General features: G+C 36.9%; 2 protein-coding genes across 2 annotated transcripts; both read left to right on the forward strand.

Moving 5' to 3' along the window:
* Positions 1 to 6,927: 6,927 nt before the first annotated feature.
* EPYC (epiphycan) lies at positions 6,928 to 42,250 on the forward strand. Its single transcript, XM_065887801.1, has 6 exons — positions 6,928 to 7,092; positions 28,663 to 28,834; positions 34,090 to 34,248; positions 35,100 to 35,302; positions 36,607 to 36,702; positions 42,080 to 42,250. The coding sequence occupies exons 1-6, from the start codon at positions 6,928 to 6,930 to the stop codon at positions 42,248 to 42,250; spliced, it is 966 nt and encodes a 321-aa protein (XP_065743873.1).
* Positions 42,251 to 48,953: 6,703 nt separating this feature from the next.
* Positions 48,954 to 50,117, forward strand: CCER1 (coiled-coil glutamate rich protein 1). Its single transcript, XM_065888335.1, has one exon. It carries the CDS (start codon positions 48,954 to 48,956, stop codon positions 50,115 to 50,117), a length of 1,164 nt encoding a protein of 387 aa, XP_065744407.1.
* Positions 50,118 to 72,089: the final 21,972 nt, after the last annotated feature.

Here is a 72,089-nt window from a genome sequence, read left to right on the forward strand (position 1 = left end):
CTGACCTAGTAGGGAGGGGAGATACTGAGGGGGAGGAGATAATTAAAGAAGTGTAGACCTTGAGAAGAAGAAAGGGAATTAGATCCTGGGCATCATTTGGGGAATTTACTTTTAAATTTTTGCACTGTCACAGAAGGGAAAACAAAGACGACACATACAAGTGCAGGTGGATTCTACAGTGGAAAGTTAATTGAACACTTCTCTGATGACTTCTATCATTACTCTGTTGATGTTCCGTGAGGAGAAAAGGAATATAAGACTTTAAGGACAAAGAAAACGTTATAATGTAGTCATCTTAGAGTGTTGGAAAGGGAATCAACATCAGAAACACAGCAGATCTGCTGGCTAGGGTTGATGCTTATCTTTGAGAATTTAAAGTAACACCAATTGTTGTACATGATTTTTACTGGGAATATACAGCTGCTCAGATGCAGGAGAGAAGAGAGTTGGGTGTTGTGTTCAACCGAAATTTAAGTCTTCATAAATGAGTATGATAAAAGGAAAAAAAGAAGGAAAGCAGAAAGTGCTTGAAAGGGAGTTATGATAATGGTCCATCAAAACTAAAGTTAAGGAAGGATTTGAAGATAGGAGATTTAATAAATAGTGAAAAAGAGATGGAGTCTGTGGAATGAAGTTCTCACGAGGTGAAAGGAAAAATGATTAACAATACCCCAGTAGTAGGGTTATATAATGCCCGGTGATAATAAGCTGGAGGGTATGACAATAACAGTGGGTAACTTTACTACACATGAGGAGATAAGGCAACTCCTAGGCCACCACGGTACGTGGATTATGCACATGGAAGCACGTCACCAGACATGATGACCAGGCATCGGTAGAGAGTATGAGTGAGGCAGGAGCAAAAGTCATTGACAAGGAGAGGCTCGACTAGGAGGTCCAGCAGCTGGGGACGGGGAAGAGGTTGTGGATAATTAAACCAGATGTCATGAGTTTCAGAATGGATGGAGTTTTTTGAAAGAGTAAAAAGAAGAAATTGTTTGGAAGAGAAAATGTAGAGCAAGGAACAGTAGTGTGTTCTTTGAGTTATGTGAGTGAAGAAGAAAACACAGCCACTACTTTAAAGGACTGCAGTGCAAAACCTGTGTCAGGAGATAGCCAGATACTTTTAAGATTAAGAAAAGCAAAGGGAGGGCTTCCCTGGTGGTGCAGTGGTTGAGAGTCCACCTGCCGACGCAGGGGACACGGGTTCGTGCCCCGGTCCGGGAAGATCCCACATGCCACGGAGCAGCTGGGCCCGTGAGCCATGGCCGCTGAGCCTGCGCGTCCAGAGTCTGTGCTCCGCAACGGGAGAGGCCACAGCAGTGAGAGGTCCGCGAGGACAAAGGAGAGTTTTTGGGTTGCGGATCAGGCTTGAAAGTTTCTGGAAGAGGAGACTGGGTAAGATTAGGGAATACAAGCAGCACATTGTATATGAGTTTATGGTGATGCTGGAAGACCTGGAGCTTTGGACTTCTGCTGATAATTAGGTATCTGAGGCAACAAGGGAATTCTTCATAGTGGGGTAGCTAATCATTTCATGCAATGGTTTTATTCCTTATAATCAGTGGAGTGGGATATCTATACCGTCCTGCAGGTCTTACTGATGTGGCCTTTGGGGGCTGGGGACAAGGGCAGAGAGCAGTGGACTGTCCTCAGAGCGACTGCTCCTCTCCGCTCACCACTGTTACAGAACAGAGAGAATGCAATCATTAACAGAAGACTGTTCTGTTTAAAATGAATTCTGTCTCAGCAAGTAGGATGGTATTTAATTAATTTTGTAGAGAGCTGTAGCCAAAAGGATTTGTAAAATGTTTGGGGACTTAAAGGGATAAAGGCATAAGGCCTCTGTTACTAGGTAATACAACTTGTCATAATAACTGATCTCCCAAGGGTGTCTGATAACAAAGTTCAGGCTCTATTAAGAAAATTATCATGAAACTAGAAGATATTTACCAGGGATATGAAAGGCTAGAACTGGTAATTAATCCTCCCTCACTGTTCAATGGAGATTAGAGCCTCATGAGGTGGTTACAAATTTGAGCTCCCACAGTTCAAAACAGATTTTGAAATATTGGAGAGAGTCCAAATAAGAATAAGATAAATTATTTTTTAAATTGTCCATTTAAAAAAAATTTTTTATTGGAGTATGGTTGATTTACAAAGTTGTGTTAGTTTCAGGTGTACAACAAAGTGAATTAGTTATACCTACACATATATCCAAACTTTTTTTTTTTTTTTAGATTCTTTTCCCATATAGGCCATTGCAGAGTAATGAGTAGCATTCCCTGTGCTATACAGCAAGTTCCTATCAGTTATCTATTTTATATGTAGTAGTGTGTATATGTCGGTTCCGATCTCTCAATTTATCCCTCCCATCCCCCTTAACCCCTGCTAACCGTAAGTTTGCTTTCTACATCTGTGACTCTACTTCTGTTTTGTAAATAAGTTTATTTGTACCCTTTTTGTTTTTTTAGATTCCACATATAAGCGATATCATATGATATTTGTCTTTCTGTGTCTGACTTACTTCACTCAGTATGACAATCTCCATTTTTATAAGGAAAGAGAATTTGGAAGAAGAGAATACTGACAAATGATCATTTCTGCTTTCAATTCTATATTAAGACTTGTACTTGTCTTAATATAATGTTAATTCTGTATATAGTATTACTTCTATATATAAGACATATATATGTATATATAAGACTATATATTTCCGGAAACAGTCTTACAAAGTCAGCCAGAGCCTTCCAGAAAGCAAGGAACTAGGTAGATCCCACCTCACCGTCACCTGACAATGTGTGCAGAGTACTAGACTAAATAATGCAGGAAGAGGAAGAAATATTAGATATTTTCATGGATATTTTATTCACCTATTTTTATTCTAAAGCATTTGAAAGATCTGAAACACTAGTGACAGGTAAGCACCTTTCGAATCTAAGTAACTGAGAGATATCTGCCTTTTGACGTTCACCGATATCCCTTAGATGGGCCCAGTAACATCTGGGAACTTGTCCCAATCGATTTTCTCTTTGTTTGTGTCACATGTGACACTGGATAATTTAACCTCTCTAAAGAGTGATGATCACTCTGATTGAGAATGTGTTAAAAGAATTAACAACGTATAAAATCATCTAACACACAGTGTGGGACATTGCTGCTTAACAGAGCCAGTACAGGAATTCAGATTCAGGCCTCTTTCCAGAAATGCTTCTGAAAGCAGCCTCTACATGATGTGGCAAGACTGCCAGCATGCAGGACTGCCAGGAGGAGATCGCTGCCTCCAAGATGGCCTCTCTACTGCTTGAGAGGTCTTGGTAGATTTCATACTTTACCTTGTATCACTGCTCCCATTACAAGTAAAGCTCGTCCCAAGAAAAATAATTCACACTGTGAACAAATTATTTGGAAGCAGGTATAGATGATGGGGGTAATGACTGAGAGTGCCCTGAATAGACGGACAAAGCAGTCTGAGGGAGGAAAGATGGGAGGGAAGCAGAAAGGGGAAGAGCGTTCTGAAGACACGCCATCTCCTCCGTCAGTTTGTCCAGGACCAAACCTGTTTCTGAAGTCTAGTACATAAAGCTGTTCACCTCTGGTCATGAGGAAAGATTCCTGATGCACAGGTGAGAGCTAGATTTACATAACACATACCAGAATACAAAATGCAAGTTTTATCTTTCTCTAGAACTTCTGCAGTGTGAGTGGAAATGAAGAACGGAGATTTAATACAAATACATTTTCTCTCCATACCTATAATAAATCTCAGTTTCACAAACCATGTCAGGTACCAAAAGCCTAAAACAAATCTTGTACTCTGGGAGAAAATTTTTTTTAATGTAATTTGATTTGTTTGGCTCTGATAGATAAAAGAGAAGAAAAGGAGCCTTCTTTTCAAAACACTCAGATCATATTTATGCATTATTTCTGGGCATAATTTTTCATAAATATTCATGCAAGAGGTTCATGGTTTGATTGCTCTTGAAGCTTTCCAAGCAATCAAAATATTTTTTTGGTTCTGTTTTGTTTTTTGCTTTTACTTACCCAACATTATACAGGTAAGGTTTTCGCAACATTTACTAAACTTCAGTTAACATTAGTGAAAATTGAAGAAAACAATTCAAGATATGCAAGGTTTGGGAAAATTATTTCTTATTAGAACATTTCTGAAATATCCATCTACAGTATCACTGTTTACATTAATGTCTTAATTGGTGAATTGGTTATAGATGAGATATGTTAAAACCAACTTTTTCCATTTAAAATTTTTAAGGTGACACATTTGCAATTATACCTCCTTTAACATAATTTCAAAAGCTTCATATACTCTGTAGTTTGAATTCTACTGCTTAATTTGAGTGATTATAAAATAATTTGGAGTTTTTAGAGACTGAGAAGCATTTCCCAAGGTTAGCTTTTCCAAACAGAAAATTGAGTATTATAAATTCCACCTCCCACAGACCAGAATTCACAACTATTGGTCAGGGGCAAACACCACTGGCTCTGCGTCCTCAGTCACTGTGTGCCATTTCACCAAGTAGGAGCCAAAGGTAAGTTTTTACACTTGCTTTCTTCTCAGGTTATACACTTTTTTCCCTACTATAATAACCTTTAAAAAAATAATTCAACTTGCTTTAATATTTTGTGGTGAACTTTGATTCAATCAGCTGGGTTTACTTTTGCTCTTTTTATATTTATATTATTCTTGGAAAATCCAAAATTCTGAATTAGCTTAGGAATTCATAACATACAGAAAAATAGTTGATCTTAATAGCCAGGAGAATAAAATTAGATGCCAATAAAATTATAGTAGTTTCCAATATATTCCTTAAGTCAGGTGCCCTGACATGGAACACGTTCTTTGCCAGTATTGACAGGCACTATTGATTGTTATTGATTGAAATATTATGCAAAAGAAGAAAATGATAAGATTTCAGGTGTTTAAAATATACTGATTATATTACAATTTTCCATTTACAATGTCTTTTTAAGCTATATATTTTAAATTTTTATATAAGTATAAGCTATTAAAATGTCATTAAATGGTATAGAGCGGACAATATGTTTAAAGTTTCAACAAAGACATTACATTAAATACCAATGTAAGTATTCGAAGGAAGGAACATGCTTTTTAAAACTATACATGGATATGTGTTCTTCATATTTCTAAGGTTCACAGACTGCCTTATTGATGATAGCTTTAGGGGATATGTCAAATGCAAGTAAACTCTAATATGCAGATATATATAATCAAACATAGAGTATGAAGTGAGAAAAAGAATAAGCAAGTGCATAATTTTTTTGAACAATGAATGTTGCCAGAACTGTACAAGGAAATCTATATATTTTTTAGGTTAGTGGTGGCCACTGTTAATGCTTCCCATCTGAATATGGGAGAATGGTTTCTGAAAGATTTGCAAATCACACTGTTTTATTAAGTAGGACTTTGTTGATAATTGCATAAAACTGTTCCAAATCTGAGATCCTGCAAAGACCTCTGCAAAGGCAAGTAAAATAGAGGCTTAGTTTATCCAGTATGAATAAAAAACTTATTTGAAGAAAGCATAGGAAAGGATAAAAAGGAGCTCCTTGTACTACTTCCTATTCTCAGAGGAATTTCATATCCTTCTGCCTAAACCTGCTTCATAAAGACTTTCTTTCAAGTAACTGAAGGTCAGTTTGTCTGCCAGTGCATTCAAGTTTGAAAGTAGTATTTATCATGAATTCCTTTTTGTATGTGTGCATAGGTACAAACACCACATGTACTGTTCTCAAAGTAAACCCAAGAAGTGTACCCAAAATACAAAACCTTTAAAATTAGATATGCTTGATCAAAATTTTACAAATACTTTGCTTCCTCAATGAATGATCACTAGGTAACACTTTTCATAGGCCTAATTTAAATGTTTAAAATTAAACATAAGAGATTTTCTTCTAAACTAAAATGTATGCAAAGGAGTACCTACAGAATTAAAATAATTAAAATTATAAGATCTTGACTGAATCTCCCCAAAGCATGATGTTACCATGGAAACTAAGAATAGCGTTTATTAAAGAATTACAAAACAAAAGATTGCTCTAATCCCATGTGTGTGCAAATCCTCCTCTAAGGAAATCTTGCTAAATGGTGACTTTCAGACATGTATTCCTATTGATTCTGAGTTTAAACTTTAGATAGCCACTAAGGATTGAAATAAAACACTAAGGACTAAAAAGGAAAAGGACTAAGGAAAAAAATAATTTTCTTGTCTGCTCCATTTAGTTAAGACAAGCTTTGAAAATATTGCATGAAACATTAATTTTATGTGTGTAAATATTAAATTATGTATGCATTAAAGACACCCAGAGGCAACAAAGAAGTAAAAGAAAGAAAAAACAAACCTTCATTATTTTGTCTGGAAAAAGTCCTAGACTTAAATGTACAAGAAACAGTCCTAGCTGTATTACTAGCCAACTCTGTCTTGGTTTCCTCATTTGTAAAGTGGTGTGACAGTTATAGTGATTAGCATCCTCATCCTCATCATCCCTACATCCCAGAGTTGATGAAAGAATCTTAATGCCTAGTAAGTGGTAAAACTCTTAGATAATGTGAAGGCTTTTGTGAATAAGTATACCACAGTTTTTCTGCATACCATTTTCTCCATGTTTCTCTATAAACTAAAATCAATTTCACCATAATTCCAATATCTACTGTAAAAATGTGGATAGGTTTGTGAATTCATTTGAGCATCTGGCATCAATAGTCCTCGGTAGCCACACAATTTCATGTGCTATGTTTATAAATTATCCATGGAAAGAAAGCTACCAGCTTGAGTTTCTCAGTATTGACAGTGATTTATCATTCCTATTTAGTGAAAACTATTCATAAGTTATTATCAATTAAATATGTATGTGTTTTAATATTTTATGATTAGGAAAGTTTGAAAAATGAAAACATTAGCAAGACTCGTTCTGGGACTTGTCATCTTGGATGCTGCTGTGACCGCCCCAACTCTAGAATCCATCAACTATGACTCAGAAACCTATGATGCCACCTTAGAAGACCTGGATAATCTATACAACTATGAAAACATACCAATGGGTCAAGCTGAGGTAACTGATTCCTCCCACTCCTGAGACTTTTTAAAGCATTGTATGAGGAATTATTAGGGTTTCTTCTCTTTAAATAGATTTTTGTTTACTTATAAGTGGAGATGTTCCATCAATAATTTCATATTAACTTTTTCTCCAGAACATGTGCAATGTGATGGAGGTTAACATTGGGAAACTCTTTTGCTTTCTTTATACTTCACTTTGTTTTCTTTATATTTCCTCATAAAATTGAAAAATAAAAGTTTCTATCAAGTTAGAACAGAGAAAATTAGGGGAAGAGGCAATCAATGAGGAAAAGGTGAATTCAAATAGTACACATAAAATGATAAGGAAGTTTGGGAAGTTTGAAGTAAAGAAAAAAGACATGAGATTAAAATGTAATAGAAGAAAACTAAAAGAATGCAGAAAAAGGACAATGATTTGAAACTTTACTGTATTCCAAGCGCAAATACGCTTCCCTAAATGACTGATTACCCTCAGCAGTAATGTAGGCATTGGCAAGGTTACAGACCATTACCTAAATCTGATATGACAAGTTCCTAATTAAATGGTAGGCTTTTTACATAACTAAAGGATACAGACTAATTTTTCTGAATCAGAAAACAAGCAGATCTTGAAATGCTGGAGTCTAATGAATGTACAACATTGACAAAAACTAATTAAGTACAAATAAACCGAAAGGGAAATTACATCACCTTTACAAGATCAGAACATATTTGGGGCAGTCATTCAAGTGTAAATTTTCTTAGAATAGCTACTTTTGACAACTAGGGAAATGAAATATTTAGACAAAAGCATGTATTTAAATTGTATAGGACTTAGATACATCTTTATTAAAATAGTAAACATTCTCATTATTGTTTATGTTGCCTTCTAAAATACAAGAATTAGATTTTCACAGTACAGTAGTTTTTATGTATTCTCCCCCTGCACTATTCTTTTCCTGTCTTTCTCTCTTTTGCCATCTGTCTCTCTCTCTCTTTCTCTTCCCCACTTTTTAGTAAAGTTTCAGGCTTGACAGCAGGCCACTTTTCTTCTGAACATTTAGTTATGACTCTGTTTTTAAGTCTTTATCAACATTCAGTGCTTGATTCATTTCACTGTGTGGCTTCTATTATGTGAAGGGGATTTTCTGTTGAGAATTTATAGTCATTAATACCAATCTTGCTATATGTGATCTCTGTACCTCTAATCTAATGCATCAATGTAGAGTATAAGAAGAAAGTTTTTCAGTGCTTAACTCATCTGCCCTGTTCCTTTTTCCATCTTGCAGAAATATTAAAAAAAAAAACTCAGTGCATATCTGCAGTTATCTACCAAATTAAATATTTTAATTTAAACTTATTTGTCATTCTTCCAAAAAATATTTCATTGGATTGGTGAGTACCATAGTGAATTCTTTATTTTAAGTAGGGCTGGGGAATTTGGATTCAAGGGTTTATTTATTCACTTCAGAAGACCAAATGCGTAATAGAGGGACTACCATTTGAGATCAAGCCTACCCTAGGCAAAACTGTGAAGGAAGTGAATTTTATCTGCAGACTGCTTTTAAGCTATTCCTTGCTGTCAGGATCCTTTCTGTTGCCCAGGAGGCCCTAGACATTCTCATGAGAGTCTGAAGTTCTTCCTGCCATCAAGGAAAATTAAGCTAATATATACATATTAGCTTAATTATATATATAATATATATAATTATATATATTAGCTTAATTTTATTTATATATATACATATATATACATATGTGTGTGTGTGTGTATATATATATATATATATATATATACACATATATATATATAAAGATGATTTATTATACAACCTTTCCTCAGTATTTGCTTATTCTGGAATAACAACCTTCCTGTAAGGTACTGAATATGTGGCATTGTATCCTTACACACCCTAGCCCTTACTTCATGCAAACATTTCTAATTTTCTTACTGGCTAAGCCAGACTCAGAAACCCTAACAACTGAGGGTTCCAGAAAGCCACTGATAATCCCTTGTAGTTGACTGAAATATACAAGTCAGCCCTGATTTAACAATCCTTTGTGGTGAAGTCATCATCAGCAAACTGGTTTTAGGTAGATGATAGATATGGATACAGATATAGATATAGATATATACATGTGCTATAATAAAACTATAACACATTTGTGAAAACATCAAATATACATAATTTTTAAAAGATATTTACAAAGTTGTTCCAACAGCAAAAATCAATCAACCAACGTACTCACCCACCACCCACCATTTTTGGAAAAAAATCCCAAAACAAACAAAATCAATATGATAAAGAAAATAAGATGACCTAAGGAAAAAAATTCAGAAATTTAACTCAGATCTCAACAACTTATTACTATAAATTCCTTACAAACAAACAACTAGCATATAATTCCCTATGGGAAAATATGAAATAAAGCCAATACTTCCAGTCATGTGAATGGATTCTAGAATTTGGTTAACATGGCATGAATTTCTTGAATGCAGTCTTGTAAGTTCAGATTCTGGAAGGTCAAATAAACTTATTTATCTCGTCTTTATAAATTAAAGGCAGTGGTTGCACATGTTCTTGATCTTATGTGACACTTTTTGAGTGAACACTGATAACACACCCATATAAGGTCCAGTTGATGAAAAAGTTCATAGTAAATGATAGACATAGGGAATGATGGGATGAGATTCTTCAGTTTTTTGTCCTTGATGCCAAGAGTATGGTTCTGCATAATTTAGTCTAGAATTTATTTCAACTGTACAGAAGACAACTTTATATTCTAAAGTTGTAAATTTATAGGATAACTGCTTCTAAATGCCAATTTCTTTCTTTTAAAGTCGAAGACTTGGCATCTTATGCCAATAGAGTAGACCCTTTGGTCTAAACTTGGAATGATTAATACTTAAGGCCTTTGATATATGTGGTAGGTAGAATTCTAAGATGTGCCCTAAGTGGCCCATCCCCTGATGTGTCCATGATCTTTGTAATTGTTACCATCATGAATATATTGGGATATCACTCCTGTAATAGGTTATGTTATATGGCACAGTTGAAATTTAAAAAGGGAGATTATCTTGGTCTGCCTGACCTAAAGTCATGAGCCCCTTAAATCAGTGTCTTGAGGTTAGGGACAAAATTTGAAGCATGAGAGAAATTCAATGCAAGGGAAAATGTTTCTGGCTTTAAAGATATCAATAGATGGGTCTATGTTCATAACAAGAATGCAGGAATTCTCTAGATGCTGAGGAGAAGCTGACAGTCAGCAAGCATATAAGGATACAAGAAACTCAGTCCTAAAGATACAAGAAACTTCAAGTACTTCAAGTACTTCATGAGGTTACAGCCCTGGCCATCACTTTATTTTGGCCTTATGAGACCCTAAGCAGAGAACCCAGTCAAGCCATCCTTGGACTTCTGATCCACAGAAACTATCCGTTTAAAAATGGGTATAGTTTCAAACTGCGAAGTTTATAGCAATTTGCAATGCAGCAACAGAAAACTACTACAATGTAATGATTTAAACTTTTTTTTCTGAAAGCCAAATTTGAATTACTATAAGGCTGCAAGGCTTCCATTTATGAGTCCAACAATTTATCTAGTCAGTGAACCAAACCACCCCTGATTCCCAGGGTTAGAATCTCAATAGAGCTTTATTGATTTCTATTGGTGGTAGTATATTCATTATCTCCTCAGTGGCTGGAAAAGGGTAATTGAAAGTATTTCTGTTTTGAAAATTATATGCAGCAATAGTATTTCAGACTCATGACTTATGTGATTTCTGATGATCTAGAATATCCAGGATCCACTGGATACTATGTTAGAAAAAGATTTTAGGCCCAACAATTCCATCATAATGTTCTATATTAGCCAGTGGATAACTTTGCTGGCGTAACGTAAAGTTGTTGCAATTTTTACTGAGCTTTCATTTTACTTTTAATGATATGGATAGGAACTGGTTATAAGCCATAAGACCAAAATGCAGACGTTTTGCTTACTGATGAATACTAGCTAACCCTGAGCACTTCTTATGTGTCAGTAGTGTTCTAGGAATATCACATGTATTATCTCATTTATTCCTCCCCCAAAAATAATGAAGTGTCATTATTATTCCCATTGAATATAGATGAGGAAGGATATTGAGACAAAGAGCAGTTAAGTAACTTGACTAAGGTTACAGTTATTCGTAATGTATAATCATAGTGATGTTCTCATATCAGAAAATAATTTCCAACAGACTAATGAAAGATTATATTATCCTCCCTCCATTTTTTACCACTTTCTAATTGTCCTTTTAACTTGAACTGGTTTTGGTTGAGCTGAATGCCAGGTGCATTCTATACTGCACTCTTAGAAAGAAAAGCATTCTTCTATGGGTGAATAATGTGAACTAGAAGTAACCTGTATAGACAACTGACTGTTATCTAATTACTGTAAGAAGAAAATGGCTTAGACTAACTACTTAGTCTGTACTTGAAAGAATAATTGTGAATATGTATTTGCCAACATATATCTAAATCATGAGTAATGACCTGAATATATGCATATATACACACATATATACATATACAGATATATTTGGGAGTCTAGGATCCAGGGAAACATTTCCCTATTTTCCTTAAAGGGTTCACCAAAAAACTAAATAGTTCAAAATTCTGTATTCTTTGAGTGGCTTAAGTTGAGACTGCGTTTTTGACCAAGGCAGTTATTTGTTTCCATTTTCATGCTATAGTTTTTGGGTTATTGATTTTCCATTCCTCTTAGGTCTAAAAAAACATTGGTCCTGACCATGGGTAATTTATTTTGCCCAGAAAAGTACTCAGTGACTATATTAATATTTATGGAAGTTCTGCTGAAAGATATGAACTTCCATTCCTCCAGGAAATTCTCCTTGGCTCCAATCAGATAATTAGACTTCTCCTCACCTATATCACATTATTCAGTCTTACATAATTACCTCTACTTAAGTGAGACTGCACTGTTCCTGCATCTTCAATAAATACCAGGAATGTTATACCCTGTGGTCCCATGAAGCACTTGATTGTGTTCGCTGTAGGGTGGCGTGAGGGCATTTTCAACGCCACACAATGCTCTTCCGTGAGAATGTGGAGGAACAGGTTGCAATTTTTAAGGAATTTGTTGATTCTCTGGGCCATATACCTTGTAACTAAGTGTGCTTATCATTTTGCTCAGAAAAATGGCTCTTGATTGTTGCCTCATTCTTCCCTGGTGTCATATTATTTCCCACACCTTTATTTTCCTATCTTCCTAATCTCCTCATGGAGATTTTTTTTGAAGTATTACCATACACGCTTTAAAAACTGTTGGTGGGAATGTAAATTGATACAGCCACTGTGGAGAACAGTACGGAGGTTCCTTAAAAAACTACAAATAGAACTACCATATGACCCAGCAATCCCACTACTGGGCATATACCCTGAGAAAACCAAAATTCAAAAAGAGTCATGTACCAAAATGTTCATTGCAGCTCTATTTACAATAGCCCGGAGATGGAAACAACCCATCATCGGATGAATGGATAAAGAAGATGTGGCACATATATACAATGGAATATTACTCAGCCATAAAAAGAAACGAAATTGAACTATTTGTAATGAGGTGGATAGACCTAGAGTCTGTCATACAGAGTGAAGCAAGTCAGAAAGAGAGAGACAAATACCATATGCTAACACATATATATGGAATTTAACAAAAAAAAAAAAAAAGAAGAGCCTAGGGGTAAGACAGGAATAAAGACCCAGACCTACTAGAGAATGGACTTGAGGATATGGGGAGGGGGAAGGGTAAGCTGTGACAAAGCGAGAGAGAGGCATGGACATATATACACTACCAAACGTAAGGTAGATAGCTAGTGGGAAGCAGCCGCATAGCACAGGGAGATCAGCTGGGTGCTTTGTGACCGCCTGGAGGGGTGGGAGGGAGGGAGATGCAAGAGGGAAGAGATATGGGAACATATGTATATATATAACTGATTAATTTTGTTGTAAAGCAGAAACTAACACACCATTGTAAAGCAATTATACTCCAATAAAGATGTTAAAAAAAATGCCTTATATACTTTCTGGAATGAGATAAGGTACGCATTCATAAGTAAATAACATTAACAACTAATTTAAAAAAACCACATCAGTAGCAATTGGCCAATAGGAAATTTCTTGAATGAGGAATGCTTTTCTTGCTATTACTCTCCATTGATCTTAAAATGAAGGCCATTTTTTCTCTTTCACAGAAAGAACAAGTGGCTAGATTGTTTAAAATTAACCCTATAAAGAAAACTCCCATTGAAATAAACACATTCAGCTTCAAAAATAGCATTTATGGATGAAGAAGGTATAAGCTCATCAAAGGGATGAAAATTAAACTTAGTGAAGTTACAGGACTGGGAGAGAACTCAGTGAAGGCAGTTGTATCAAGTAACAATGGAGCAATGATTTCTTTTCTCTTGTCATAACAGGGTGTTATGCAACACATGTTATTATTCTTTTAGAATACATATTGATGGTCTGTAACACCTGAAATTACTTAAGTAGAATCAAACTAATTTAGGGCTACTTATAGAAATCAACATCCACTTTAGATAATGATATATAAGAAGGATCTTAAAATTAGGTTATCTAAGTATAATAAATTGGTATAGAACTTTGCTAATGCTAGAGGATAGTTTGTCTCAAAACTCATCTTTGTATCTTCTGAACAAAAAGTAATTAAATTACAGATATTTCTACAATTTATGTCCTCTGGTGAAAAAGGCTTGCAATACTTTTATCTTTATATTTGGAATTATGTCTCACTTTGGCCAATTTATACAATATGTTTTAAAGTTTCAAATATATGGTTGGCATATAAAATACCTCTTACTGGAAGAAGTAACTTGTTAAAGTGTCAGTCAGCCTGAAGTAAATATTCTTTTCAGGATATGGCAAAAAATAAAAGCTAATCTTTCTCTTTACCCTCCCTTTTCACTGAAGATGCTCTGGAGGATGAGAGGAAAGAATTTTGCTGATGATCTTTTAATATGGTTGTCTGACTGACTTTCCATAAGCTTCTTTCAAAAGCAGCATTAAACCATTTGATTCTTATGGTAAGCTATTTGAAAACCTTAAAAAAAATGAAGCAACAAAAATGTACAATCATGCAGGCTCACAGGAAAAGAAAATTATTCATAGTATTTGCCAGTGATTTGTTTGTGTTTGTATCTGTATTATACATTATTTATGAGACCACAAATATAAGTTAATTATCATAACTGTCCCTTGAAATGAGACTTGTTACTACTATTATCATTATTATTAAAAACAACTAAGGATCAGAATGTTGCCCAAGGTTATTCAACTAGTAAGTTTCAGAGTAAAATTTAAACCAGGTTCTTTTAACGTCAAACTAGAGAGACCCTGGCACTAAAACCTCCATTATTTTCCTGTTCCTTCTCTTTCATCTTTACTTCTTTTAGCTGTGTCCAATATTGAGGTTTATTTTCTCTGAAATTAAGTAATTTGATTATTAGGGATCAGAAAAAATTTTTCAAGTGATTGCAATTAACACACTATCTAAGCATCTCTCTTAGCTGTCAAAGTATTTAAGGGAGAGACAGGACAGATGATCCTTCTGAACTGAAAGCAGCTTTGTCAAAAATATGGGGACTGAGCAATCTTTGCCAAACACATTTCTTCCTCATTCATTTTCAAGATAAAGTAGAAAATAAGATACAGCTTTCACTGCCAATGTTCATGGTCACATTCTTTTAGATAATTAACATGAATCATTTAAATCAGTTTGAGTACCAGACTTATGCTTAGAGCAGAATTTCACTGCACTTAGCATACCTACATGCCAGCATGTGGAACCCACAAGAATATTCTTTAGTTACTCAGGCCGAATGCCACAGGGCCTTTTAACATGTTCAGAAACCAATTTCTGATATAATGATAACAACATAGAACACTTTCAAGACTGAGTAGCAAGTGGTGGGATAATTTGGGAGAAAGATAAATTTAAAATTGTTTTGTTTTACAAATATCTTACTTAGTGTTAGAGTAAAAATCCAAATAGCATTCTGGATTTCGAAGACTTTAACAAAAAGGGAGATGGGCCTATGATTTAAATATTATGTGCTGAGGAGCTGAGCTTATTGGTTAGGTATAGACTGGCAGGGTGGCGACCCTAAACTAAGCAAATAGACAGATGAGGACTTTTGCTTCTCACTCTGGCTTTGCCTGGGCACTTAAATCATTACCACACACACTGCAAAGAATGGTGGGAGAAACCACTAGCTTTGGGTGCTGTTCATGTGCACACCCCATTCATCCTTGAGAGCCAGTTTTTCACAGTGTTGAGTGACGTGGGCTATGGAGTCTCCTCATGTGTGAGTCCCAAGTCCATCACACCAACTGTGTGGCCTTGGACAGTCATACAACTTCCTCTTTATAAGATAACTCGTGAGAATTAAATTAAAAACTTAACGGTTTAACTTAGAGCCTGGCACATAGCAAATATTCAATAAATGTTACTTTTACCATGGAATCAGTCATTGAATCAACAGCCACAGAAGCTTATGCACTGGTGATCAGAGAAGCCGTCAGGGAAGGGGTGGGATTTGCGCTATAATGAAGACTAACTCTACTGGGCATGCGTTCACCTTGCATCCACTTCCCAATCTCTTGCTGAGAGCCAGGAACAGAAGCAGGTAAATCAGACCAAGTCCTTCCCTGTCCCTCAGTATCCCTCAGGCTAGTTATCTTATAAACACACAATTTCAACACAATAAAGGAAGTGAAAAAATAAGAATAAACAAGATCAGTAGTTATTGGGACACAAGGTTTCTATGAGTTCAGTCACAAAATATATACATATGCTGAGAAATTATGTCTCCAAACCTGCCATTATTTTACTTATATGTTTATCTACCACCTTTTTTGAACAGTATGTAAGTCTACTTACATGAATAAAAGCTATAATACAGAAATAGATATATAAATATATATAATAAATATAAATATAGATAAAAGATTAAATATAAGCTACATACAATATTATCTCATAAAATGGTTTATTATATATAATAGAGTATATTATATTCTCCATATCACATCTCATATTGTATATTATTAATTATGTGTTATATTACATTATAGTATAAAAATATAAATTAGGAGAGTGAGGCAAAGAAAAAATAATAGTTGAGAAAATAATATGAAGCCAGGGGCCAAGTACATATTTGAAAATGCATACCATTTTGTATTATGATACATATAGAGACTTATAATATTGAAGTTTTCTGGGCAATAGTGTTAGGTTTTAAGGAACCTCATATGTGCTTCTGCTATGCCCTACCTAACTTTAGAATCAACTGAGGGACAGAAATGGGACTCAGACAAATAACATTCAAAGTATCCCCTTTATTACTGATAAAGGCTAGGTTGTAATATATGACTTAGGTGTGAAGCAACTATGGGCTTCTTAATACAAAACTTCAGAAATAGACTAGGTCATCAGTCACAGGCAATGCTGGCCAACCACAGGCCTCAGAATACAGTAAACCTTCGTGCATGCACAGAGGGGCAAACCAGAACTTATGCTCCTGACAGGCAGGCGACTCCCCTAAAGAAGAAGATGAACCACTCAGGCCAAGCTCCTTCTCTCACTCACCAACTACCTTCATCCTTCTTCCTCTCATAGGAGGAGTAAAGGGGCCCACAGAGGATACACCCACTCCCCAACACGGTGGCCTCTCAAGCCATCAGCCTTGCCCGTTAGGTTCAGTATAGCTTTCCATGTCGAGAGAGAAAAGCAGCCCATTTCTTAGGACAGTCACTCCTACCTTCATGAGGCCTGCCCTCATGCCAGCTGGCACTCTTAGATGTCCTCTGGAAGTCTGTAGATTTTGACCCCAGAAAACTCTGAAGTGGATCCAAGAACATCAGTGAATTTATCTCAAAGGCCTCTCTGCACCTAAGATTGAAATTTCACTCTCAGTTCTACGCTCTACCTCAAATTATATCAAGCCACATTATCTAATATCAGAGTTTATGAGAGTTTCTGCAATGAAATGAAATGCTAAGTAAATACACTCCAATAAGACAATTCTAGAAACAGAGAGGACACAGATTAGCATATAGCTCTCCTACCTCTATAAAGTTTTTGAGGAAAAATTAAAAACTGCACGTTAATGTCTCTTACATATTAAAGTCTAAACTTGTTTAAATCCAAAGATATTGCTGTACAAAGTCAGAATTACTTGTCTTGTGATCTAAAAGTCCAAAGAATATGCAGTCCCAAACTCCCCTTTCTCAATTTCTTTTGCTTCATCCCAGCTAGATGAATTCTTTTTGCTTGGGTCAAGCTGGCTTCTTTCAGTAACTACAACCTGAGTAGCCTCTACTAGATACAGATGTAGTTCTTCAGAGGCACATAAATTGCTATTTGTTCATTACCAAGTCTCCCATGACTTTGATATTTAAAGAGAATGAAGCATTAATTGCACATACAATATTATCACATTATTGACCTTAACCCCCATCAAATTTTTAAAAACCAGATAATCCTGAGTCCCTAAAATAGTTATTCTAGGCAAGAGTATATTCCCCAAACCAGTACATACTGTCCAGAGACCAAGAGGAGAGTTGATGGTACCCTGAGAAGTTGGAACATGGAAGAAATCTTGGTTTGACCTCATCCAGATGTTGGTCAGCATACGTTCATTGTCTCTAGTCTGCATAGTTAGAGCTCAAGTACAATTGGGAGAAATCTCCCACCAGGAGTTAAATTATGGCACTGTTTTACCACTATTAGAGCAGCTGTTCTCAAAGCGTCAGCATCTCCTGGGAGCTGGTCAGGAAGGCGAATTCTCAGGTCCCATTCCAAACCTAACGAATCAGAAACTCGAGAGGGGGGCCCAGTGATCAATGATTTAACAAACTCTCCATGTCATTCTGATGCACCTACGGTAGGAGCAGCACAACATCCCCAAACACAAGCTCTTTTCTCAGAGTATTATTGGAGATATTCCTGTTTCTTAGCACAGTCTTTATACAGCCTGTTATCTAGCACAGGTGACTGCCGGCAGGCCCAATTACCAGGTCCATCTTAGGCTTCTCTTTTTTTCTGCATACTGCCTTTGAATTCCCATTTTCCTGCTAAGCCCTGGTATTCTGGTACCTGGTGTTGCACTGAGTATGTGTTCTGTCAAGTGACAGATTCTGTTGTAAGCAAGGATTTTCAGCCAGGGGTTTCTCTAGTCTGGAAACTGTGTGCCCCAGGGCAGGGGCTTTTACTCTTGCTTCAGGCTGTGGAATTCAAGAAATCCGCCTCCCAGAGAGTTTCCACTTCTTCCCCATGTTTTTGTTTTGTTTTGTTTTGTTTTTCAGCTGGAGAATCAACCTCAGCAGATTCCTGAACTGAAACTGCTGTTGATGTTTCTGATGCCTGTGGTCCTTGGGAGGCTAGTAAAAAACAATCCTTCTACCATATTCTCATCAAGATCTTACTCAACATTTCAAAGTTCCAGGACTTAATTAGCATTTCTGTCTCCCACGTCCTATTCTGCGGAATTAATTTCCCCTCTAGTGTAGTGGTTCTTGACCTCGGCCATATGTTTCAATCATCTCTAGAGTTTTAAAACATTTCAATGCCTAGACCACACCCTAGACTATTAAAATCAGAATCTCTGGGGGTAGGACCCAGGTGGGGTATTTGACGTCCCTCAGCTATTCTTTTAGTGTGTCAGGTACTATTTTTTTAACCAGTTTAATATGCTTTTCAATTTGGTCCCTTTACTTCTCTAGTACTGTGTGCTAAATGAGAGCCTTTTTCTCTTTTCTTTCTGGTCCAGATTTTTGTTTTACTGACATAGTCCTCCAGATTTTGTCTTGTGGCATCTTCCACAAAGACATTAAAAAATCAGTAAATTACAAATCTGCCAAAAGTAAACAACATTGTTCAAAAAATCTTTGGAAATCTTCACATTTCTGAGTTGGATAATCCTATCCTGGACATGTTCTCCTACCATACTAATTTCTAACCCCAGATGGGACCTGACCTCTTATTGCCCTACATAGCCTTTTTCTTAAATGCCTAATTTTCATTAGACCCTCCCTAATTCCACAAATTTCTCATTCTAACACTCCTAGGCCAAGTTATGGTAAACCTTGTCTTGAGTTTGCTAGGAACAGAGAGGCTTCCACTGTTAAGGTACACGTACACACACGCACTGAAATAATTCAAGAATTACCACTTGGCAATGTTGTCATCCATCAGGTTGTACAATTATTGGCTTGTGATGTCAGTGTACTCCACATAAGATGCAGATTGGCGGGCCCCAAAGGATAATCACAGTGACAGCATATCAATATCTTTGTTAACATTCAATACGGGCTTTAAAGAGGTAAATGGTATATATGCAAATATATTAAACACTCCATTTCTTAATTCATATAAGGAGAAAAGCAAATAAAATATATCTAAAAGATACTGAGGATTGATCAACTCTTTTTTAAGTGTGTTTTCTCTGGAGTTATGATATCAAAACTCTGATCAAAGACATAAACATGAAAGAAATCAAATACAGAACATTTAAGATAAAAATCCTTCACAATAACTATATTGAATCTATAACATATATAGAATGGAAATTGAAGGGGATCCGTACATTTTTGTACTGAGATTAAAAAGGAAGATCAGGGCTTCCCTGGTGGCGCAGTGGTTGAGAGTCCACCTGCCAATGCAGGGGACACAGGTTCGTGCCCCGGTCTGGGAGGATCCCACATGCCGCGGAGCAGCTGGGCCCGTGAGCCATGGCCGCTGAGCCTGCGCATCCAGAGCCTGTGCTCCACAACGAGAGAGGCCACAACAGTGTGAGGCCCGCGTACCGCAAAAAAAAAAAAAAGGAAGGTCACAGAGTGAAATATTGCCAAAGCCAATTAACTGTTATTCAGCAGCCTTCTCCTATTGGCAGGAGGATATCTATCATGTTAGACTGCAGAAACTTAACAATAGTCAGCAAATCTAAGGATTTCGAACCCTTGAAAGACAGCCCTTCCTTTACATTATGCTATTATAGAGCTGATATACCCAGGTTCTGCTCCTACAAACTTCTGATTATAATCAGGCCCCCAAGTGAAGCTACAGAGAACATATTGGTGGCACTAACAGGGTTCAGGTTAGCATCCTGGTTTAGTACAGTCTTTGGAATTTGCTTAAAGTAATTCTTCCCCTGAGAGATAAAGTCAGGTTTCTAAATTTGTAAAATTTTTCAAGCCTTTACCACTGAGACTGTACATGAGTAAAAAAAAAAATGTAATAACTATCTATTTTGAAGGCAATTGGCTACTAGCTGCTCCTCCCTGGGACATCCTCCAAAATGCACATTTTCTTATTCAAAATGTCTATAATTATGTCTGATAAATACATCATCATCAATGAATAGCAGTTGTATGCAGAGAAGTTCTACATATTAAAAGGCACAGCTTGTTATAGTTTGTGCCTCAATAAAGTCTGTGTTAGAAGGAACAATTTGCTTTGTGTTAGGATGGGAAAGATTGAAACTTAAAAAAAATACTAAATTACTTCATCATAAAATAAAGAGCTAGCATTTGAAAGGTTCTAAATATCTTGGTTTTCAGTCCAACTTCTTTGTTTTCAATTACTGTGATTGACTGTCTCTCCCTACCCCCATCCTCATGAGATTACTGATTTCAGCCTACACTAAATTGTCCTGGCATCCTTACTTGGGGAACAAGGGCAGTAAGGGGAAAGGGAACATGAACTGACTTTGCTATTAAGGGCAAGTTACATTATCAGCTGTAACTTTGCTATTAAATAATGTTTCTACAGCCTTTGCCAAAGTTCCCTACCAATATTATTTGGAGATATTCAATTAGAACTAGATGATACATTTTGTGAGAACTAAGATATTGGAAACCTATTAAGTTTCTGGAGTCTAAGGGGATGATGGTGAACAGTCCTGAATAAAACTGAAGTAAAAAATCTTTCTGGCAAGTAAAAATGAAATATTGCCATCTTCTGACAACAAGGAAAGGAAATGAGAAAATAAACATGTGAACAAAGAAAAACATGCTGAGGTCCCAGAAGAGACACAGATTAGGGAGGGTATGATTAAACGGAAACTTTAAATCATCAGCTTTTGTTTCTTTTGCATTAAATTTTTCACTTAAACATTGCACTGAATACAAAGAAGCATTACCATTTAGAGTTATTTATGAAGAGTAACCATACGTTAGGATAGATTAAAAGAAAAGGAAGCATTTACATGTTTTTGTCAATACATACATATCTTAGCAAGTCAATATCAAATGTTATGATTATTATATGCTATTTTGATTAAACAAAAAGCCATTGACTAATTTTGATTTTGACTTGCAGATATTTATTCATTATATAGATTTATTAATTTTGACTTAATAAAATACTGAGATTTAAAAATAAATTGAAACAATGGTGAATTCACTAAAATTAAGTGATATAATATTTCAGTAAGTACTATATCAAATAACCAAGATCAAAGAACAGTTGTTTGTAAAAGAGAAATCAGAGAGGATAGAGAGACAAAAAAATGTGCATTTATTTTTTTCTAATGTCAATGATATGTGCTAGATAGCTCAACCCCCAAAATATTAGAAACTGTTCCATCAGTTTAATTAGGAAACACATAAGAAAACAAAAATTGAAAAGGTCTACATTAGGGCAAGTTACATTATCAGCTGTAACAAATAATTCAAAATCCCAATGGCTTAGCACAATAAAAATTTATATCTTGCTGACATGACTACCCAATGCAGGTCAATGAGTTTACTGTCTTCCAAGTAGTTATTCAGGGATTCGAACATCTTTCATGCTAGAACGTCACCATCCTCACCTTTGTCACAGTGGATCTTCTGTTGACAGATTAAGGGAAGAGAAAGAATATGAAGAAAGTATGCTTATTCTTCACTGAATTTGACCAGATGCTGCACATGACCTTCTTTGCCTGTCAGTTGGCTAGAACTAGCCAAATGACCCAAGCTAGAGTCAAATAAATTGGAAACTTTATTTTAACTGAATGCCCAGGAGCAAAACGAGATGATTTGGTGAATATATGAAATTGTCTTAGCCATCATGCTTAACCAGACTAGAGTTTCATTCTACATAATACTTGTTTCTCACAAAAGTGAGAGAAAATTATAATAAATGCGGCTTGAATTTTACACTCTACCTACATCCCTGTTATGTGATTTCTTTTTATACTTGTCAATTTCAGGGAATGACTGGCTGCCAAGTGCTACCACCCGGCAACATGGCCTTGGTAGGGTGTTCAGCCTTCAGGTTCAGCAACTGACTAACATAATCAGTCACCATCAGAGCTGATGGTAGGTTGATAAATGACACCAAGAAAAAAAAATCACGTGAGGCTTAAAATATGTACAAGAAAGTCCATTTATGAATTTATAATGTGAAGTCATTCCCAGCGATGACAATGCTCACTTTTCCTATCCAGAGCTCCTCTTCCTCAGAATGAAGATATTTAAGAAGTTAGATTATTCAGCATGATTTTTTTTTGGCTGAGTACAGAATCAGTAAATGTTAAGGGCGTTGTGCAGTTCTGTGGCAATGATAATCAAGTTCACATCCTGGCCTTACTACACAGAAGCTATGTGACCTCAGGCAGTTTATTTAACCCTCCCTCCTTCCATCCTCAGTTTACAAATCTATTAAATTATTGGTACAGATTTTTGTGCTGTATATGTGGCTATTTAATTAATATCTATTTCCCCATGAGGGTTAATGTTATATACCTTATTGTCGTTTTTTCATCATTATATTTGGTGGCTTAAAACAACCATTTATTTAGCTCACAATTCTGCAGTTCATCAGTTTGGGCTGTGCTATGCTTCTAGTTTGCACTGGGCTCACTCATATATCCCCAACCAGCTGTTGGGTTGGTTCAGGGATGGATGGACTAGGTTGGCCTCAGCTTACATGGCTTTCCTGTACTCCATATGCTCTGTCATTTTCCAACAGGCTGGAGCCAGCTCATTCATATGATGACTGGGCAGGGTTCCTAGAGATCAAATGAAAACATGCAATATTTCTGGAGAACTACCCTCAAAATGGACACAACAATACATCCTGTTGACTGAAGCAAATCAGAAGGCCAGTCTAAATTCAAAATTCAAGGGATGAGAAATTACCCTCTACTTCTTGATTGCAGGAGTTGAAAAGTCATGTTGCAAAGGATCTTAGAAAAGAAATAATTGCAAGAATCCAAAAAAACCACACAAATCTACCATGAAATCAGTGGTGGATGTGCCAAAAGAAGTACACAAAGCTCTGAGAGCCACTCATCAAACATGTTTGTCTAAGTCACAAAGATCATGAGATGTTTCCTTGAGGAAGTAAGACCTGAACTAGATATGAGGGGCAAATAAGCGATTACAAGGCAACTGTGGGAGGTGGTGGATATTATCTAATATCTTGATTGTGATGATGGCATCACAGATGTTTGCATATATCCAAACTCATCACACTGTACACATTAAATATGTGAAGTTCTTTGTATAGCAATTATACTTTCAATAAAGCTGTTAAAAATAAAGTAAGGGGAAAAAAGCTGGGGAGTGGAGGGAGTTCCAAGCAGATGACCAGTGCATTCAAATGTCCTATAGAAGAAGGAACATGGAGAGTATAAGAAACAAAAGATGGCCAGTGTAGCAAAAGAAAACAATTGGCAGGAGTTGAAGGCAGAGGACACTTGAAGGGCAAACCATGCAGGACTCTGTGAATCAAAGAGTTTTAAATTTATTTTAATAATAATAGCAAACCTTTCCATGGCACTTACTATGTGTCTGACATTATTCTAAGTGTTTTATGTGTATTAACATTTTCATCCTAACACCGCTGTAATATTTATATCAGGATTTTACAAATAAAGAATCTGAAGTTCAGGGAGGTAAAGTAACTGCCTAAACAGTGAGGCTAGATTCAAACTCATCTAGTCTGGATCCTTCCTCATAATCAATATGTTGCAGTGCTTCTTCAAGGCCATTGTTCTGTTGGTTATCAAGAGCAATAAAAAGCCACTGAAGGCTTTCAAACAGGGGTGGACATGATCAATTTTGTATTTTTAAGAGTTGATTCTCACTGAAAGTTGAATATATAGGAGAGGAGATCCCAACGTCCTGTAAGTAGACTATGACTGTATTTCAGGCAAGAGAACAAAGTAACTTAGATTATGGTGATGATAATAGGGAGAAAAAAACAATGGTATTTATAGATGTTTAGAAAATATTAATGATGGGTAAAATGGACAGTTACTTAAGTGTAATGTTTGGCACAGACATTCAGTCTGGTTGATTAGACAATTATAAAGACTGGTGAACCTTCCATCATTTACAAATTCACTTATTCATTTAGTGATCCTTTCACTCATTCATAAAGATAGGAATCAAATCTGAGTAACAAATTCTTTCATAGCATTCTTTCCATCACACATGTATTACATTTTCATTGAGTTCCTCATTGGAAACAGTGCAGATTAAATGCAGAGATGAAAAAATATTAAAATATCAAAAAACAAAATACATTCGTTTTTATTAATTCAAACACAATGCTTAACAGCAGCAAATGGTTTGTGACTGCTCTGAACACGTGTGAGCCGCATCTCAACAAGAGGTCTCTACGGAAGGAATCAGTGGTGAATGAGCCAGTTAGGAAGAAGTGTGACTGCTGTTTCTGAACATACTAATTTTTCGTATTTTTACTCTGAAATTAAGATAAATAAGAGGCTTAACGGTAGTAATATGGTTAATATGGCTGTATGGATCATTTATATGTGCTTTTTGCTAAGGGACAAATGGAGATATGATTGAAATTTGTTTTTTTTTTTAAGTTAATTTTTATTGGAGCGTAGTTGATTTACAATGTTGTGTTAGTTTCAGGTGTACAGCAAAGTGAATCAGTTATACATATACATATATACACTCTTTTTTAGATTCTTTTCCCATATAGGTCATTACAGAGTATTGAGTAGAGTTCCCTGTGCTATATAGTAGGTCCTTATTAGTTATCTATTATATATAGTGTGTATATGTCAATCCCAATCTCCCAATTTATCCACCCACCCCCCCCTTTATGTTATTGTCACTTAAAATGTTGCTGAGTACTTTTATAGGAAGATTCTTCTATGGGCAACTTTGCTGACTATTGGAGAATAAAAGTCTCAAATCTTTTGCAGTATTATTAATAACAATATAAATATTGCCGGTAAAAGTCTGAGTACACATCATCTGGTACAAAAAACTGTAACTGACTTTCTATTGAGATTCCTTATTTCTCCAGGAGCAGAAACTTCATGTAAGACACCTCGGGATCATTTCAGCCCTGATTTTCCTGAGATTGCACTGAGGTGCTGGGTTGCTTCTGTGGAGTCAAGTCTGTGCTGGGTGTGGAGGCTGAGGCAGGGTGGAGGACTCCTCTTGGCACTATGATCTCTCCAGCCTGACGTCTGCTGAGACGTCACTCTACCCAGGTCACTGTCTATGCGCTATGCATTTGTCATCCCTGGTAGAGATATACCTCTCTCGTGGACACGGAAAGTGCTTCTAAACACAGTCCGCATGACATCAGTCATCTAAAGGACAGTAAACAAGAGAATAGAAAGAGATGACAATCAACTCAAAGATTACCCTGCTGGTACTGGGTCAAGAAGATAAGCAAGTACAGTGATAGCTAAGCTCAAGGTCACATGTGGGAGTGACTCTGTATTGTGTTTTTAAACTTTAGGGAAATATAATGATTAGATCAAAAAGTCAATTCAGTAGGGAGCAAGTCAGTAAAATAAGGCGGCAAAACGAAAAAGAGTGGAGAAAAACTCCAAAAGAATGAATACTTATATCAGAGGCTCAGATATGTTTGCATTTGAGTGTTACCAATTGTAGCCTGAGAAAGGGGGGCAGGGATATTTTCTGGCCATTTGTGTTTATTCCCAAATTTAGGTTTCTGCAGCATAAGCATAAAAGTCTGCCACACAGAGAGCCAGGTGGTCACGTTTCCCTGGCCGCATTTCTCTGCGTGCATTGCCTCACAGCTTCACATCATGGTATGGAAATTGTTAAAGAGGAAAAGACGACAGAAGCCTAAATCACTTCTATTCAATGTGAGAATAAATGGTGTCTGCAATACAAAAGGCTCTCCAGACACAGTACTTTGAGGTTACAGTTCTGTAATTTTGCTGAACTGAAAAAAAATCCCTTTCCTTTGGTCTTAAAATTTATTCAACATTCACATTTTATTAGCAAGTAAGCATGAACAAAACAGCTTTTGATAAACACAAAAGTTATTTTGCCTCATTATACTGAATGACAAGTGAGACCTTACAGCTTCACGTCAAATCAGTGAAAAATAATTATCTGTAAAAAGTATGTGCAAACATTTTTCTACAAAGCTAAAGATTCAAGGCAACGTGTCTGGAATGTGTTTCTCCCTTTAGGCTGCCTCCATTCTGTGAAAGATCTGTCTCAATTTCCGCTCTTCCCAGAGCCTCCTTTTGGTCTCTGCAAATCCATTCCTTCTGAATCTGCCTCCTTCCGACCCTGCAGATGGAAACCGTATGTTTCTCTGTTTAGGGAAGTGTGCCTAATCTTCTCAAGCAGAGATTTCTGGACACGTTTTATAATATCTTCATGTATGGCTTCCTAATGCACCAAATACACTGTAATTTGCTTTTGGTTTGCTTTCAACGCATTAATACATTCGTTGATTTTTTCTCAGCAAAATCTCTAAAATTAAGCATAGAGCTGTGAATTAGATTTATTTTGGACAAGCAAAATTTTTTTATTATTTTCAGTAAGTACGTGTCAATCACCTACTATGCTACAGCCTTGAGGTACAAAGATAAAAGACATAACTCAAAGCGTACCATCAAGTAGGCTTGGGTTGGCAGAAACCTAATGGAATCAATCCCATACAATGTAGGAAGGGCTGAAATGGAGAAACTACAGAAGCATAGAAGGAGAGACACATCCAGAAAAGTAAACTGACAAAAAAAGTTTAGCGTTCCTTAAAAGGATAATTTTCATTTGTGATGGAATGTATTCAAGTGTATAAAAGTGACATTAAATCATAAGTCTATCTTAAAATTTTATGGTTAACGGAAACATCTATCTAAAATATTCAGAAAATATCTAGCCTAATTATGTACTTATTTTACACATGAAAGTAATAGCTTGCATATCATTTTGACATTAAATACATTAGAAAGCAATTTGTGTGTGTGTTTTGCTTTTTTTTTTTTTTTTTTTTTTTTGCGGTACGCGGGCCTCTCCTGTTGCGGAGCACAGGCTCCGGACGTGCAGGCTCAGCGGCCATGGCTCACGGGCCCAGCCGCTCTGCGGCATGTGGGATCTTCCCAGACCGGGGCACAAACCCGTGTCTCCTGCATGGGCAGGCAGACTCTCAACCACTGCGCCACTAGGGAAGCCCTGTTTTGCTTTTTTAATGAAACCAAATAAAGGATGGAAAGAATCAGGAGGCCATATCAAGGTGATAAAGCGAGAATTTGGAATTTTTGGGATGCCATGAAAGAACTAGGCCTCAAAGGGTGGTTCCTACATGTTGATAACTAATTGTCTTGAACAGATTTCCTGCCCAAAGTTACAAGGTCGGCAGGAATGTAGGGTAGGGAGATAGGGATTTACTAAGGGATACAAAGGAACAGACTGAGATAAGGGAAGAAAGTTGAGAGTAACGGGTTGTTTTAAATGCAAACAGTGTTCTTAGAAGCAACAACTCACTACATAAAATATGCAAGTAAGAAGAGAAAAGCAAGTGTAATCTAAAATAGAAGCCATGAAAAAAACCTTTGAGAAGCTTTTCAAATTTTACAAAAGTGCCTCCTATTCTCAAAGCTCTCAAAAAGGTCAATTTTAATACCCAAATATTATTGGTAATATTTGTTATTCAAATAATAATGAAAATATATGAGAAATAGCATTCCATAATCAAATCATGTAGTTTTCTTGTCTCCATATATTTTATTTTAGTACAAAGGATACTTTTCACTAAAAATGCAATTGAAGGAAGTGTAAGTCATTGTAAAGGAACAGAATATTTCAATCTAGAAAACCAAGGATTAAAAGGACTTGAAAATACACATCAATTTCTTATTGGTTATTGTCTACAAGAGGAGTAGAACTGGGGCTGCAGGATGAAGGGGACTTTGGATTTTACTCTGCACACTTGTGGATTAATTTGAATCTTTCACAACAATAATATATTCTTGCAATGGTAGGTATTTAGAAAACAATAAACGAGGTTATTTTTAATGTTGTAAAGAGCAGTAAGACCAAAATTAAAAAGGCATTGGAAACTATTACTAAGATTTGAGAAACAAAATTAATTAAAAACAACAGTAACTGGAACCGCATGTACCTTCCCAGGCAAGCAGGCGTCCCACCTTGTTCAACTTCAGAACACCAGCGACCTCTTGCGGCAAAGATGAATACATTTTAAATTTGTGTAACTGCCACAGAGGGTGATTGAGAAGGTTGCCTGATGAAATTCTGCTTCTTTTTCAGATTGAAATAGCGACAGCGATACCTTCGGGGAACAGAGAGCTCCTCACCCCGCCACCACAGCCAAAGGATGCTGAAGAGGAAGAGGAAGAGGAGTCCACCCCCAGACTGATTGACGGCTCTTCTCCACAGGAGCCTGAATTCCCTGGGGTTCTGGGCCCACACACCAATGAAGGTCAGGTCCATCAAAGCTGGATTGTAATGAAGTCCACTTGTTCATTCCTCAAAACTGCCAAGCTCCAACTCTGCAGGGAGCCCCCATGACCCAAGGAGTAAACTTTGTTATAGGCTAGGTTTGAAGCAGGAGATATACATGTATTTGGTATTAAAATATAAAGCTGTTTTAATAATTCCGCTTTGGCATGATGGAAATGATCAAATAACAAAAGATTTGGGGTCAAAATATTTGTCTGGCATCATTACTCAGAAAGCTTTGTGGTGGAATGCATTTCTAGAACAAACGATACACTATCAGCAAGATCAGAGTCTGTGTCTGAGAGATCAGACCCCAGCAGTTCAAGGAGATCAAGTGATGATGGATGATGATGATGATGATGATGATGGTGATGATGGTAATATTATTTTACATTGATTGAGCACATGCTTTCTGTGGGCCATAATGCTCAGCACTTCACATTATCTCGTTTGACTATTGCAACCTCCTTGTGAAGGTATTAGTATTAATTTTGTTCATTATCACCAAGGAAACTAGCTCAGAAAGCGTAGGAACTTTCCAGAGATCACATATTAGGTTCACACACTGGGTTTGAAGCAAGCCTGTTCTGATTCTTGTCTGCGTACTTATTGGAAAACAGGCTTCTTTTCACTCAGTCCTGGGAAGCAGCAGGAAAAGGAAAAGAGAAGAAAGTATTTCATAACATCGGACTCCATCTAGTAGGGCCTGAAGTTGATGTAAACCATGGCCTTTTATTTAGGTCATGAGAAGGAATTCCTGGTGCTGAGCCTGATTCTATGATTTGTTGGTATTTCATGTTAGAATTTCTCAGTGTCAACCTTGGGGGCTGTTCAAGTGGACTCACACCAGAACACTATTACACACATGGAGAATGGTGGTGTGAGGGGGTACAGAGTTCCCATTGCAAAGGTTTGGTTAGTATCAAGAGTTTCTGTACTAGAAATTCTGGAGATACAAGACTTGTCTTAAAATGACTACTGTTTTCACAGATATTTCTATCTAGTACAGAGAGACAGACATGTAAACCAACTTAGAGACAGTGATATGTTATAGGTAATATAAGAAAAGTTTGTACAGAACACACTGAGAGAACAGGAGAGGAGAGAGCATTCAAATCCCAGCTTTGAGACTTTGCTAGATATACAGTCTTGAGCAAAGCAGTCAATATTTTTTTGCCTTTGTTTCCTCATCTAAAAAATGGGATAATAAATAATAGATCTTACCTCATAGAGTTGTTATAAGGATTAACTGAATGAAGTTAGTGCCTGGCCCACAGTAAACATCATACATGTTAGTTATTCTCAATGCTCTATTCTTGATAGAAGAGTATATCTTTTGTTTTTGTTTTTGTTTTGTGGTATGTGGGCCTCTCACTGTTGTGGCCTCTCCCGTTGCGGAGCACAGGCTCCGGACACGCAGGCTCAGCGGCCATGGCTCACGGGCCCAGCCGCTCCGCAGCATGTGGGATCTTCCCGGACCGGGGCACGAACTCATGTCCCCTGCATCGGCAGGTGGACTCTCAACCACTGCGCCACCAGGGAAGCCCAAAGAGTATATCTTTTTTGTTTACTCTCAACAAACTTTTCAGTGTGCAATACAGCATTGTTAACTATAGGAACTGTGTTATAAGCAAATGTCTAGAACTTAATTCATCTTACATAACTGAAACTTTATCCCTGTTGAACAGCTCTTTCCCCCTCCTTCCAGTCCCTGGTAACCACCAATCTACCCTCTGCTTCTGTGAGTTTTTAACTCTTAACCAATAAGTAGTGTAAAAATGTTGTCTTTTGTGAAATGCTGCCTATACACCAGCCACTAAAGTGTTTTATGTATATTAGCTCTTTGAAGAGATACAACAATACTAAGTACTAGTTACTGTTATCTTTGCTTTATAAATAGGAAAACTAAAATTCCAAAATACTATAAAAGTTGTCCAAGGTCATGGAAGTGGTACGTAGGGGCGCTGGCATGAAAACAGAGGCCACTAAGTCCTTTCTTTAATGAAGACACCATATTCTTTCCACATAGTCAACTTTCTATGAAGTAGCAGAACATGCTACAGACAGAACCAGGGAGATACACACACAGTGAGAAGGAAATGTACATATCTAGCAGAAAGTCCTCAAAATAGGGAAATTAAATATCTCTAGAACATTACTTACTTTTAAGTAATTTCAGATCTTTCAAAAGTTGACTGATCTGGCATCATTACCTAATAAGCCAGGAACAATAGAGGAGCAGAATGTCCAATCTTTTTAAAAGCTTTAGTAAAACTTATGGCTCAATAATGTCAGTTTTGAAAGAATAAAAGAAAAAGTATGACTTAAAAAAACTTTTTGTCTCTAAAGGAGTCTGAGAATAAATAATGAAGTTAAAATTTTAATTCACATTTTACTTTCCAAAGAGGAAGCATCTCTCGAAATTCTAAACTTTAAAATTAAATTTAAATCTTATAAATTTATCAAAGGCAAATAGTTTGGAAATATTTAAAACATTAAAAATCAAAATATTATTTGTTACTATGAATATCAATTTCTAGAAATAGTATTCTGAAGCCACATAAAGTAGGCTTGAGTTATGAGTGGAAAAAACTAGAATTAAATAATAACTGGTGTGACTATATATAATTACCCTAAGTGATTATTGAACTAGCATGACCATGAATATATAGAACAAAATGCTTTACTTTCTAAAAACTGTGATAAGTAGCAAATATTCATTTACAGTGATTAGAAAAATTAGCAAGTATTAAATAATGCATAGCTCTCCCTTAAAATTTTTTCCTAGATTTACATTCCTAAAATAGTTTTCATTCCTGAAGTTGTTATTATAAGTGATTTTTCTATTTAACAACAGTAATAAGACCTTAGTAGGTGCATTACCAGTTCTTGATCTCAAACCACGAATAGCTCCTTCAACGAAGGCAACCAATTGTCCCGATTTGCCTGGGAGTGAAGGGATCCCAAGACCAGAGGCTTCCAGTGCTAAAACTAGCAAAGTCTCAGCTAAATGGGGATGAATTGACACTGAGCAATCCCAAGAAGGTCTTCCATCACTTTCTTCTTCTATTTCTCATGGCTAGTTCACTTTCCCCATCCATCTCATGTCTCACAGCTTTTTTCTCCTCCTCCCTAAACCCCTCAAACTCATCAGAGAGCTTAGCCTCCTCCTTCACAAAGAAAATGCAGTCTTCTGGTCAGCAGTTCTTTGGTCTTTCTGTTTGCAGACATATAATTTACTTACATCTACATCCATGCATCTACTCCTATTACAACAGAGGAACTGTCTGTCCTCCCACATGTGGGATGTAAATTCTTCCGATTGTGTTTTTTTTCCATACTACACCTATGATTTATTATCAGAATTTTGCATTCTTTTTCCAGTAACAGTGGTAGAATTACATTAATTCATAATTTTTCCAGGGTATGACTAGTGACCAGAAGCAACTAGGAAAACTGACAAATTATAGAACAAACTTTCTCTCAATGAACTAAATGATACATACAGGGATTGAGCTAGGAACCTTGGTTTCACAGATGCGTCCTTCACACCACAGATTTTAAATTAAACTGAAATCTTCATTCTTCCCATTGTGTTTTGAGTCCCATTTCCTGCTGCCCTCTCAGTATCCGTTTTATATTCAGTCTCTCTTCCTCTGGATTCTTTTCTTCAAATCTCTCCCACGTTAGTCCATTTCCTCATCATACACACCACAAATACGTCTTCTTATAGTTATCACCATCTTTCTTTCCTTTTTCTTTACAGTCAAACATCTCAGTAGCATGGTTTGTACGTGCTGTAACTATTTCCTCACCTCTAACTTCCTCCTTCAGTGGCTGTAATCCAGCTTCCAACCTCATCACTCCACAGTGTTTACTGAAGTTTCCTATAATCCCCACAGTAACTAATCCAAGAGACATTTTTCAATCCTTAACTGACATCTCAGGAGGCTTAGATTATTTTCTATTCCCTATTCCTTCAAACTAACTCTCCACTTGGCCTCCGTAACATCATCCATCCTATTGTCCTTCTTTTCTTCCGGCCATTTCTTCTCTATCTCCCTTGAAGCTCACCGTCCTCTACATGACCAATAAACAGAGTGCGAAGGACGGGTAGGAGTGTGTATGTACAGGGGTGATAGAAAAAAATAGATTAATAAATGGAGATATAATCCAGCCTGACAACTCTTTTGGATCTGTTGTCTTTTCTATCACCATTACCCTAGCCAAGCAACCATCATCTTTTATCTAGATAACTCATCTCCTCTCTGCCTACTGGCCCTCCCTCAGTCTTCCAGCTTACCTTCAATCAGCGTGACATCTTAACATACAAATCTGATCATGTAATACCCCTGCCCATCCTTAAGATACAGAACAAAACCTGTAACACAGCCTATAAGGCCCGTGTGTGTTATGTCTTAAACATTGCAATGCTCGCTGTACTGGAGCTACAGGGACCATCTTTTGGTTCCTCCAAAGTGAAGGGACTTAGCACCTGCTGCTTCCTCTGCCTGCATGCGCTTCCCTGTCACCTGCATAATCAAGTCTTGTTCTTCCTGCAGATTTCAACTCAATTATCACCTCCTCAGAAAACGATGACTCTCAGACTGAATCAAATTCCTGTAGTTTATGCTCCTATGATATTTCTTGACATTTACCACAGTCGTCATTTTATTTATTTGTGATTAACATTCATCTTACATAGCAGATTATAAAACAGAACTGTCTCTTTGGCTCACCACTGTTTCATCAGCTAGCACAGTGCCCAGTGCCATTTACAAAGAAAAGACTTAATAAATGCACAGTGAGTGAATTAATATTAATGATTATTGCCCTATCTTTTTCTTGATTTTGTTTCAGTGGGTTATTTAAATATTGAATGAAAGACCTAATAAAAATATTATATGTGATGTTTTAAATTTATAAAAACCACAATCTTAATATTTACATTTGAAAATAGAATTTCCAGTAAATATAAGAGCAACAACCATGCAATATTCACTCAGTAATTTAAAATAAAATTTTAAAGCATTACAAAGAATATACTAATTATTGGGGTAGCCTTAGTTGGTATATTTGACTTTAATATTCCATTTAAAGAAAACTATATGAGAAAATATTAAATATGCCAGAATAGTCTGAGACGCGAATCTTGTTTAATAAATATTCGTAATCACATAATTTGTTAGAAGTTGCTTTTGTTGCTTACATATATTGTTTGCCTCTTTCTTTTAGACTTTCCAACCTGCCTTCTGTGTACTTGTATAAGTACCACTGTATACTGTGATGACCATGAACTTGATGCTATTCCTCCGCTGCCCAAGAACACTGCTTATTTCTATTCCCGCTTTAACAGAATTAAAAAGATCAACAGAAATGATTTTGCAAGCCTAAGTAAGGATGATGGCACTAATACCCTGCTCTTTACAGACTTTTCCTAAAATGTTTGCACTGTGAAATGCTGGTACTGAAAGTGAAACTTGAATATCAAAATATGACTCAAATCAATTATTTTTACTTTTGAAGGTTTGTTTTATGATAAGAAAAAATGGTTGTTATGAAAACTATAAAGGTGTTTATGAAACTATATAGTTGTTGATATTCTCAAACTATTTTCAACTAAAGAAAAATCACAAATAATTCTATTTTATAGGTTAAAGTTCATTATCATGTTGTAACAATAAGAGTAGAAAGTCATGGTCATATATTTACTAGGATCTGGCTTGTCTGAATAGACTTCCAGTAAAGCACAATTGCTTTATGACTGATGAATGCAAACCTAAATTCTGACTTTATAATTGTTGTCAACTTTGAAGAATTTTGGTACTTGTCTTCATTAAGTGTTTTAATCATTCGAAAGTTTCTTTTTAATGCTTCTGTATTTTAATGCTAATGCATCTATTACTATTAGAAAATACAATAATCTGCCTTCAATGAGAAAAATGTTTTAAATAGAAAATCCAGACAAAGTTTATGAAGAATATAGGGAAAAGACCAGTTAAATATAATGAGTCAATTTCTTTGCTAAAGTTACACTTTCTTATAAGAGCATAAATATGAATAGTATTTGGGGGAAACAACTGAATTTTTATGAAGTTGCCAGAAATAATTGTTTCATTAGTTGTCCATTGTTAATTAAATTCATATTTATATTTGCTTGTGTATGGGGAAGTTTATATTCCTATTTTTATGTGAGCAAAACATATTCAAGAATATTTAACTACTTCCCTCTTTTTTTTTTCCAGATGATCTAAGGAAGATTGATCTGACCTCAAATTTAATATCTGAGATTGATGAAGATGCATTCAGAAAGCTACCTCGACTCCGAGAGCTTGTCCTGCGTGACAACAAGATAAGGCAGCTCCCAGAATTGCCAACCACTTTAACATTTATTGATATTAGCAACAATAGACTTGGAAGGAAAGGAATAAAGCAAGAAGCATTTAAAGTGAGTTTTGAGTTTGAATATGAAAGACTTGCATCTTCCCATTCCCTTTGCTATCAATGACTAGCCTTTTTATTTCCACAAAGGGATTCAATTTGATGAGATTTTAACTCCTAAAATAAACTTTACAGCACTATGTATCATGCTTTGGGGAAATACTGTGTTCTGGTATATTCTGAGGCAGAGGCAGCTCAAACACCAAAGAACAGAAAGCAGAGCTGGAGTAAGAAGTGCGTGGCTATCTGGAGCACCACTCTATAAATTGCACCTGGAAATGCTGTAAGCTGGATGAATTGTATTTACTAAAAACGCCACTTAACAAGAGTATCTTATGTGGTTGGAAGGACAACTACTTGTACAGAGTGTGGGTGGTGCCTTTGAGGGTAGAAACCTAAATTATTTTGTAAGGAGAATGGATTCAGTTAATCTTATGCAGTTTGTTTTTTAAGTGAAGGAAACAAGTTTGGGGTTAGAGTGACTTGCTTGGAATAACAGCATAGAATCTGAGAATAGTAACCAGATTGGCTTTCTTACCCACTCTTACTCCATTCAAGCTGCTCCTCTAAATATATGTTGAACAAACAAATTTAAACTACTGTTTGAAGGGACATCACATTACTTCCATGGAGGCTACAGGGGGTTACATGGACCCGTTAGCACTGAGCAATGATGGAAACCCTGTCTCTCCACTAGCTCTCCTGTGACACCACCCTGGTGGGCAAGGAAGTTAGGGCACCTCATTAGAGCCTGGCAAAGGTCAAAATCTAGTCTCTCCACTCAGATTTTGTTGGCATGGGTGGTAGTGAGTCACAGTTTGTCCTGTGATATTTGGCTAGAGTAGACCTGTTATTGTCTAAACTTATTCTGTCTTGCTAGGCTGCCCTTTACCTGGTACTTGGGCTGGAGCGAGCAAGATTTTGTGGGGGAGAACTTTTCATTTCTCCATTCCTGTAACATGAAGGAAATTCTTGCTATGTCTCACCAAAATCCTCAAAATCCTATTGCAGAGTGTCTTATGTGGGAAGTCGCTGCCTTGCTTAGAGAAAGTTAGAGTGGGCAAAGAAAGCTTCTGCCTAGAGATTGAGAAACATGTTTCATTTGCATAGAGAGATATTTGCTTGCTATCAATTCTTCCAAAACTCATTTGAACTGTCCAGTAACATAGAAAACTAATTTGCCTCAATTTTACAAAACAAGACCTGAACAGGCATGTATTATTTCACAAATAGTTTCACAGACAGGGAATTAAAAATACAACTGTAGCACCACTAATTTTTATTAAGACCCTACATTTGGAATGTTTACAGGATATGTATGATCTCCATCATCTCTACCTCTCCGATAACAACTTGGAACACATCCCTCTGCCACTCCCAGAAAATCTACGGGCCCTTCACCTCCAGGTAGGCTTCTACTAGTAAGTTATCCCCAACACCTCCATGGAAAACAGAAGCAAACAGGTGAAGGTGGGATGCAAAAGCTATTTATAATGGCATGTTGATACACTGTGACAATTTTTCTTTTTTTTCTCCTGTCTTTAATTCATTCTCTCAATCTGAGTACAAGGTAATTGTACATTCATGACTCTTATCTCTACTGATTTATTTCTGATAAGTTTAGTCTTTATTTTCATTCTTTGCCAAGTCATAATGCATCTTTTTGACATACAAAGCTTCTTTTAAAAAAATGAGAGCTTCATCTGCTGAAGAAATGTGTAAAGATTAGAAATGGAAGAGAAAAAGAGGGAAAGAAAAATCTGATTTGATTTCTAGCTTTCAGGGGGGAAAAAAATGTCAGTTTTAGCTCTTGATTTTAGGTTCCATGTACTGAGGAAAATTCATTCCTATCTGCTGAGAGATGACAGACTTCCATCTCTCTGGATTAAGAAAATGCAGTTTTTTCTAAACAAACATATTTGAAAGCTTGCATTATTTTAAATCCCTTTAAGCTACATTTTATCTCTGAAATAATGAGTGAAAACACATTTTCAAAATGTTATGATCTAATATTTTCTAAATATATTAAAAATACGATCAATTAAAACAAATGTTTTTGGTTGTTGAAACAAAGAAAGATAAATTATTTATTTCAGATATGAGTAACTTTTGTTCTACAGCTGTAATCAATGTAATAATTTCATCTGTGGAATAAATCTGTAGGGAACACAACCATTATGTGCTCAAAGATACGATATCATGGTGTAATATTACAATCATTTAGCAAAAAATAAAGTATAGACCATCACAAGAAGTGATTTTGCTATGTGAGAGCAAGTCTGATTCTTTTTTCTCTGTGGACCCTGTAATTATTTACCTCTGTGAATTTTCTTTTATTCCTATTTATATCTTTCCATACTTCTTTTTGGTGTCTTTTTGTGAATATCTGTCTATGAGTCTTGTCTGAGTCTGTCACTTTTGAGAGTTTTTCTGGCTGTGTTAACTTCCTTAATGTGTATTCCCTTTCTGGTGCTCGTCCTGTTTCTCTATGGCTCTCTGTTGGTCTCTCTTTTTCTGGGGGTGAATTTCTATAAATATGAGGATTTCTTGTCTTGTTTAGGATTGGAAGAGGATTTTCAAGGGCATCCTCAGGGAAATTTTGGAATTTTTTTCCAATTCTGAATTAAATTTTATTATTACTGTCTTTGATGATATTGACTTCTACAGAGTAACCAGGTCTCTGATGTTATATTTAAACTGAATGCGCTTGTATATACAATATAAGATTTTTTTGAAGTAATTGGCTTTACAGTCCCTATTCTAAGGTTTAAAAAGTCATTATGTGAACCTTTTAAAATATTTCTCTTTCACAATCACCTCACCAATATCCAGTATAAAGCTGTTTTTAATTTAAATTATCTTCATTTTATATTCATTTTAATGCTCATATAAAAATCTCCTTTTTTGATTCATTTGAAAAATGCTTTTCAACATATGGTATAGTAATTAAGAATGACAACTCTGGCAAAATCAGACTCCCTGGGCTGAAATTCTACTTGACACTATTTAATGATTGGACAAATATCTAAACCTCCCTGCATCTCAGTTTTAGTTTATAAAGTGGGTCCTGCATTGACTGATCCATGATAAGTATCACTTAAAGGTGAGGCATGATAATTATTAACAATGTGTATCTATTACCTAGCAAAGAAAATAGTGCAGTGCATAGGCACTAAATCTGTATTATTCCTCATGGGCACTTTGTAATCATAGAGAGTCAATCCATCAGAAAGATGTAATGCTTATAAACACATGTGCACCTAACAACAGAGCCTCAGAATTTATAAAGACTACACTATCGGAATTAAACGGGGAAATAGACAATTCAACAATAATAATTGGATTCCTCAATACTCCACTTTTAATAGTGGATAGAACAACTAGCCATAAGATCAACTAAGAAACACAAGACTTGAGCAACATTATATACCAACTAGCCCTAACAGTCATCTATATAACATTCAACCCAACAACAGCAGGTATACATTCTTCTCAAGTGACAAGGAACATCTCCAGGATATATAATATACGAAGCCCCAAAACAGGCCTCAACAAACTGAAAATAATTGAAATCATACAAAGCATTTTTCTGATTACAATGAAATTAAAATAAAAATCAACAACAAAGAAAACAGGAAATTCACAAATATGTAGATATTAAACAACACCTTCATTAATAAGCCATGGATCAGAATAGAAATCTAATAAATTAGTTCAGCAATATGACAGTTTACAAAATCAATATATAAATACTAATGTATATGTATATACTAGAAATGAAAAATCTGAAAATAAAATTAAGAAAACAAGCTTATTTATAATAAGAAAATATTTAAAATAAGAAAACAAGCTTATTTATAATAGTCACAAAATAATAAATTACCTAAGAATAATATTAATAAAAGAATGCAAAATTTGTATACTGAAAACTACGACATATTGTTGAAAGACTTCTGCACAGCAAAGGAAACAATTAACAGGGAGAAGAGACAACCTATGGAATGGGAGAAAATATTTGCAAATCATACATTTGAGAAGGGGTTAATACCCAAAATATATACAGAACTCAAACAACTCAATAGGAAAAAACAAATAAGCTAATTAAAATATTGGCAAAGGAGTTGATTAGACATTTGTCTAAAGAAGACATACAAATCGCCAATAAGTATGTGAAAAGGAGCTCAACAAGACTAATTATCAGGGAAATGCAAATCAAAACCAGAAAGAGATGTCACCTCACACCTGTTGGAAGGGCTATTATCAAAAAGACCAAAGTTAAGTGTTGGCAAGGATGTGGAGAAAAGGTAACCTCTGTACACTGTTGGTGGGAATGTAAGGTGATACAGATATGGGGAACAGTATGATGTTTCTTCAAAAAAAATTAAAAACAGAACTACCATATGATTCAACAATCCCACTTCTGGGTATATGTCCAAAGGAAATGAAATAAGTATCTTGAAGTTATCTGCACTTCCATGTTCATGGTGTCACTTGTCACAATAGCCAAGATATGGAAACAACCTAAATGTCTATCAATGGATGAATGGATAAAGAAATTGTGGTCTATGTATACAATAGAATATTATTAAGCCTTAGAAAAGAAGGAAATCCTGCCATTTGCAATAACATGGATGAACCTTGAGAAATAAGTCAGCTATAGAAAGAAAAATATTATATGATCTCTCCCATGTGTAAAATCTAAAAAAGTCAAGCTCATAGAATGGTGGTTACCAGGGACTGGGGGGTGGGGGATAGAGGGAGACGTTGGTCAAAGGGTATAAAGTTTTAGTTATTCACGATAAATAAGTTCTGGAGGTGTAACATACAGCATGGTGACTGTAGTTAATAACACTATACCGTATACTTGAAATTTGTTGAGAGTAGATCTCTAGTGTTCTCACCAGACACATACACAAAAGGTAACTATGTAAGGTGATGGAAATGTTAATTAGCTTGATTGTGGTAACCATTTCACAATGTATACATAAACCAAAACATAATGCTGTATACCTTAAATATCTACAGTTTTATTTGTCAAAGATACCTCAATAAACCTGGGGGGAAAGAGAGCTAAATAAAGGAAAGATATCCCCATATTCATGGTTTGGAAGTCTTAAGATGGAAATACCCCCCAAATTGATCTACAAATATTTTAAGTAGAAACTCACAAGTAATTTATTAAATTATTTGAACTAATCAATGAGTTCAGCAATGTGGAAGGTTATAAAATCAACATAAAATATCATTTGTATTTCTATGCTAGCAATGAACTAAACCACAATGGGATACCACTTTACACCCACTTGGTTGGCTAAAATAAAAGAGACAGACAATTACAAGTGTTGCTTAGGATGCAGAGAAAAATGGAACCCTCATACATTGCTGGTAGAGGTGTAAAAGAGTGCAGCTATTTTAAAAAGCAATTTAATACTTCCTCAGAATATTAAACACAGAGTTATCATATCACCCAGCAATTTAACTCCTACGTACATATGCAAAAGAACTGAAAACGTATGTCCACACAAAATTTGTACACAAATGTTCATAGAAGCATTATGCATGAGAGCCAAAAAGTGGAAACAATCCAAATTCCCATTATCTGATAAATGGATAAACAAAAATGTGGCATATCCATAGAGAAGAATATTATTGAGCAATAAAAGAAAAAGTACTGATACATGCTGCAGCATGTACGAATCTTGAAAATACAATTCTGAGAGGAAGAACCCAGTCACAAAAGATGATATATTGTTTGATTCCCTTTGTGAAGTGTCTAGAATAGGAAAATCCATAGAAACAGAAAGTAGTTTAGAAGTTGTCAGGGCCTAGAGGTTGGGGAAAATGGGGAGTTATTTCTAATATCTATGGGGTTTCTTTGGGGGATGTTTAAAATGCTCTGAAATTAAACTGTTGTGATCCTTATACAAGTCTGTGACTATACTGAAAACCACTGAACTGTACACTTAAAATGGGCGAATTTTATGGTATGTGAAATGTACTCAATAAAGCTATTTTTAAAAATCTAGGGCTTCCCTGGTGGCGCAGTGGTTAAGAGTCCGCCTGCCGATGCAGGGGACACGGGTTCGTGCCCCGGTCCGGGAAGATCCCACATGCCGCGGAGCGGCTGGGCCCGTGAGCCATGGCCACTGAGCCTGCGCGTCCGGAGCCTGTGCTCCGCAACGGGAGAGGCCACAACAGTGAGAGGCCCGCGTACAGAAAAAAAAAAAAAAAACTAGTTCTGGGCCCTGCCCAGCCCTATATCTTCCTGACATTTGCTCACTCTCTCCCTCACTTCACTTCACTTCAGCCATGTTGACTTTTTTTCCCATTCTTAAACTTTCCATACTAACTACTCAGAATTGGAACTTGGTGTTCTCTCTGCCTGGGATATTCTTGCCTCAGCTCTTTCCATGCCCATGTCTCCTTGTCACGCCATGCTCGGCTCCACTGTTGCCTCTTAAGATAACTTGTCACAGTCACCATCCTTTCTTCTGAGTTCACATCGTTTTTGGAAATAACTTGTTTTCTTTAAATTTGTTTTTTCACCTCCTTATTGTATATTCCCATTACTGAAGTACAAGCTCCGTACTTGTGTATTATGTTAATTGATTTATCCCCACTGCTTAGAAAGTGCTTGATGTATAATAATCACATAACGTGCATTTTTGGATGAGAGAAGGAATGAGAGAGTAAAAAACAGGGGTGAAGCAAAATGGACTATATTATTAATCAATACCAAGAATATGTTATATCATGTCTAATCATTTATTTTAATCTTTTGTAGAATAACAACATTCTGGAGATGCGTGAAGATACCTTCTGCAATGTTAAAAATTTGACTTATATTCGTAAGGCACTAGAGGATATTCGATTGGATGGAAACCCTATCAATCTCAGCAAAACTCCTCAAGCCTACATATGCCTACCTCGTTTGCCTATTGGGAATCTTGTCTAATTGCAGATAATGGTCAGCGTTATGATGCCTGCTATAACAAAACAATTCTTACCGCTCTCTTCCAAAAGAAAACTCAGCATGATACTTTCAGAATGTGTTCTGAAAGATAATTACATAAAATACAGCTAAAAGTTTTAATATATGATAGCAATTTAGGAATCTAAGAAAACACGAGATGAATCAGGAATAAACTAAAAGATGTACAGAAAGAGCAAAACTAAAAGATAGAAAATATTTCACAGATATTCTTATATGTCACATGTAATTTGCAAGTTTTAGGGATTCATATCCTCTATAATTTTAAATTAATCATATAATAAAAATTAAAAATTAACATTTTAGGTATATTGCCAAGATTTAAATGTTTTTAATTAAACTTTTCTCTCCTTTTTTTTTCACTAAAACATGTTTCTTTTTTCAAATTCATTAAAGAAAATGAAGAAAAGAATAAAAATATTTGAAAATTATAATGGCTTTGTGGAAAAATATTCATTATAATCACAACATGCAAATAACCATAATAATACACATAGCTTCAGTATTTGAAAAATATTTTATCATCTTAAAGACATGCCAACTCATTTTAGACCTTTCCTAAACTGACATTGGCATATTTCTGTGCCTGTGAAAAAAATAAAATATACAAAATGGAAAACATAAACAATGATACGAAAATCACAGTAGGGAAGAAATTGAGGAGTACCTTCTAGAAAAAGTTGATCTTTCTGAAATGTATGATAATAATACAGGCACTTGCTTAAAAACTGAAAGATAACAAAAGAGTATACAATGAAATGTGAGTTTCCTTCCAGCAGCAAACCCTAAGCTCCACTCCTTAGAAACAGTCAATGGTTTCTTGCATACTTTTATTAAGTTTTCCATAAGAAACAAAAACTTGCACATAAATAATTTCCCCTTTTTTACAGAAAAGTGTATGCGTTTGCTACATGTATATATATACCACCAATATGTATGTATCAGTACATGTAATCGTGGATTTTTAAGCACAAAAGATAATCACTATTCTGCACCTTGCTTGTTTCACTTAAAACTATTTCTTGGTGATGTTTGTCATATCGGCACATACAGCTCTACTGATTCTGAACAACACATATCAGCCCATTACATGGATATACATTGTTATAATAGGAGCCAATTCTCGGACACAAAATACGTACCAGGCATCTACTGAGGTGTTCTGCATGTATTAATTCACAACATCTTAGGAGCTGGACATAGTAATGACTATTCCAAGTCACAGAACAGAGACAGAGCTTAAATAATTTGCCCTGGATTAAGGGCTGACTCCAAAGGCCTACCCTATTCCACCCCACTGTCCCGCCTCAAATACTATGAGTGTGACTTTTCCCTGTTTTATAATACAAGAAAGTGGTGTATAGGCTGGACAGAGAAGTTGTTGTGAACTGAATGTTTACCCTCAGAATTCATATGTTGAAGCTCTAACCCTCAATGTGATGGTGTTTGGAGACGGGGCCTTTGGAAGTTTAATTAGGGTTAGATGAGGTCATGAGATAGGGTCCTCATGATGGGATTTGTGCCCTTATAAGAAGAGAAAGAAAAAGAGATTACTCTGTGTGTGTGTTTGTGTGTGTGTGCGTGTTTATGTATGTGCACATGCACTAAGGAAAAGCCATGTGAGGACATAATGAGAAGTCAGCCATGTGCAAGCCAGGGAGAGAGCTCCCATTAGAAACCAAATTAGCTGAGACTTTGATCTTGGACATCCTAGCCTCCAAAACTCTAAAACTGATCCCTGATTAAATACAATCCTTTTTTTAATGACAATGTTTTTTCTTTATGAATTTGCTACACACATTTACTTTTCTCTAAATATTACAGGTTATTTTCCAAAAGGGAGGACACTGCTTTTATTGCCCCGTATTACTGTGTACTTTAAAACTATTTATAAGCAAACATTTCCATTTAAAATTCCTAATTAATTCTTACTGAATACACAGGTTTTTCAGATGACAGGCCTAAAATGTGTTGTGTTAATCGTCTGAAAACCCTGAGTTATTATAGGGTTAGTAATATTTTCAAAGGATGATAGCAAATAATACCTACACATAGTACTATTATGAGTGTAAAATTCACATCCTTACTTCTCTTTAAATCTGTAGCAACACTGTCTTTGTAGTTATCTCATTACAAAGTTAATTTTCCCTTCCTAATTTACTTAAATAATATGAGAATTCATAAATGTTTCGAAAATACTGCAGTGGTATTCCCTGATACACAACATGCCTCACCAATTTGCAAACTAACCCCACAACTTCCCAAATTATGAAGAGAAAGCAATGAGTTATTTTAAATCCCTTTTTTCTCACTTTCAAAAAGTCAGAAAGGCTTAATATCTTATATTTAGCCTCTGGAACTGCTAGATGGTTTCAAATTACATGATTATATTCACGGTGGAAAAAGGCACGTTTTTGAGAGTGCATAAAATGAGTTCTATTGACATTATTTTTCGTATAACATAGCAATGCATTGGTTACAAAGATAAATCTGAAATACTTGTTGTATTTCATTTCTCTGACCAAATGTATCAGGTATATCCAACTTTTCTCTAAAGAATTTTATTTACAAGTTTAATTAGCTGAGGTTTGAGTTCCAAAAGCCTGTCAAAAAATACTAAACTCTAATAAATATACCCAATGCCACCACACTAGAATAAATAATAATTAATATTGGCAACCTGGAGTAATTTAAATAAGGTATTCATGATAAAATATATTTATAAAGGGTCTAACTTCACGTAGTTTCTTTCATATAAGGACTTTCACTGACTGAATTTTGAACGAGTTACTACTGCCATCAAGTGTTAGGATTCATTCTTTTCAAGTCACCCAAATGCACAAAAATCAACACCAAGACTGCAGTGTTTTCAACTTAACAACATAATGCTCTGAATAACATAATACATAGCAAAACCCATGCTGTCACATGGCACTTATCAGAATTTCAAAATGCAACAATATCATTAAAATCTCCCAAATAAAGTTGTAACTAGTTAATACGAAGGACATATTTTACTGCATTGACTTGAAATGTGTGGCAAAAAGACTCTAAGTTGATCCCCAATGATTTCCTGCCTCTTGGTGTTCATGCCTTTGTGTAATCCTCTCTCCTTGAGTGCTGGTAGGACCTGGGCCTTGTTTCTGACCAATAGGATATGGCAAAGGTGAGTGATGTCACAAAAGTCAAGCTCCATGATTATAATACGTGTGTGTGTGTGTGTGTGTGTGTGTGTGTGTGTGTGTGTGTGTGTTCATTGTGCTAGGAAGCACTAAGGAGATGCTCTTGGCTGGCTTGATGACCAGCCATGTTGAGGAAGCCCATGGAAAGGAACTATGGGCAGCCGCTAGAACCACTGCTGTCCTCGAGGACCTGTAGGTTGCCTCGAAGCCTGAAGGCTTCCTTCAGCCAATATACAGCTAAAGGGTATGGCCCTCAGTTATACAGCCACAAGGAAACAAATTCTGCCAAGAACATGAATAATCTTGGGAGCAGATTTTCCCGAATTGAGCAGCAGGATGAGAACCCAAATGACCAAATGCTTTGATCACAGCCCTGGTAAGACCCTGAGCAGAGGACACAACTAAGCTGTTCCAGGATCCTTGGAAACTCTGAGATAACAAATGTATGTTGTTTTAAGTAACTAAGTTTGTGGGAACTTTTTATGTAGCAATATAAATGAATACAATATATAAAAACACGGTGTGTTATATTTTAATGTTGAACCAAAATAATTCATTTTGCAGCATTTAAAGAGTATGGGTCAATTTTAAAAGTCTTTAAAATTTCTTAGTTGCATTTCTGACAGTGGTTTTTAACGTGTTCTTGTGCTAATTTTCTTGGGTGATTTACCAGTACGTGTATTATAATGTCAATCTATTGAAAAAAACAATAATCATAAATTGTAATTTGCTGCTTCTCTTAAGAATGAGTAGCACAAAACAATCCTGCATTAATGTTTTTTAATAGGGAGGATGAATATGAAAGATATATATTTCACCATGAAAAAAGTATATAAAGCCAGTATTATTGGTATAAAGTTCACATCAACTGTTCAAATAAATGATGTCCTTAATTACCTGTGAGTTAATTTTTCTTTAAAAAAAGAAGAAACTGATGGGAATTCCACTAAGCAACATGTTCAATTTCTAAAGCTCTTAATTAAAACTCAATATCATATACCAAGTATATTCTTAGAAAAATAAATCTGGATTATCACCATTCCTTTTCAAGTTAAGCAGATCAGAGGCTGAGGCCAAGTGTGTGAGTCTCCATCCAAAAAGAGACATTGGAGGCTAAAAATGTCAGCATTCTGCACTGTGAGTCAAGCAGGCTTGTCTCCTCAGCAAACCACAGAGCAAATGAACTTGAATGATGGCTGTGGAATCTCTAGGTCCCACAGCAAAGGGTGGAGGGCTGAACCAGGAATCCACGTACTGTTCTCAATTTTCAAGCAAGAAGGCATAAATGACCTTTGCAAGCATCAGGGCTTCCCCTAATTTTGCTTCTCTATCATTCAATGGAAGCTTGTATGGACTCAGGTTCCCAGTGGGCAGTGTTCCATTTTTGCGCAATTCCACTCAACACAGGAAGGTGATAAGGAGATATACTCAGTGGTTTTCTGTAGGATCAAGGCTGGTAGCACTTTCTTGATGTTTCTCAAAAGTGGGACAAGAAAAGGACCCAATGATGGGGTGTCTATTTTTGCATCAGGCACAGGGTTAGTTATCTTTACGTATACTGTATCAATTTCTTTACAAGTCCTAAAGTATGTAAATATGGTACTGATGATAGTTCACAGTTACTGAGTGCTCACAAGGTACCTGTGCTAAGTGCTTTAATCAATACCTTACTTAATCCTTAACATAACTCTGGGACAGGCACTATAACTATACTCATGGTATGGGTAAGGAACTGGAGGCTTCCAGAGGTTAATTGGTGAGTTGAAGTGGAAACACCTCTACTTTTAAATAGACCTTGTTTTTTAGAGCAGTTTTAGATTCACAGCAAAACTGAGAAGAAGGTACAGCGATTCCTCATACACTCTCTCCCCCTACTTATACATAGCCTCCTCCATTATAAACATCCTCCACCAGAGTGGTACATTTGTTAATAATGAACCTACATTGACACATCATTATCACCAAAAGTCCATAGTTTACATTAGGGGTCACTCTTGATGTTGTACATTCTACAGATTTGGATAAATGTATAATGACTTGTATCCACCATATAGTATCATTCAGGGTAGGCTCTTGTCTATTTAAATCAAAGCCCATATTCTTAACCTTAATACTATAAAAGCTCCCAAGGTACCACACTGTCTGGTTAACAAAAGGAAAAACGTAATTGGCATACTAGCATTTTTAGGTACAAACCCATGGTATACATCCTGGTAATAATGTTTAATCAACGGACATATGTTTTGCATATGCTACAATTAGTAAACTGCTTGTCCATACAGACTCCTTGTACTCATCACCAGAGTCCTATTTAAGGTGCCTGGGCAGTGTAGTATAGTAATCTCATGTAGAATTTGGACTCTGAGGTCAAACAGGCTCAGGTTTAAACACTAGCCCTGAAATTCATCAGTCCCACAGCCTTAGGTAGATTAATTTCGTTTCCTAATCTATGAGAGGTGGTAACAATGCTTACCTCCCTGAGTAGGCGTGAGGATTATGTGCCATGAGCCCACCTGCCCGCAGTAAGCACACGCAATAAACGTTTGCCGTCTTGTTTCAGGTACGTTGACACAGAGCTCCTAGGATTTAGAAGAGTGGGCACAGGCCACAAGGTAAGGAGTGGGGCCCAGTTTTCTGACTCCGAGGGCTTTCTCTTTACCCCCTGGGCTGTCCCAAAGGTGTAGTATATTGGTTTTCGATACACAAATTCTTCCCCAACCCCGACCTCTGCGTTCAGCCGAAGGTCCATCTTCTACAACCTCGCACCTCAAGGTGGTTTAAGGGTTCAAATAAACTGCCTCAAGCGTTTCCTAACGTGGGCGGCACAAACCCAGCCTCCGGCCCCTCGCCACCTCCCTCAAAAACTGCGTCACAAGTCCCCTGCGAATGTTCTCGGGTAACCTCGTTCTGGGCGGAACCCCAACTCCACGCCCAGGGGCAACGACCTCAACCCCAATTGGCTGTCTCCCGGGGCAACCAAGGATGCGGTGGGCGCGTGGGGCCCCTGGCCGCTTTTTAAAGGCTGCCGCTGCCCACCCCGCCTCAGTCTGGTCAGGACGGCGACGGGGAAGCACCTGGGTTGAGAAGGAGCCACAAGGTAACGCGCAACCCCTGCCTCTCCCGTCCCCAGCCCGAGCCTCCTGTGAGGCTGGGGTGTGTGGGACCCGGGAGCGGGTCTCACTGCGCATCGCCCACCAACACCTTCCTCCCCCACCATCCTTACCCAGCCCCAGTCCCACCCAAACTCACCTGGACGAGACAACCCGGGTGCCAAGGGGCAGAGGTTACGTGGAAGAACGATCGAGCGAGCAGAGAAGAGGGGTCCTTTTGGAGAGAAAGGCGTGATCCCAACGGCAGGCACGTGGTGCTGCGCAGAGAGAGAGAGAGAGAGAGAGACACGAGGCTCTTCAGACCGTCAGATCTGGCCAAACTTGACGGCAGCTTCTAGGACGCTTCCGTTTAGACCTCTCAGAGCTCCCTGAATCATGACCCAGCCCCTCGATAGAAAAGAGGATCCTCTTAACCTGGGCCACGGGGGGGCGTCCTCTGCCCCATTAAGCACCTGGTCTTCCTGCCATCGAAGGCTCAGGGGCACTCCGGTTTACAGGCAGTGGCATCGCTATGGTCCCAAGGCCGAGTATGAGCCCCCGAGGAAACAGCCGAAGCAACAGCACGGCTCAGGACCTTGGTTCCAGCCACCCAGACGTCCCTCTTGGGCCGTGTATTCTAATTGGGGTCGCTGGGGAGGACCCTGGCACCCACCTCCGGAGGGATTCCGGAAGCCCCCTGGCCGGGTGCAAGCGATCCGGGTGTACGGCCTGCACCCATTCTGCCTTTGCTGCTGCTCCTGCTGGCGCAGGCCCTGCAACCCCTGCTGGGCGAGGCCCCCGGCCAGGAAGAAGCACTGGGGCCGCCGGGGCCGCGGCCTGCGCCGCGACCCTCGCCGCTCCTTCCAGAGGAGCCCTTCAGAGGATCTGAGCACGCTGCTGCGGCCGGTCAACCTGTGCAGGTGGCGGGAACCCGGCCTGCGGGCACCGCGGAACACCACCCAGTTCATCATGAACCAGATCTACGAGGATATGCGGCAGCAAGAGGCACTGCGGGAGCAGCAGGCCCAGGCGGGCGGCACCGCATCCGCGGCCGGTTCCTTTGGAAACGATGCGCCCCCCAGCGGTGGCGAGGAAGACGCGGAGCTGCGGGCAACTTTGTATAGCTTTGGGCAGAATCCCTCTCTAACCTTCAGTCCGGAGCCGGATGAGGAAAACCGGTCTCCAAGCCCACAGCCGGTAGAGGAAGAGGAGAGAAATGAGGAGGAGGAGGAGAAGTGTGGCGAGGAGGAGTGTGATTGCAAGGAGTTGGAGAGCGAGGAGGAGGACGCAGAGGCCGAGGATGAAGAGGACTCCGAAGAACCTGACTCCGTGGAGGAGGGGGTGGAGGGGGAGGAGCATGAAGAGGAAGGGGAGGGGCTGGAGGAGGAAGAGCAGAGGGAGGAAGAGAACCGTTTGCCTCTGGGAATGCCTTTATCAACCCTAGTGGGGGCTGAAGAAGAGACAGAGAACTTTATAAACTGTACTTATTTAAACCCCAAACAGATAATTCCCAAAGTGCCACAGGAAGCTGACCTCATGGTACAGGACATTCACTGTTAGACATCAGGAAAGGGACTGGGGAATGAGATGGAATTGATGTGAGGCTAAAGTGAATTAGCAACTTATTAAAAACTAATTAAAAATGAGTTCCATTAACAAATATATCTATGTAAACCCCTTCTTTGGCCATTATAAAACGTTTAAAAGTTGGTGTGCTTGTGTATGGCTATGAGTGGGGGAGGGAGAGCTTTCAAATATAATTTAACTGGAAATGGTTAAAGGCCAAATAGTCATTACTACAGTTTGAATCTTTTCATTTGGTGTTTTCCCCTCTAGTTGCTTGAGTTTTTCATTTTTTGTTTTTAAATTCTGGCAGTGCTGAAAATGTTTCTTTTTATAACAGATTTATACATTCCACGCCTAAGAAGCATGTGCCGTGTCTATTGAATGTCCATCAGTGCTCTTAACATGATAGCTGAAACTTTTTTAAAACGCCTATTTTAATATTTTTTTCTTGTAGTTTTTCCACCTTCAGAACTCATTTTTGAGGGTTGTATCTTGGTAACCCCATTTGCAGTCTCTTGTGGCATCGCTCATTTATATCCCTTGTTCCACAGTACTATGGATCTTCCTCAGAAGAGCGTGAAGTTGCTTCTGTGGAACTGGTTATCTGCCATGGCCTCAACAATCCATAAATCCATGAATGTAGAGGATTCCCCATGGTCAGAAGTCAACTTGCACATCTAGTTAAAATCCAAGCAAACTGCAAACAGTGGAACATAGCTTAGATTTTGAAGCCTTGTTCCTGGATACATTCCTTGTCATACGTTCACAGGAATAATAAAAATAGTTTTTGCAGAATGGATTTTTTTTTTTTTAGAGACGATTGGCCTTGGGCTTCCCTGGTGGCGCACTGGTTGAGAGTCCGCCTGCCAATGCAGGGGACATGGGTTCGTGCCCCGGTCTAGGAAGATCCCACATGCCGCAGAGCGGCTGGGCCCGTGAACCATGGCCGCTGAGCCTGCGCGTCCGGAGTCTGTGCTCCGCAACAGGAGAGGCCACAGCAGTGAGAGGCCCACATAACCGCAAAAAAAAAAAAAAAAAAAGATGATTGGCCTTTTGGGGGTGGAGTATCTTTTTTTTAAATTTCTTTCCTAGTTGTCTTCCTTATAAAGGAGAGTAAAACAAATGTTTAAGTGCAAGCCTGCGTGAGCTAGTTTCTAATGTGTAAACAATTACCTACGGAGAATTCATCACTCAGAATAACAGCTTTATTCAAACATTTTTAGGAAGTGATACCGTTCTTCTTGGACCCTTAATACTTATAACTTAATAAAGGTTCCAGCCATAGCATATTTTCTTAGATGAAGAATTTGAGCCCCACTTCTCAAAAATTACATCTTTTGACAAACTATACTTCTAAGTATAGTTTGAACCAGAATTCAGTATTTAGTGAAGAGAAGACTGTAGGGTGATATCTTGCCTGGATGCTGATCTTATTGCAGCTTTCAGGGGTGATAAGCTTAAACTGTTAAAAAATAAATAAGAAAAGTGTTGAATGAAACTACTCTGCATCTCACTTCTTATTTTTTAAATATCAGACCTCTTATTCAGCAATACTTCAGTGGCCAACAGGATGAACATAAGAAGAAAAACTAACACAAACATTGTGGGATTTTTTAAATCAAACCAAACCCTCCAAGCTACAGCAGTGAATAACCAAACATTTATTATGCTCTTAAGAAATCACTATTTTCTACAAGATGCAATTTTTGAGTGACCTATAAAAGTAGTATAAAACTGACCACCCATTATGCATTTCTAATGCACAGAAGAATCCTGCTGCTGATATTGATCAATAAATCCTTACAAGTCATAGTCCCAAAATACTTTACCCATGATCCTCAATCTCTAAGTTCTCATTAAAGAAACACTTTCATTTAGGACTGAATTTCTTCACAATCATATCAGAACAATCCTCAAGTTATTCTTATAAAAGATTCCACTTTTACATTACAAAATTCAGCACACATTAACTGTCTCCACATACGCAAGACATTACCCAGTAGTCATTGGAAGGGATGCAGATATGAGGAGTGCCTCGAGAGTTTCGTTCAGGAACCATTATGTAACAAATAATTATGGAACTACTAGGGGCCAAGCACAGTGAATAGTGATAAGGATACAGTGGTGAGTAAGCAAATCCCCACTCTCATGCTGCTTGTAATTTAGTTGAAAGGACAGACACTAAATGAAGTTGGACAAATTAGTCACTGCAAGAATTCTAAAGGAAACACACTATCATGAAAGTATATATGACAAGGGAACCCAAGAGTGAAGCTGGGGATGTTTCCTGTGGACAGAGGGAGCCTTGAGGCTAAAGACCGCTGAGAGCTGGGAGGAGCTTGGTGCCTTTGAGGAACTGAGGACAGAAGGACAACAGTGTCCTGGAGGAGTGGCCAATGAGAAGTGAGAGCGGTAGGCAGAAACCATATTACCTGCTCGTTTCTGCACTATCCATATCTTCTGAATAGACACCAGCAAAAAATTAATGAAAGGAGAAAACAATTAGTCACTGATGATTCCCTACCTGAACTCATTTCTTTTTATTAGCCAGATACTGTGATGATCCCTTTACTAACCCTGAAGGCTGATGTGAAGTGATTAAATCAAGTCGGGGGATGGGAGGGTTAGACATCCCAGTACACCTATTACACTTTTCAGAGACCTACCCACCCACTACCATGTAATGACAGGGTCCTAGGCATTGCTGCTCAGCATGACTGGAGCTCCCTGGAGATGCTCCACACCACCTGGCGATGATTCGGGAGTATCAGTGTTATTATGGCTCAGAATAAACCCCGTCTTTAGTTTTAGAGGTAAGTATGCTTGAAGAAAATTCACAATTTTTAAAAAATTCTCATTCTCAAAATCATTTCAACCTTGAGTGGACACAGTGCTAACGAGGTGCCACTTATCCATGTCTTTCAAGAATGAAAGTATTATTTCCTTTGTCAACTGTTGGAAAAATAACTTAATAAATCATAAATATATTTAGAAGGCCTAGGTTTGCTGTCTCTTGTCAGGTGTTTTTACGTGAGAGATTCTGGTATTTTCCTTTCCAGTGACTGACAGCGTTTCTTGATTTATCTTCATTACTTTGTCTCCACAGTAACCTAAAGGGATTTTTTTTTTCTGTGAAAATATTAGTCTTCTAAGGATGGTAAATACACTTGACATTTAGAGATCAACTCTGAATTCTGAGTATGGTTTCATAAAATTTTATAACATCTGCAACGAGGACAAGCGTTACTCCAACATATTTAGTTCCATGAAAATAAACACAAGAGGTTAAATAACCCAGCTATACCAAACCCACAGAGTCTGGGAAGAATATGATATGAATATCACCCGTTAGGTCGTCTTGGGGCAAGGGAGTGAATAGGATGAGAAAATAGCTTCTTCAGTTTAATTTCGATTTTAACAGCGTAATAAAATGATGTACGTGGCTAAATTGTTTGTATTTTTACAGGTTCAAATTAACGTAATCACAATTGAAAATTACTCTTAATATTAATGCTTCTGAATCATTTTGGCCTTGATTATCTGTGTATTTAAAGCAAAATCAGAATGTGACTGTATCTTAGCTGTTTCAGTATTAACATTTTTCTACATCTATTTAACTTTCAGCCAGTTAATGGAACATAGCTCGACCTCAGGGTCAGCGATGGAAGAGAAGAGTTTGGGCACCTGTATGTTGTCACTGCTGCCTGAGAGCGGTGGTGGTAGTCTTGGGTCTCTGTTTCCTCAGGCATAATTGTCCTACCTTATTACCACTCCTCATCTATAGTATCTACCTCACAATGAAGACCAAATAACCAAATATTTAGGAACAACTTCATTATATACTGTTAAATCACTGTTATTGTCCACAAAATTACATTTTATAATCAAAGCCACCATCTCAATTTCTTTTATTTATGTATTATTTTATTTTTTCCTTTTTTAAATCGTTTTATTTTTTATTGGAGTATAGTTGATTAACAATGTTGTGTTAGTTTCAGTTGTACAGCAAAGTGATTCAGTTATACATATACATGTATCTATTCTTTTCCATATTCTTTTCCCATTTAGGTTGTTACATAATATTGAGTAGAATTCCCTGTTCTATACAGTAGGCCCTTGTTGGTTGTCCATTTTAAATAGAGCAGTGTGTACATTTCAGTCCCAAACTCCCTAACTATCCCTCCGCCAGGGAGGGATATAGGCTATCCCTCCCTATAGCCATAAATTCGTTCTCTAAGTCTGTGAGTCTGTTTCTGTTTCGTAAATAAGTTCATTTGTATAAGTTTTTTTTTCACATTCCACATATAAGTGATATAAGACATTTCTCTTTCTCTGACTTACTTCACTCAGTATGACAATCTCTAGGTCCATCCATGTTGCTGCAAATGGCATTATTCGCAGCAATATTTTTTTCGATCCATCTCCTGGAGTAATGGAAATAAAACTAAACAAATGGGACTCAAAAGCTTTTGCACAGCAAAGGAAACCATAAACAAAATGAAAAGACAACCCACAGAATGGGAGAAAATATTAACTGATGATGTGACCGACAAGGGATTAGTCTCCAAAATTTACATCATCTCAATTTCTGAACATTAGGTCAGTCTCGATCCATTAACAAGGCTCAGGAAACCTCATCTCATTGTAGCTTTGTTGGACTGAGATATCTAGGTATTATAGTTGTTACTAACTGAACTAAGCATGAACCAGCTTGTCCTGGAAATTCGGTTTTGATTTCTGGTTAAAAAAAAAAAAAAAAAAAAAAAGTGTGCAAATGCCATACCCTGGCACCTTGCTATTGAAGCTGTGGTCCATGGACCAGCATTAGGGGCACCACCTGAGAGCTTGTTAGAAATGCCAATCACTCAGACCTACTGAATTAGAATCTGCTTTGTATAAAGACGTCTAAGTGATGTGCATACACATTAAAAACCTAGAAGCTCTGTGGGTTTTTGATCCATCGTAGAGCCCTCTTGGGAATTTAATGATTGAGACTGTGGCTTATGGGTTCAAAACTTCTGTTATTTACTACTTGTGTGACCTAAGGCATATTCTTGAAATTTCAGCTTCTCATTTTCCTCATCTATAGTATCTACCTCATGGTGGTAAGTGAGATTATGATGATTAAATGGGTCAGTGCTTACCACACACTCAGAACAGTGATATATTCAATATCTACCAGTTATAATAATAAGTATTTAATACATGCACAGATGATACCACTGACATCTGGTATCTAAAAGTCACCTGCTAGTAATTAGAGCAAGTATAAATGTAATATCTAACAAGATAACTAACAAAACGATTCACTAACTGTCTTGTTTTCTCTTGGATAACTGTAGTCAGATACATTACTTTGAGCTGCATATTTCATTGTGCAGAACTGTGAAAACCACTTAAATCTCTAGAGGTGAACTCATTCCCCAAGTGCACTTTCTGTCCTTTATCTCCTCCCCTTACTACCAGGTCATGATATTTCCCTTCTTTTTATGGCTGACATTAATACTCTGATAGCTAGAGCTAAGAATTATCCACTCAAGTCAAGATCATCCCTTCCCATACAGGCAATGCATCTTTTCAAAATCAAAATGCATGTATCATAATGCTTAAAGAGGAAGGTTCTGTCTTATGCTATACCTGAAGATAGTGAAAATTTCAATAAATATTAAATACCTACTATAAGCCACTTATGCAGAACACAAAAGCTATTCAGAACAGAGATCTAAGAATTCAAAAAACATTTAAGCAAATGCAAGATTTTAACATGCATTATCACATATAAACACACTATGAACTAATGCTTTATTTTCCTTTTACAGATCAAGGACCTGCAATTTAAAGAAGTAAATTGTTTCGGGACTTAAAGTCCTCTATTCTGAGTTTAAAGTTGTGGGTCCGCTGTACAGTATTATTGGAACATATCTCCCTGTTGTCTTATTTAAAACAACCTTTCTAGGAACAAAATTTCCTTTAATAAGCTTAACCTGAGTTCCAAAGAGGGTAGAAAAAAATATAGTCTCTTCAGTGTGAGGTCGGTAACAACGGTACGTAAGGAAGATATGCTGATATCTCCGTCTCAATTATAATTGTTAGTAGTAGTTTGATAGCTTATATAATTCATATAATGACCATCTAACAAATTGTTGATTAACAATTAAAGTATTAATTGTTGATTAATATTTTTATGTATATGTGTACCAACATACACATATTTGGTGGGAAAAAAAATACCTGAGTGGAATAAATTAGCCTAAGATACTGTTATGGTGCTGTTCATCTACAATTAAAGTAAAATCAAAATTTTACTGTAGGAAAATATTCATAAAATTTGTAGGTAATTTTATAAGTGTATAAGATAACTGGTTAACGTTCATAATATTACCACATTATTGAAGGTTCTGCCTTGTGCTACACCTAAAGATAAACTATTGATATTAGCATCTTCTGATGTTTTCATATGGCATTTGAACTTTTATGATTGATACTCTGTTATCATGAAATATTTGAACATTCCCTCCTATGAATATATTTAGATTTTAGCATGTTACTTTTAGTTCTAGTAATTTAAGACTTTTAACTGATGTTAATTTATCAATTCTCACAAAAATCACTAGTAGATTTGATAATTCATATGGCATTTATCATTAAATAGCACTACCAAATGCAAATGGAATATAGAATGCTGCTATATATAACTGTATTTTTTTGTGATTTTCTATTGATTGTAGCATTCCCTTGAACTGAGAGATTATAATATAAAATAACAAGCTGAGGTCAAGACTAAATGGCTGTACATTTTCCCTTGCTCCCAGTGGATTTTCCAAAGTCAAGCTTGATTTTTTATTTTTCCTTAAAATAGTTTATGTTTTTCTTTTTCTTAAAAAAAAGTTTTATGAATCCCACACTATTTCCTGCAATAAACCCATGACCTCAAAATATACACTAGCACAAATATTTAGATACAAAACAAAGTTAATAAAACTATCTTTCTCTCATTTACTTTCTATTTTGCCTTCTTAGGCAGAACATATGCTCACCAACTATTAATATTTAGGTGCCACCTAGTGGCAAAGGTATTGGATTGGCCGAAAAGTTCATTCGGGGTTTTGTAACATCTTACAGAAAAACCTGAACGAACGTTTTGGCCAACCTAATAAAACCTTTAAATAAAAATATTAATGGTCATGGTGTTCCTGTCGTATTTACAGATGCATTTTTGGTGACACATAATACATTGACACATATAAAAGGAGTATTGCAAATGTGTTGGCACAAAGGGTCATATTAAAATATTTATATTGTTTGTTTGAATGTGTTGCCATACGTTGTGTTGTTTAATAATAGTATCTTTTTGCCCAATGAGACTAAGCCACAAAAATAAACTATCAAAGTTTGTAAAGGAAAGAGGGAAAACATAGACCCACAAGAGGCCTTGGATTTCCATGGATCATTCTTTTTATACTTATAATAAATTTCACTGTTAATAAGAGTTTAAAGGCATTATTCCAAAACTATCTATTTTGGATTCCCTTTGACATTAACTCCACTAATTAACATTAGCAATCTGCAATTGTATCTGTCTTGCTTTTAATACTGACAACAGAGAAGAAAATGAACAAATCTGGAATTTATATGTTTACATTTTAAATCCAAATTCCTGAACTAAATAAAACTTAATATCTTAATCCTGATAGATAAAATGAGGGTATATGTCCCTTGGCCTAGTTTTAAATGCAAGACTTGTGAAAGTCAATTACCTCCTAGGACTTGAGCATCATTTAATTTATTAATGATCACAGCCACTTATTAGAGCACAAGTTGTTAAGGAAAGAGACAAACCTGTTTATTTGTTGGTCTGGTATAATTTGTATTTGTATTACTGCTCTATTTCCAGATCTTTCCAGCTGCTTAACCACTTCTATTGGAAGCATAAATCAGTGCTAAGGACCGGCTCTGCCTTAGACAGTTAGTTTCCACATTTACAACTTTCTTAAGAATGCATTCATCAACTGTCCCAGAGTAGGTACTCCTGCTTTGTACTTCCTTCACACTCACTCCGTTAATAATTCCATTATCCTTTTACAATTATAGTTGACTGTGGCTCTTTTCTGTCTAGAAAATCCTAGAGGGCAAGGAACTGATTTTCTACTTCCAGTGCAGAGTCTTGCATATAAGAAGCCCTCAATAAACATTTTTAATATTATGAAAAAATAGGTATAACTAAATCATATGCAATGAACTATGATTATCAGGTAGCTCTAACAGGGAAGCATAGTGACTTATTCATGATGTGTGTACTAAAACCACTTTCAGTAGGAAAGCATAAAGAAGGGTGAGCAAGGAAGGAGCTGTTAGAGTAGCAGGTACCCGACCACATCTCTTGCAGCCTGAATTCTCTGTTATACAACAGACTGGTCCTCATGGACAGACAGATCCTTATAGGAACAGAACACAAAATCCTTTGATGTAATAGGGAAGCTCTTGGCTCTGACTTGCTGGGCCACAGATTCATGAGTATGAACCTCCTTGATAATGCCCACAACAACGATTCTCCTCTTAGGTGCACATTATAATAAACTTTAAATGTATTCTACAGTTTAAAGTACCTGGCTTGGAAATTGAAAACAGCCAACACATTTTATTCCATGTTTAAACTAGCATTTGCTGAGCACTTACCCTTTACCAGGGCCTGGGCTAAGCACACGTGCATAGTTTACCAATGAGAAAGCTGATGCTAACAGCTACTGAGCAACTTACCTAAAGTCACACAGCTAATAGGTGACAGAGGCTGGAAGCCACACAGTCTGTTTCCTTATATCATTAACTCTGCTCTGTGAAATGGATGGGAGTATGATGAAATTTTAAATTCAGTTCAGACTATTCAAGTATATAGTTCTGAGTCAATATTCCAAGTCAAATTTTTGCAGTCATACTGCATATTGTAATACAGTCCTGGAAAAATGCTGAGTCTCAGTAATTGATGTCCAAATGTTCTGTGATAAATTACTTATGAGATGAGAGATTTCAAAGAGAGAAAAGAAGCAGAGTGCAAAACTGCTGGAATATTCACATCACTAGAGAGGTTTCCTGGCCCCTTTCCTCTTTCTTCTAAGGTGAAAGTATAAAACTCACTCTTATTGCAGAATTCTTAATTCTCTAAATTAGGAATCAGCTGTCACTAATGGAAGTGGGTGGAAATGAAAAGTTGCTAGCTACTGGCAGGAGAAGAGCCTAAGGGCTGACACATGGCAGTCACAGTTAGGGGAAAAAATTAAATACAGTATAAAAAGTAAAAGCAGTCACCAATATCAGGAAGTCAGTTGAAAGCATCTGGGTCTAATGAAGAATCCAAGTGTAAAAGCTGAGAAAGTTTCGCCATAAGGAAAGTATCAGGAATTAGAGTAAGAATCTAAATAGGAGATGTGGATGAAACATAAAAAGAAATAAGAATTTATCTAGGAATAATGTCATGTAAGGTATTACAAGTCCTACGTTCCTAAGATTACCAACAGACCCAGCCATAAGTATAGGCAAAAGACAGGGTGTTTACATCTCATTGTACTTTAAAACTCTATTTTCTTTAAAATAGTTTCTACTGGTCACTGGCATATTCATATTCTCTCTAGCTTAAACATCTCACCTTAAACGTCGCCACTCCTTTAGCCTAAGACAAATTTTATCCTTATAAGTCAATTATTAGATTCTGTATATATCAGGAGAGAGTTGGCAATTAATAATTCCTGGTGAATATATTAGTATATTAGTATGGATTTGTTTATTCAGTTTGGTAAAGTTGTTGCTTTGAGGGAAAGAGAGACCATAGGGAGTAGAAGAGAATAAGATCTGATGGGGATTCAAATGTGGTGATGCATTGTTGAAGGATAGGAGGAGAAAGCTGATTGGTCTAGATTACATATACAAGACAGAGCCACAGGATTTGGATAAAATCTTGGAAGTCAAGTATGTTTTAGAATGCAGAATTTTTCAGCATTTAGGGTGTTCATTACAATTAGCCATTTTTACAAAAAAAAATATAGCACAATAAAGTTTAGACTCATAACACATCTACTCTGCAGACAGAAGTTAATCAGTACTAGATGGATTTAACATATCTTAGGGGTGTTACACGTGAACTGCCAAGTAATTTAAATAATTTTACTAGGCAGTGATCAAATGTCAAGTTTAGTTATCTAGGTAGATAAATTTATAATCCATCTTAATATATTTAAGAATCTTTTCTATTCTATTACCAAAGTTACTACTCCTTCCTAAGATTATATTTATTTGTGTATATATATAATTATGTGATTATTTATATATATACATATCATTATATGATTATACATGTTTACATATAAATACAATTTTGTATGATAAAATAGTTCCCTTTGGTGACCATTATCTTTTGATTACCTATAAAGATGCTTAGTCTAGTGATAGCCTAAAAAAGGGATGAGAATAATTTATATTTGCCTTTGCCTTTACAAATGTTAATTATGCCTTCTACAGTAGACTAACTTCTTAATTATGTTCTTCTATTTTTTTGTGGGAAAGTGGTACATTCGGTAAACATACACATAGCAGTGGGTAGGTCCAGTTTTGGAGGCCATTCACTCACCCATTATGCTTTGTATCCCTCCTAAATGTCAGGCACTATATACATTCTAAGTGGTATAGATACATGTATGGGTTATATTCAAAATATTTAACCACTGGTATTTACTATGGGTACCAATTAATCAGAACAGACACTGGCTCAATAACACCCTGGAAATGACTGCATACAAAACAGAGTCTCTGCCTCCAAGGATCTTACCATTTAATGGGGAAGACTGAGGAGTTAATAGCCAGTCACTAAACAGTATGACAGCTGATCTAATGAAGGTAAACACAGGACAGTAAAACTTCTTCAAATAATCCATAAAGTTGTTTTCTCCCTGCTTATACTTTTACCTATTTGATAATACTTGATGCATTAAAAATTCACAATCCTGAGGCATGTAATTAACAAAAAATTATCTTCAGAACATGTGATTTAACTCGAAATTACTTTTAAGAGTTTTTTTTTTTTTTTGAGAGAGTTAACTTTTGAAGGTAGCAGTTTTTTTTTTTTCTTTAAACAGGACATAAATTTCTCACGGCTGCTAAATCATCCATTCAAAACTACCTTGAAGATTTTTTGCTTTCAAGTTCCGTTATTTGAATATAAAGATTACAAAGATTATAAAGATTACCACATGGATCATATTTCATGTTGAATTGCTTTCAGAAAATGCAGTGATTCAAAAACAGAAATTGAAGCAAAGAAAAATAGCCTATATTTACCTGAATCAACCAACTAAATTATCTCTCACTCTACTTGTTCTGATTTGGGACTTAGGCAGAAATGCTCAGAAGCAAATGAGTTTAAGGAGAAAATGTTTTTGTTAATTTCTAAGACTAAATTGACATAGAAATCTTTGACATGTTAGGCTCAAACATTTTCAGGGTCTTAATTAAAATTCCTCCTCATTTTAAATTTTAAGTTGAAGAATTTGCCCCCAATGTAATCAAATGTTAGGATACCTATTTTCTAAAAGTATTTCTAGATATTGAGGAAAAAATTAGAAGTCAAGCCCTAATGCATAAGCAAACCTATATGCAGTTCTAATGTTACTTACAGATAAACATAAAATTAGACACAAACAAATATTCTAGGGCCACCAGTTAGTATGGGTTTTGTAGGTGGTCCACCTCATTTACTGAAATATGAGAACATTTTACATGTTTTTATTCTTAAGTATGTCACCAAGTATTATGCAGCATGTGTGGTGCATTGCAGATGTTGCTTTGACTTATAATTTCCCCTAGGTGGCGATCTTTTCAAAGAAGCGTTGCCTGCACCTGCACCTAAAAGAACTGAGCTGTTATCAGCACCTAATATTTATACCCGAATCTAGTTGCTATTTTCATCTCCACCGGGAGAAAAAGAAGATACAATTTGGGGACACAATATGATTTTGAATTTTGTCTCCAAAATCTCAATAGATTGAAGAGATGAATGTTATCTACTTTAAATTTTAAATATATGTTTGAGAAAAGATGTTTCAAAAACATTAGCTTGAATTAAGCTGGGGTTTTAATTAACTAAGGTGATGACTGAAGCATTTTACTCAAATTTTAGTTTCTGAACTGTCTAAAACTCCTTTTCTAAAATCCTGACATTATTATTTAATGAAATTTTCATCGATCTCTTTAGATTGGTAAATTTATTTTTTTCTTTTACACTGTCCACAGTTGCTCTTTTGTGGGTATACCACTGGTGAGTGAGAGAAGGTGAGTAAGTAGGGCTAAGCCCCCTTACATTTTAGACTCTTCCATACTATATTTAAAAAGAGAGAGAGAGAATAACACAGAAAAAGAGAGACTACTTAGATGTAAGAACATGATATGGAGTGAAAAATATTCTAAAATTCACAAAGATACAACCTTTTTTTCTCTTCCCACATTCTTTTTACCCTGATATATATCTTCTAGGACAGTCACTCATTCACAATTGACATTCATATATATATAAACTTAGCTTTCATCTGATTTGGAACTTACCTTTTGTTTTTGCTTGGTTTGTGTTTAAATTTTTCATTTCGTCATCGAGAGGTTTAACCTTCAAGAGACATAGGGCTGGCAATGATGAAGCATGACTCCAGCATCTCTCTCCTAAATGCCGTTACAGAGTAATTTGAAGTATCCCATAATCCTTCAAAAGAAAAAGAAAAGAATATAGAATTAAAGTACATATTAATATTTATGTAGCTGTTTGCAAGGCAATTTCACATTTATTAAATACTTTAATGCTTAAACAATCCTGAGCAGTCAGAAAGCAGGAATTATCACTATCCCCATTTTACAGATAAACTTCAAAGAAATTAAGGTCTGTAATCAGAGTTAAAAATTGGGGATTTTTTTTAAGCACTCAAAGCCTGTTCGTTTTTCCTCTGTAAGCTCAGTGGTTTGGGTTGTATCCAGCTCTTTACAATGAGACCCAAATTCTGTCCCCACTGCCTCTACCTGCCCACTGGCCTCTACCTGCCCACACATACCATGAGTTTACTGTTATATTCCATGAGAGGAGCTGTTTCCAGTATGAAGTGCAGTTTCGCTAGCTAAATGACCCCTGGGAAAGGATTTATTGAACGAGCTTGTAAGAACCTCTCAACTTTCTGTTTGGTACCCTGAGCGGAAGCCATCAGCAATAAAGCTGAGCATTAGAGTTCAGTCCACTTACATTAGACTTGTCCTAGAGTTCCATTTAGATCTGTGACAGGGTAACTTCCATGTCTTTCTGTTCCTCAGCCACTGCTCAAAATACAACGTCCACCATCCCCTGTTGTCTCAGTTTAATCAATCCATCCTCCTCCTCCCCTAAGGTCTCACTGATGCCCCTTCTCACCAATCCCTCTACTCACTATTGCTCTCCTATCTTCTTTCCCGTTACGTTTGGAAACCTCCAGTCAGGACCTGCTACATAATTTGCAGGACCCAGCGCAAATGAAAATGTAGGTCTCCTTGTGCAAAAAAACAAGGGGAAAAAACCTATTTTTTCCTTTCTTTTGTGATCTCTCTCTAAACCCATTCTGGTGGGTTTTATTATTATCATTCTGTGTCAAGCTCCCTCAGGCGAGGGGTGAGTATAGACTTGCCCAGGAGCCCGGCACAAGTCTGAGTGTGGGGCTTGTATTGCTAATCCCCATCCCTCCACAAGCCCCTGGATATCCAGAGTGCAGAGTCCCTTTCGAGAGCGAGATCCTGTTTGTGGGCCCTAGGAGCACACATAGGAAGCCCAGTGGACCCCACCATGGTGAGCAGCTTTCCCAGCATTCCCAGCGTTTTCTCAGACAGAGCCTTCTGTCCTCCTGAAATCTGGTGCTCCCTCGAGGAACTTGGCGTCTTTTGAAGCTGCCTGAGCACGCACCGCTTACTCTCACATGCCCATGGGAACTGGGGTTGGGGTGGGAGACACAGCTCCCAGCTCCATGATGCTGCCTCACTCAGAAACCATTACTCTTCCAACCTAATGTAAACGAGGTACACAGCATGATGGTAGCCACCATACACTTTCTCTTCATCCATCAGCCTCCTGTATGCTGTCCATCTTCCATTGATCATTTACTGCCTCTAGATCACAATCTTCCTTTCCACCCCAAACCCTGCCATCTTCCTAGCCAGGTTAGAAACCATGCACCAGTCCCTATTTCATGAGCTCTTGGCCTCAACCCCATTGTCCTTCAACCCCACCTAGTCACTTAATTTGTTGTCATATCCTCAGACTTGCCGTAATTGAGAGCCACCAGGCCAATGAAATCTTAAATTTTAACCTCCTGTACTTTGGCAACTTTCTTCTCTTATTCTGTTCTCTAACCCCTTATGCTCATAAAGAGTGAGAGGAACCAATTCTTTGGATGCAGTCAAAATGAGCTTTTGATTTTGTCTTGAGGGTTTTAAATTGTCCCATATCAAATTATCCTGTGTCATATATTTCACAACTTTTGTAGTTGATATCATGTGCTTTTGATAATGTTATCACATTTCAAACTATTACAGACACACACACACACACACACACACACACACACACTTCCATTCCAGAAATTAGAGGAAAGGGAACACACTTCCTTCTCCACTCTCCATCCTGCCAACTCTCCATGTAGACTCACTACACATTTTTCTTTGACTTCTTTGAGACTCTCAGACCCTCCAACACTCATTTTTCTTTCACTCTGCCAAGTCTTTTCTGGCTTCACGTTAATCAGTAATATGTCTAAATTTCACGATCTATTACTTGAACTGCTTTCTTGAAAATATCCTCAAATCCTTTGCTTTTCCATTGAACCAGCCCAGAAAACTCGTTGAACCCTAGGTCAACAATGATCAAAAATAGTACAAAACATCACATGCTTTACATGTATTGTCTTGATTTTATCTAATTTAATCTTCACAATGATTGAATGAGGTGAATATAATTATCCCCAATTTACAGATAAAGAAACTAAGGATCAGTGAGGCTCAGTAACTTATTCATGTTATTTCTAAAGTTAGAATTTGTGGTTCTCAAACTTCAGTATATGAAAATATCATCTGGAGTTCTTGTTAAGTAGGGTTTCTGGGTCCTGCCGTGGAAATTCTCATTTGGGAAAGTTTGCACGTGGTATGGGATTTCTGCATGTTTCATAAGCTCCCCCAGTGACTCTGACTGTGACACTCACTTTGGACTCCCATAACTATCTTTCCTGTAGGTGTTTCTTTGGACACTTTTGGTGAAGGGGAGACTTATCCAGAGGGGGATGGCAGCTTGGGGAACCCTCATTTTTACTTTTGGACCATGGCTGTCCTATTACTATTGCCCTCTTGAGAGCAAAGTGAGATTAGAATGATCTGTGTCCAAAACCAAACTGACTTTTAAAAATAAATCATGCAATGAATACCATAAAATATCAACTCTCACTACCAATCATATGAAAAATAATTTTATTTAAATTATTGACTCAACTTGAAATTGCAGTATTATTTATTAGTAAGCATAATGCTTTTTTCCTTTGTTTAAAACTGTTTTTCTCTATTGTGAGTTTAAAATTTTTTTCAACAGTATCCATAAACCGTTGCAGCACTTCTTGTTCTGACCATGAGAAAGTAAAACACGTGGAGATATGCACTGACTTCTCTGTATAATTATTTGCATAGTGCTATGAGTTAGAGAAATGTTATAAATACTATTATAATGAAGTTTTACATAAACATCCTACAGATAAACATGTCGTGATTTTAAATATGTCAATAGTAGAAACATCCAGCATTTTGTTTTTGTTTAATAACCTGTGATTTTTTGCTGTTGTTAATAATGTATGTGTAATAAACAGTATTGGCTTTGAAAGTCTGGGATTCTATGTGCACTATAGGGAGTTTCACTCTTCCACAATCCCTACACTTGCATGTCAACCTGATTTAACTGCATTCACTTTGTTCAAAAGTCTGCAGTGTATCTGAAGAACCCTTGAAATGTTATATTCCATTCCTTTTTTTCCCCTTATGTCAGTGGCTGCTTTATTAGATGTAGACAGCTGGGATAGCATATGTTTCTTTAAAAGAAACCTTTAAAATTAAAATTTGGAGAGCACACTTTTAAAAGCCACCAAAAGTAGGGTGAATTTTCCTTCTTATGAGACATGAGATGTCTGGAAGGATTCAAACATCAACATGTAAGAAGCTTCACTCTCCACTTGAAGGTACACTGTAATAGAAGTTAAGTCCAGAGATATTTTAACTTTTGCTGCAGTTTCATCTAAAACATTTAGATTAATGGTATTATATGTCTTCACTTATAAATTAAAGATAATGTTTGCCGTGTTACCTTAGAGTACATTTTTTAAGACCGAATGAAGTGATGAAAGTAAAAGCCCATGGATAAAGATAGGAGACAAGAGAGGGGAGAAGAAATAGTGTTTATTAGGTGTCCATTGTGTTCTAATCATTATGCCAAGCACATCACGTATATTTTTTTCACTTAATTCTCACAATCTGCTCACTGGAGTAGACATATTGGCCCATATTTTAAGGAAAGAATATTAAGGCTCTAAGAAATTAAGTAGTTTGCTTAAGGCCAAATAGTAAGTTGTGGAGCCTTGATTAGCAAATTCTTTTAGTTCCACCTTCCAAATGTATCAAGAATCCAACCACCTCTCACCACCTTCACTCTTACCACCGTAGTCCAAGCTATCACCAGTTCTCTTCTGGATGATTGCAATAGCTTAACTCTTATCCTATTTTTGTCTCTGTCTCCCTGCAGTCTGTTCTTAACACATAAGAGGGAGCCTTTTACATTTTGTCAGATCATTCACACCTCTGCTCAAAACCCTCAGCTAACTTCCAAACTCATTCAGAATAAATGCCAAAGTCCTTAATGAGTCACAGAGCTCCTGCATTATGTGGGCTCCAATGTCCTATTATTTCTTTGGCTTTGATCTCTTACCATTCTGTTCTTTGCAGGCTGTGACTCGGCCACACTGGCCAGCTCCACGCCCTCCCCTCACCTGGCAATTCCTCAAACATTGCAGTCATGCCCCTACTTGGGGCTTTTGCACAGGACTATTTTCTCCAACATAAATTCTCTTTCCCCAGCTGTCCTCATGTATCTCCTCCTCGTCTCTTTCCAACCTTTGCTCAAATGTCTCAAAATCTTAATGAAGCTTTACCCAAATTGCCTCATACGCAACCCTCCCCCTTGAACTCCCTCTCCCTTGCTTTACTTTTTTTTCTTACAGCATATCACCATCTGCCACAGGGAAAAAAATTATTACGTTGACAGTTTCTCCCATTTAACCACTAAATAAGCACCATGAGGGTAGGTAGTCTTACGTATCTTTACACTGTTTGTATCCCAGGCCTCATCCATAAAAGGGATTACAATAGTACCTTTCTCAGAGAATTTTTGTTAGGATTAAATGAGATAAAGCATGTAAACCCCATCCTGGTCCCTGGAACATTTTAAGTTCTTAGTAGATAATATAAAAATAATTATTACTGTTACTATTTATGCAAGAGATGTAGTCAACTTTCTAAATCAAGAGTCCTTCTTCCCATAGCTTGGTTCAGATCTATTACCAGGTGAGAATATTAAGAAGGAAAGAAATGGAGACACTTTTCTTCATCTTCCCTAGGAAAATACGTGTGAGAGTGAAAGTGAGAAATATGAAACTAGGCATGATGGACACAGGTTAAATAGATTAAATAAAACTATAGTCATAGATTTCTAGATCAGAAAAATAATATAATATACCAGTAAGTATTATAATTCTGTTATAGTGGTTAAAAGGGCAATGAGTCCAGCCCACTGTTCCTAGGCTGGACTTAGCGGTTTGTCATCTAAATGATTCTGATAGATAGGTATGAAAGAATATTTCAAGATCTTTTGCTGAAGTTTGTTCCAGTGTTTAATCACTGGATCATCAGATTCTCCTTCAAATAACTTTTCATCTACTTCTAGAATTTTAATCTCTTTTACCCAGTTTTGGCTAGCATACTAATGCAGGACCACTGGTATCTGTCCTTTGAGCCTCAACTTGAGTACTTTAATTAATCAATGAGCTATTTACTGAGCCTCGTGCCAAGTATGGGGCTGAGATTAACAACAAGTTCTAATTCATGATCCTCTTCGCTGTTCTCTGACCTCCCTGGAGTCCCCAGAGGCCCTTTCATCTTTTCTAATGGTCTCATTTTCATTTTTGTTGATCTTCTTTGAATGAGCTCCAATTTCTCTACAACTCTCATAAATACTTCAGGAAAGCCTTGATTATTGCCAAATATGGGAGAAAGACTACTACTTGTGATAAGCTTGACATACTCCTATTAAAATATATTCCAGCCTAATGTTAGCTTTTTAAATTCTATGACGAGGATTAAGCCATCCCCCCACCTCCACAGTACTTGAGCACACAAAGTCTTTCTTAAACCAATTGAGTTTGTTTTTTTTGTTCCTCACTGTACTATCTTTCACTCAAACTGATTAAATTCAGTCCTATTTTTTAAAGTTGTTTTTCTACATATTCAAGTTACATTCTCATCGTTTTTAAAATTAGCTCTTCTTCCTACACCCTTCCCAGTTCAGTTCAATTCAATGCAATATTTGGCACCTATTATGTTCCAGGCACTGTGCTAGATATTAAGGCTACAAAATGGGTAAATGTAAGCCTTATTAAGAAGTTCTCAATATAGAGGAGACAGAAAGTGTATTAAATTCCATGTGCCAAGATAGAGGAATGCATACTTTCAGGAGATCACTTAGTAGGCTTCCTGGTGGAGATATACTAACTTGAGCTGTTAGGATTAAATGGGAATTAAGTAATGAAGAAGATAGTAGAGCATTGCAGGCAGAGGGAACTATATAGTTAAAAGTTTAGAGGCTTAAAACAGTGAATATATGTGGCAACTATAAACAGTTCCTTACCTTTAGTATCAAATGTGAGCTGAGGAACTGTGAGAAACTTAATAAACATCATTTCAACTTCAGTAAGAACTAAAAAAAGATTATATAATCTTTGGCTGCCTGGTGGTTGAATTGTCCTTAGTACAAATGAACCTCATAATTTGCAGATTCCATATTTGTGAATTCCTCTACATGCTAAAATTTATCTGAAACTCCCATATCAACACCTGGGTGCTTTTACCTAGACACGTGCAGAGTGATGACAAGTTTAAGTCACCCAACCTGCACATTCCCAGCTGAGGTCAAACAAGGCAACTCCTCCATCTTCTACTTTCAGCTCTCATACCGTAAACAAGTATCCTGTTCGAGGTCTACTTAGTGCCATGTGTTTTTGCCATGTGCTTTGTGTTAGTGGTTTTGCTACTTAAAATGGCCCCAAAGCATAGTGCTGAAATGCTATCTGGAGTTTCTAAAGTGAAAGAAGGATGTGATGTGCTTTATGGTGAAGATATGTGTGTCTGATAAGCTTCACAGTTAATAAGACTTAATTAACAAGAAGTGAGCTGCATCTCCCAACAACATCATGGCAGTGTCTAAACGTCTGCATTTTATCAATGTGAAGAGTAGCCGTAGCTATCTCATTTCATTATTTAAATGCATTGACATTGTCACCAAGACTTGCTTAACTTTGACCATCACCACCAGTGAAATCAGGGAGTAAAATCCACATTGGGTCTGTGCTGACAACACTCAGTTCTACCAAACTGGGCATGCCTTGAAATTGCAGACATTCAATGGCTCTTTCTTGATAATGAATATACTGGTGGTGATGTTGATAATCAAAAGCAGAAAGGTGCCTGAGAAAATCTTTCACATTCACCTAAAATGGAACAGCTGTACCCACATTAGGAAAATACATGCTTTGAGGGTACGTTCAATAAAATTAAGTAAATCTGATGCTTAGTGAACTGCTTCTGCATGCATGACTCTGCAGTAGCATCAGATATGGACAGCATAGCCTCTGCCCACAAGAAGTTTAAAATCAGTGCATTTCTGAGGGTAAGACAATTATTTACTATAATGTACATTAAAGACGCATAGAAAGAGGGGATTAAAATGCTATGGAGTTTTAAAAATAGAACTACCACACAACCCAGCAATCCCACTACTGGGCATATACCCTGAGAAAACCATAATTCAAAAAGAGTCATGTACCAAAATGTTCATTGCAGCTCTATTTACAATAGCCAGGACGTAGAAGCAACCTAAGTGTCCATCAACAGATGAATGGAAAAAGAAGATGGGGCACATATATACAATGGAATATTACTCAGCCATAAAAAGGAACGAAACTGAGTTATCTGTAATGAGGTGGATGGACCTAGAGACTGTCATAAATATGCAGACCTACTAGAGAATGGACTTGAGGATACGGGGAGGGGGAAGGGTAAGCTGTGACAAAGTGAGAGAGTGGCATGGACATACATACACTACCAAACGTAAAATAGACAGCTAGTGGGAAGTAGCCGCATAGCATAGGGAGATCAGCTCGGTGCTTTGTGACCACCTAGAGGGGTGGGATAGGGACGGTGGGAGGGAGGGAGACGCAAGAGGGAAGAGATATGGGAACATATGTATATGTATAACTGATTCACTTGGTTATAAAGCAGAAACTGACACACCATTTTAAAGCAATTATACTCTAATAAAGATGTTTAAGAAAAAAAAGAAGACCCAAAGATACATTTTATCAAATTAAATAATTTCTCTTAAAAACATGCTATGGAGTTTTAATGGTGATTGAGACCATAGTTGGTAATGGGGAAAAAGATACCAGAAAAAAGCTTCATAAGGGAGATGATGTTCCTGGAAAGAACACATTCCAAGTCCGAAAAATATGAGGCATACTAAGACTTTGTGAAGGTAAGAGATAGGAAATGTGACTGAAAACCAGGCTGTGCTTGTAAATGTAATTGGAGGTTTTTGATCAGAGGAATATTATGAGGAGCGTCCACTTTAGGAAGGGTCATCCTACAGCAGTGTGCTGGAGGAAGCCCATGGAGCAGGTCAGCAGATTTGGATATAGTTCCTGAGCAATTTTGAGGCCTATGAAAGGGTGAGAGCAGGAGAAACAGAAAGGAGGACAGGCACGTGAAGCTTTGCAGAGGTTTCACACCTAGAAAGCTAAGCCTTACAGCCTGAGTTACTAAAAAAACATGTGAGCCATTCATGGTCATAGGAAATTCAGGAGAAGCAACCAACTAAATTCCTTTTCCTACCAGATATATGTGCCAACAGACATTTAAGTGGAAATGTAAGAGTGGGAAGTTGGTAAATTGGGTATGGATCATGCAGGAAATTGGAATAGGGTTGATTATTTGGAAGACATCTTCAAGAAACAATCTTAAGTCCTTTAAAGTAAAAATCCTTGTGCTATAAAGTGAAAGCAATCAATGTATGTTGTAAATGTAGAAACATGTTTGCAAAATACATAGCATATGTATGTTGTTAATTATGTGTTCAGATGTGCTGCTTTATTGAATCCTCAGCGTAATTCTGTGGGACAGTTGTTACAGAATGAAAAGGAGGGGGAAAAGTCTTTCATTTAGAAATCGAGAAAAAATATTTTTTAAATGCTCCCCCCACCTCCCCCCTACCCACCAAAAAAGAATGAGAAGGATGAAAATGAGGCTGGAGGGTGGTAGAAATGGCTTTTATTTGTCAAAGACCTTTCCTTGCTTTTGTCTTAGTCCAGGTGCCTATTACCTCTCACCTGGATTGTTAGGAGAGGATTCTTACTGGGTTTTCCTGCCTTATAATTCATTCATGCTCCCTTCATCTGCCAGGCTAATCTTTAAAATTTCGGCTATAATATTTTGGCCCTCTGCTTAAACACCTCCAGTGGACCCTTCTTTTTTATTACAACATTAAAGTCCCCTCCCGTCTCATTCCCACCATCCTTAGCTCCAAGCTCACTCTGGGGCACTCAGCATTTCCCAGACCCAGCCATG

The sequence above is a fragment of the Phocoena phocoena genome, chromosome 11 (genome assembly GCF_963924675.1).
Source record: "Phocoena phocoena chromosome 11, mPhoPho1.1, whole genome shotgun sequence".
In the NCBI taxonomy this organism is placed as follows: Eukaryota; Metazoa; Chordata; class Mammalia; order Artiodactyla; family Phocoenidae; genus Phocoena; species Phocoena phocoena.

Coding starts and splice junctions, on each gene's coding strand:
- EPYC (XM_065887801.1), top strand. CDS start 6,928: ATGAAAACATTAGCAAGACTCGTTCTGGGACTTGTCATCTTGGATGCT. Junction 34,249..35,099: donor AAATGATTTTGCAAGCCTAA/GTAAGGATGATG, acceptor TTTTTTTTCCAG/ATGATCTAAGGAAGATTGAT. Junction 36,703..42,079: donor TACGGGCCCTTCACCTCCAG/GTAGGCTTCTAC, acceptor AATCTTTTGTAG/AATAACAACATTCTGGAGAT.
- CCER1 (XM_065888335.1), top strand. CDS start 48,954: ATGACCCAGCCCCTCGATAGAAAAGAGGATCCTCTTAACCTGGGCCAC.